This window comes from Lactuca saligna, chromosome 2, assembly GCF_052625555.1.
Source record: "Lactuca saligna cultivar CGN05327 chromosome 2, ASM5262555v1, whole genome shotgun sequence".
Lineage (NCBI taxonomy): Eukaryota > Viridiplantae > Streptophyta > Magnoliopsida > Asterales > Asteraceae > Lactuca > Lactuca saligna.
Window position 1 is genome coordinate 129,150,674 of NC_136418.1, and position 72,089 is coordinate 129,222,762.

At 38.4% G+C, this 72,089-nt stretch overlaps 2 protein-coding genes and 3 long non-coding RNA genes across 9 annotated transcripts; 1 reads left to right on the forward strand and 4 right to left on the reverse strand.

Moving 5' to 3' along the window:
- Positions 1 to 15,352: 15,352 nt before the first annotated feature.
- LOC145030078 (uncharacterized) lies at positions 15,353 to 15,958 on the reverse strand. The gene has a single exon (XM_078978506.1). It carries the CDS (start codon positions 15,956 to 15,958, stop codon positions 15,353 to 15,355), a length of 606 nt encoding a protein of 201 aa, XP_078834632.1.
- An 11,388-nt stretch (positions 15,959 to 27,346) lies between these two features.
- On the reverse strand, positions 27,347 to 29,595 carry LOC145029078 (uncharacterized). Its single transcript, XM_078977708.1, has 2 exons — positions 29,401 to 29,595; positions 27,347 to 28,595 (listed from the first exon to the last, which is right to left on the reverse strand). Exon 2 carries the CDS (start codon positions 28,584 to 28,586, stop codon positions 27,438 to 27,440), a length of 1,149 nt encoding a protein of 382 aa, XP_078833834.1. The 5' UTR covers positions 28,587 to 28,595; positions 29,401 to 29,595; the 3' UTR covers positions 27,347 to 27,437.
- Positions 29,596 to 29,956: 361 nt separating this feature from the next.
- LOC145031588 (uncharacterized) lies at positions 29,957 to 33,018 on the forward strand. 4 transcript variants are annotated; one of them, XR_013676982.1, is made up of 9 exons: positions 29,958 to 30,405; positions 30,504 to 30,754; positions 31,161 to 31,266; positions 31,382 to 31,457; positions 31,549 to 31,630; positions 31,693 to 31,745; positions 32,091 to 32,182; positions 32,293 to 32,384; positions 32,571 to 33,018. It is a non-coding gene; the product is annotated as an uncharacterized LOC145031588 (long non-coding RNA). The 4 variants fall into 4 exon arrangements; XR_013676983.1 differs by having other exon boundaries at positions 31,549 to 31,587; XR_013676981.1 differs by having other exon boundaries at positions 29,957 to 30,405; positions 31,171 to 31,266; positions 31,549 to 31,745.
- Positions 33,019 to 34,112: 1,094 nt separating this feature from the next.
- LOC145031589 (uncharacterized) lies at positions 34,113 to 35,454 on the reverse strand. The gene is made up of 4 exons (XR_013676984.1): positions 34,839 to 35,454; positions 34,670 to 34,731; positions 34,299 to 34,415; positions 34,113 to 34,228 (listed from the first exon to the last, which is right to left on the reverse strand). It is a non-coding gene; the product is annotated as an uncharacterized LOC145031589 (long non-coding RNA).
- Positions 35,455 to 40,531: 5,077 nt separating this feature from the next.
- On the reverse strand, positions 40,532 to 43,109 carry LOC145029079 (uncharacterized). 2 transcript variants are annotated; one of them, XR_013676357.1, is made up of 3 exons: positions 42,797 to 43,109; positions 41,942 to 42,703; positions 40,532 to 41,403 (listed from the first exon to the last, which is right to left on the reverse strand). It is a non-coding gene; the product is annotated as an uncharacterized LOC145029079 (long non-coding RNA). The 2 variants fall into 2 exon arrangements; XR_013676356.1 differs by having other exon boundaries at positions 40,532 to 42,703.
- Between the last annotated feature and the right edge of the window lie 28,980 nt (positions 43,110 to 72,089).

Sequence of the window (72,089 nt, forward strand, 5' to 3'; positions counted from 1 at the left end):
TTTGTGGAGTAGAGTCATAAAAATCCAATCTTGGACTTTAGGAGTGAGCCATACATGAGTTATGAGCTTCATAAGGAAAGGGGATGGGTGTTTTGAGTCTTTGTAACCTAATCAGCCATGCAAAGGCTTAAATTCATTAACTTTATGGATTAATAGACATTAGGGAGTCCAGATCTGAGATATGAGCCCATGTCTTAACTGATTAAGACCAAAAATGTGAGGAGAGTGAAATTGGGACGTACGTTGGGCGTAATCCCAATACGCGCAATGTAGGGGTCGAGCATCCCCGATGCATGCATGGCAGCCGAGTGCACCCAGCGTAGAGAGTTGGTACGTGCAGCATACTCCTTATCGTTGATGTGACAACCCTAAATTTCCATTTTATATGAACAATATCTATTCAATAGAAGCTAGTCCAGTTTCAGTGATTTTCAGACTTTTTCGAATAAGTTTGTGTACATTAGGGCTTATGTTTAAGGAGATATCAGGAGAGTGGATGCTCCTGGATTTGTGAAACTTGAGCATTTCAAAACTTCATAATGTTATAGCCCAATTCCGGAATATAAATATTTTTGCCAAAAATATTTCAGGACTATAAATAGAATTCTGAACTAAATTATTCATTATTCACATTTCCAACTAGAGAAAAGCCATTTTCTCTCTCACGGATCTTCGGGTTTTCATCCCAAATCGTGCGTACACTTCCCTAGTTGTGTTATAATACTTGTTTTATGCTTCATAACATATATTACATGTCAAATATGTGAGATCCGGGAGTTTACCGCCCAAGAACGTTCTTGGGGAGTAAACTCCAAAATGGAGCTTAAAGACCATCTAGTCCCATTTCCTTGTTAGGCAACTAGTTTAGGATGTTATGTATCATCATTTGAGGCTAGAAATCAACCAAGAACACATAGATTTTGGAGTTTACGGTCCAAGAGTTTCTTGGACCGTAAACACCAATTTCAAGGGCCAAAAGTGTGTCCTAATTACTCCTAAGGCTTTAGACATTTAACCCCATTTAATCCTAGCTAATTTATGGACTTTTAAACATCAAGAACACCCCTTAAAGGGAGTTTACGGCCAAGGATATGCTCTTGGGCCGTAAACACAAAGTAAGGGCACCAAAGTATGCCTAGAGTCCCCCTTAGCCTTAAACAAAAGCCTAGAAATTATCCTACTTGTGCAAGAGGCTTAAAAGAATTAAAACATCCATCCCATGAGAGTTTACGGCCTTATCCTACTTGTGCAAGAGGCTTAAAAGAATTAAAACATCCATCCCATGAGAGTTTACGGCCGTAAACTCTAAGGGATATGGTCATTTGGCCGTAAACTCCTCAAAGGAGTATTATCTATGCCCTAAACTACCCAAAGGATTAAACCACCAAGCTAGGCTTATTCTAGAAATCACCCAAAACCACCAAGAGTAGAGTTCACGGCCGTAAACTCAAGGGTTTACGACCGTAAACTCCTTGTGTGGAGTTTATTGGGTAGTAAACTCTTATACAAGGTCATTTGGTACATTAAACCCCTTTAGCCTTGTCCCGTAGCAACTTAGATGCAACCATTAGGACCTATAACACGTATACCAAGTGTTTACATGTTCCTGAGTGTCCCAACTTATTTCATTAAGTTATTATTTGGCTAATTAGATATAAATATAAATATATATATATATATATATATATATATATATATATATATATATATATATATATATATATATATATGCTCATTATATGATAACTAGGCTCGTGCGTGTGAACAAGTCTCCGTTTGCCACCTAGCACGGTATCCGACACTACAATCCAATCCACTCACCACATATGAGTTCATACCCCTTTAATTAATCTTTGAAATACTTTTAAATGTTTTAAATACTTTATGGGGGGATACAAGTTAAATACTTATAGTTATTGCATCAATCACATGTGATTACATCAATGACATGTGATTAATAACTAGAAAACCAATGATTTTATCACTGTTCAAACCGTTTATCAAATTGTTTTACTTCAAACTGTTTTACAAACTCTTCTCTTATCAAATACTTTTATTTAAACTTTATTATAATTCTTATAAATTGCATGCCCATATATGTATAGATATATAAGCAATGTTTAAAGGGCTTAGGAAGGCCATCCGCCGTATTTCCTTTTCGTGCTTGAGATGTGGTCTGGTGGGATTTCGGGTAGCCCTCCGAGGGTCGTTTAAATATTAATTATATATCAAATGTACATATATAGACATAAAAGTACTCCTTTATTCATACATATCAGTACATCATTAGTAAGTTACCATTGGGGTAACACAGGATCGTACTACTACAATTTCTAGATCAACGAGTCAATTGATTCATGAGTCAATACTTATTACTAAGAGTACATATACAACTGCACTTGGACTAGAACATATACAACGATACTAGAACAAGTAACATTACATTACATATACATGAATACGTTAACAATTGTGATCCACTGTATGGGATCATGCCTTAATTTTCATGACCCGAGTTGTAGCCAGAGTCTCTTGGAGGGAGAGCGTGAGTTTGCGTATAGATCTATACTGGATTGACTATCCTACACCTTGCTGCTAGCTACAGCAGGACCGGCAGGTCTACGGGTGCCAAACGTCATACCTTATTTTTCGACTATACGTTGTCGTTGTTACCAGTCTATAGTATGGTGCAATTTATCACATAAGGCCTTAATATAAATCCGGTTTAAGGTAGTTAGTATAGCAGTAGTTCCTATAATACAAAACTACAATACTACAATGATTTACCCATTATATATATTTAGTGATTATTTCACTTAAACATTAATATACAAACTATATTTTGTTAAATGATAGTTACATTTGGGAAATTACACACTTTTACAACAAACGAGCATACAAAACAGTTAAGCCTTGGTAGAAGGCTACTTTAATAGAAAATATAGGTTTTTCTGAGGAATTCAAACTTTTACAAACACTTACAAAAAATTGCTTACATTTTACAAACTTATACTTGAGACAGGTTCAAACGTTTTTGATAACAAACACCGACACTAAAATACTTATGAACTCACCAGCTTAATGCTGATAAACTCTTTCAAAATAACTTGTATTCTCAGGTCATCAGTAGACAGGTACTGAGGCCAGCTTTTGAGAAGATGGAGCGCATCCAAGACTCATCTCATTATTTTGATTTACATTATATTTTTGGTGTCTAAAACTGTATAGAACACGCTTGTATTAAAATTATATATTTAATGCAATGGATGATGTTGTTGGCTTATTTACATTTACTGTGTTGTGATACTTTACATGACGTCCTCCGCCCCAGAACGCTTCCGCGGTTCTTGGTTTTGGGGTGTGACAGATTGGTATCAGAGCATTGTTTATAGTGAATCAAGTATATCAACCCATAAAAGATATACTAAACTATAAACCCATTAGGGATTAAAGCACTCTGACCAAGAGTCTATACTTTAAATATTAAAATATTTAATTAAGTATACTAGTCTGCATTCATACTAAAATCAGTGTCACAACGACAAGAACAAAAGTATTACGATTGTTAAATATCACAAGTGAGCTCGGGGATGTATGGTCAGTCCTGGGAATGGCATAGCCTGATCAACTATGCTGGTTCGGGGAGTGATTAGCATATGCCCTAGAATGGTTGTGATATGTTAACAAGTCTAAAAACTTACCAACAATACCACAAGAAGATTAGTAGAACTTAAACTTAAAATACTATAGGTGTATTTTGTACTGCTAGTTACATGTATACTATATTCTTATACCTCTCTTCTCGCGTAGATTTAAATGGCTGGATTCCATCACAGCGACCCGTACGTTCCAAATGAAGGCAATGTCGGGTGTATCGAAGAAGAGCCCGAAGATGAGCATCCAATCCCTTTGGATGATCACCTCGCAGAAGGCTTTTCTGATGGATCTGACTCCGAGCCTGAAGTCAACAACCTACTGCTAGTAGGTCAAGCCCCGAACAACAACCCCCGACTAGCTTTTCCAGGTCCTACTCCCTTGTGGGAAACCAACTTGAATCGCTGGAGTGATGAACAGGGTCAACCCTTACCATACTTTGGGAACCGAAGCTTTTACAATGTCAGTAAAGGTGGCTATGCTGACCGAGCTATGCCCGTCATTATCCGCAGAATAGCTCACAATGTTGAGCAAGGACGAGCAGTCATCGACTGGGTCATGGAGATTGATGCCAACTCAGGTGTCAACACAGTCCGCATCCGCCGTCTTGAAGAAGACATGGAACGGACCCGAAGAACAAATGAAACCCTGCAGCAACAGCTGGCTGCCTCCCGAGCTGAAGTCTTGGAACTTCGAGCCCGCCATAGGGCTCAGGAGCGACACCTTCAAGAGGTGTTTCGTCAAGTGTCAGACCTCAGGGCTCGCCCGAGAAATTCCCATCGCCGTTAGATGATGTCTACTACATCTCTGTCTTTTGGTTAAGGAATAGCCTTTAACATCTGTGCTCTAAGTAGCACTTGTCTATGAAATATTCCTAACTTTCAGTACTCTAATTAGGAATCTAAGAACTGTCAAACTTTTATGTATGGTATGATGTAAGACCTACTGTTAGGTCGATTTTCCCTAAACTTAATTACATCAGTAATACCAGTATTATTGACATCTATCTAATCTGTGGGAAAAATCTGTACATTTGCGTTTTCCTACTAATATTCCTTGTTGTACTCTCAAACGCTCATTCAACTGTTGGGCTATGGTTAGTTAGTCCATGTGTCACTCTCACGTTGCTTACAAATTGATTCTTACCATTTTTCTTATCTTTATAAACTTATAGCTGAAAGATGCCTTCTTGCAAGTCTCCCCGGAATAACCCTACACCTCCACCACCTCCTCCGCCTCCAGTCATCGATACTGCAGCCCTGAATGCTGCCGTAGCTGCAGCAGTGGCAACTGCCATGGCTCAGTATCACTCATCTGATGCCAGCAGAGGTGGAACCCCTGTTGAATCAATTCCGGTTGAAACCCCTGTGCGCTCGAGAGAGTGCTCTTACAAGGATTTCACCAACTGCAAGCCGAAGTCCTTTCATGGAACTGGCGGAGTCATTGCCCTCTCGCAATGGTTCGAGAAGACTGAAGCTGTCTTCGAAATCTGTTCATGCCCTGCTGCGAGCAAAGTAAAATATGCCGCATGCACCTTTGAAGGAAAGGCCCTGACATGGTGGAACGGCCATGTTAAGGCACTAACTCTAGTAGTGGCGAATGACATGGGTTGGGAAACCATGAAGGACCTCATGATCGAGGAATACTGCCCGAGGGGCGAGATCCAGAAATTAGAGCAGGAGCTGTGGAACCTAACCATGAAGGGCTCCGACGTAGTCTCTTATACTGCCCGATTCAGCGAATTGGTGGCCCTCTGCCCCAATATGGTTCCCACTGTAGGGAAAAAGATCGAAAGGTACATATGGGGGCTAATGCCTCCATATCAAGGGAATGTCCTATCATCTAACCCTACTACCTTCGACAGTGCCAAACAATTGGCACAACGACTCATTGACCATGGAGTCAAAACCCCTGCAACCATAACAACCCTAGCCTTCTTAGAACCCTCCAAACCCGCTGACTCAAAGCGAAAACTTTGGGAGGAAAGGAAGAAGACGAAACGAGCTGCCAAAAAGCAGCAAATTGTGGCAGTGCATGCCGCAATAACCCCTGCTGCTGCTACTACTACTCCGGTGGGTCAGTATGCTGGAAGTTTGCCCAAGTGCAACAAATGAAACTACCACCACAATGGCCCCTGCCATGAAATGCAGTGCTCTAACTGCCACAGGAGAGGACACACAGTCCGTTTCTGTAAATCTCCGGCAAAACCGGTCGCCCAAGTCCCCGGCTCTGGCGCGAGCCCGACCTGCTATGGATGTGGCGAAGCAGGCCACTTTAAGAGGGACTGCCCCAAAGCGAAGAATGATGGAGGAGCAGGGAGGGTACTAGCTATAGGCCACGGGGAAGCAGTTGCTGACCCGACAGTGGTGACTGGTACGTTCCTCCTCGATAACTCCTATGCATGCATTATGTTCGATAGTGGAGCAGAGCGAAGCTTCGTAAACCATAAATTTGCTCACATGCTTAGACAACAACCACACACACTTAGGGAACAATTCACAGTAGAAATGGCTAATGGGAAAACTGAAAGTACGAACAGCATATACTTAGGTTGTACCCTAACTCTAGATAACCATTCATTCCTAATCGACCTCATGCCGGTCTCAATAAAAAGCTTCGACGTTATCATTGTCATGGATTGGTTAAGTCTCCATCGCGCCGACATCATGTGCTACGAGAAAGCAGTCCGTCTAAACCTTTCGTCTAATGAAACTCTTATAGTCTACGGCGACAAACCTGGTGCGAGTCTTCGTACAATATCCAGTATTCAAGCACAAAAGTATATGCGCAAAGAATACCACGCATTCCTTGCTCACGTCGTCGACACGAGCCTCGAAACGAAAGAACTAAAGAACATCCCGGTAGTGAGCGACTTCCCCGACATTTTCCCAGAAGAGCTACCTGGATTACCTCCGCAACGACAGGTCGAGTTCAGAATCGACTTAGTCCTAGGAGCTACCCCAGTAGCCAAGTCGTCCTACCGTTTAACACCAGATGAGATGCAGGAACTCTCTGGTCAACTTAACGAACTGCTCAGCAAGGGCTTTATAAGACCAAGTTTCTCACGTTGGGGAGCACCGGTCTTGTTCGTTAAGAAGAAAGACGGAACATTTCGTATGTGTATCGACTACAGAGAACTCAACAAACTGACGGTCAAAAATCATTACCCTCTGCCTCGCATAGATGATCTATTTGACCAACTGCAAGGGGCGAACTATTTTTCCAAAATTGATCTGAGATCCGGATATCACCAGTTACGAGTACTAGAGGAGGATGTGCCGAAGATAGCCTTACGAACTCGTTACGGACATTACGAGTTCGTGGTGATGCCATTCGGATTGACCAATGCGCCTGCAGTCTTCATGGATCTGAAGAATAGAGTATGCCGACCTTACTTGGATCAGTTCGTCATTGTTTTCATCGACGACATCCTGATCTACTCCCGAAGTAAGGAAGAGCATGGCGATCACCTGCGACAAGTTCTAGGGACATTACGAAGGGAGAAACTTTATGCGAAGTTCTCGAAATGTGAATTTTGGATCCGAAGAGTCGAATTCTTAGGACACGTGGTAAGCGAAGAGGGAATCCACGTGGACCCATCCAAAATTAAAGCCATTGAGAACTGGTCAGCACCGAAAACGCCTACAGAAATTCGTCAATTTCTAGGTCTCGCTGGCTACTACCGCAGATTTATACAGAACTTCTCCCGAATAGCGAAACCTCTTACAACCCTGACCCAGAAAGGCGTGGCCTTTCACTGGGAAGAGAAACAAGAGAGAGTGTTCCAAACGCTCAAACGAGCCTTGTGCACCGCGCCAATACTATCCCTCCCTGAAGGGATAGAAGACTTCGTAGTCTATTGCGATACATCAAATCAAGGGCTCGGGTGTGTTCTGATGCAGCGAGGTAAGGTCATCGTCTACGCCTCGAGACAGTTGAAGGCACACGAAGTTAACTACACGACCCACGATCTTGAACTGGGAGTAGTAGTGTTTGCTCTGAAGATCTGGAGACATTACTTGTACGGAACGAAAAGCACTATCTTTACCGACCACAAGAGTTTACAACATATTTTTCATCAGAAGGAGCTCAACATGAGACAACGATGGTGGGTCGAGCTACTCAATGACTACGAATGCGATATTCGTTATCATCTGGGTAAAGCCAACGTAGTAGCAGACGCCCTAAGTCGGAAGGAATATTTTGGTCGCAAAGTCAAGTCATTGTCAATAACCATCCATTCGCACTTGTCTAAGCAAATTCAGGCGGCTCAACTTGAAGCCATGAAACCTGAAAATGTGACGAGTGAATCCCTTAGAGGAATGGACAAGAATTTAGAAGCCAAGGGTGACGGAGCCTTATATTTCATGAACTGGATCTGCACACCGAAACACGGTGGTTTCCGAGACTTGGTCATGACCGAAGCGCACAACACTCGGTATTCCGTCCACCCAGGTTCAGATAAGATGTATCTGGATCTTAAAAAGCTATACTGGTGGACTAATATGAAAGCAGAGATTGCTACCTTCGTAAGTAAATGCCTTACTTGCGCAAAGGTTAAGGTCGACTACCAGAAGCCCTCTGGTTTACTGCAACAACCAGAGATTCTAGAATGGAAGTGGGAGCGGATCACTATGGATTTCATAACCAAGTTGCCCAAGACAACGGGTGGACTTGATACCACATGGGTCATCGTCGATAGATTGACCAAGTTTGCACACTTCCTGCCTATCAAAGAAACTGACAAGATGGAGAAACTTACGAGAACATACATTAAGGAAATCGTACGGCTACATGGTGTAACTATGTCCATTATCTCCAATAGAGATAGTAGGTTCACCTCAAGATTCTGGCAATCACTACAACATTCCCTAGGAACAAGGCTGGACATGAGCACCGCTTATCATCCACAGACAGACGGACAAAGTGAGAGGACCATCCAAACACTGGAATACATGTTGCGAGCCTGCGTGATTGACTTTGGGAAGGCATGGGATACTCATTTACCCCTTGTCAAGTTTTCCTATAATAACAGTTATCACACGAGCATCAAGGCTGCTCCATTTGAAGCCCTCTACGGCTGAAAGTGCAGATCCCCTCTATGCTGGGATGAGGTGGGTGATACCCAATTAGCCAGGGGGCAAGCTTCCGACAGTACTCTCACCGGTCCGGAGATCATTTGGGAAACAACAGAGAAAATCATTCAGATTCGTGAACGATTGAAAGCCTCTAGAGACCGACAGAAGAGCTACGCTGATAAACGAAGAAAACCTTTGGAATTTCAGGTAGGAGACCGAGTCCTTCTCAAAGTCTCACCCTGGAAGGGCTTGATACGCTTCGGAAAGCGTTGGAAGCTTAATCCGAGGTACATAGGGCCTTTCGAGATTCTTGCAAGAGTCGGCCCCGTAGCTTACAAACTCGACCTACCCGACGCACTTCATAACGTACATTCTACATTCCACGTATCTAACTTGAAAAAGTGTCTGTCCGACGAGACTCTTGTAATCCCACTCGACGAGATCGAGATCAATGAGAGCCTCAACTTCGTGGAAGAACTGGTAAAGATCATGGACCGTCAGGTCAAGCAGACGAAGCAAAGCCGCATCCCTATCGTGAAGGTTCGCTGGAACGCCAAGCGAGGACCGGAATTCACTTGGGAACGCGAGGATCAGATGAAATTGAAATACCCTCATCTTTTCGCTTAATTGTTTGTAACTTCTTAATTGCTTAAATTCTAATTTCGGGACGAAATTCCTTCTAACGGGGGGATGATGTGACAACCCGAAATTTCCATTTTATACGAACAATATCTATTCAATAGAAGCTAGTCCAGTTTTAGTGATTTTCAGACTTTTCCGAATAAGTTTGTGTACATTAGGGCTTGCGTTTAAGGAGATATCAGGAGAGTGGATGCTCCTGGGTCTGTGAAACTTGAGCATTTCAAAACTTCATAATGTTATAGTCCAATTCTGGAATAAAAATATTTTTTCCAAAAATATTTCAGGACTATAAATAGAATTCTGAACTAAATTATTCATTATTCACATTTCCAACTAGAGAAAAGCCATTTTCTCTCTCACGGATCTTCGGGTTTTCATCCCAAATCGTGAGTACACTTCCCTAGTTGTGTTATAATACTTGTTTTATGCTTCATAACATATATTACATGTCAAATATGTGAGATCCGGGAGTTTACTGCCCAAGAACGTTCTTGGGGAGTAAACTCCAAAATGGAGCTTAAAGGCCATCTAGTCCCATTTCCATGTTAGGCAACTAGTTTAGGATGTTATGTATCATCATTTGAGGCAAGAAATCAACCAAGAACACATAGCTTTTGGAGTTTACGGCCCAAGAGTTTCTTGGACCGTAAACACCAATTTCAAGGGCCAAAAGTGTGTCCTAATTACTCCTAAGGCTTTAGACATTTAACCCCATTTAATCCTAGCTAATTTATGGACTTTTAAACATCAAGAACACCCCTTAAAGGGAGTTTACGGCCAAGGATATGCTCTTAGGCCGTAAACACAAAGTAAGGGCACCAAAGTGTGCCTAGAGTCCCCCTTAGCCTTAAACAAAAGCCTAGAAATTATCCTACTTGTGCAAGAGGCTTAAAAGAATTAAAACATCCATCCCATGAGAGTTTACGGCCGTAAACTCTAAGGGATATGGTCATTTGGCCGTAAACTCCTCAAAGGAGTATTATCTATGCCTTAAACTACCCAAAGGATTAAACCACCAAGCTAGGCTTATTCTAGAAATCATTTAGCACCTTAAAACACCCAAAACCACCAAGAGTAGAGTTCACGGCTGTAAACTCAAGGTTTTACGACCGTAAAATCCTTTTGTGGGGTTTATTGGGTAGTAAACTCTTATACAAGGTCATTTGGTACATTAAACCCCTTTAGCCTTGTCCCGTAGCAACTTAGATGCAACCATTAGGACCTATAACACATATACCAAGTGTTTACATGTTCCTGAGTGTCCCAACTTATTTCATTAAGTTATTATTTGGCTAATTAGTTATATATATGCTCATTATATGATAACTAGGCTCGTGCGTGTGAACAAGTCTCCGTTTGCCACCTAGCACGGTATCCGACACTACAATCCAATCCACTCACCACATGTGAGTTCATACCCCTTTAATTAATCTTTGAAATACTTTTAAATGTTTTAAATACTTTATGGGGGGATACAAGTTAAATACTTATAGTTATTGCATCAATCACATGTGATTACATCAATCACATGTGATTAATAACTAGAAAACCAATGATTTTATCACTGTTCAAACTGTTTATCAAACTGTTTTACTTCAAACTGTTTTACAAACTCTTCTCTTATCAAATACTTTTATTTAAACTTTATTATACTTCTTATAAATTGCATGCCCATATATGTATAGATATATAAGCAATGTTTAAAGGGCTTAGGAAGGCCATCCGCCGTATTTCCTTTTCGCGCTTGAGATGTGGTCTGGTGGGATTTCGGGTAGCCCTCCGAGGGTCGTTTAAATATTAATTATATATCAAATCTACATATATAGACATAAAAGTACTCCTTTATTCATACGTATCAGTATATCATTAGTAAGTTACCATCGGGGTAACATAGGATCATACTACTACAATTTCTAGATCAACGAGTCAGTTCATTCATGAGTCAATACTTATTACTAAGAGTACATATACAATTGTACTAGGACTAGAACATATACAACGATACTAGAACAAGTAACATTACATTACATATACATGAATACGTTAACAATTGTGATCCACTGTATGGGATCATGCCTTAATTGTCATGACCCGAGTTGTAGCCAGAGTCTCTTGGAGGGAGAGCGTGAGTTTGCGTATAGATTTATACTGGATTGACTATCCTACACCTTGCTGCTAGCTACAGCAGGACCGGCAGGTCTGCGGGTGCCAAACGTCATACCTTATTTTTCGACTATACGTTGTCGTTGTTACTAGTCTATAGTATGGTGCAATTTATCATATAAGGCCTTAATATAAATCCGGTTTAAGGTAGTTAGTACAACAGTAGTTCCTATAATACAAAACTACAGTACTACAATGATTTACCCATTACATATATTTAGTGATTATTTCACTTAAACATTAATATACAAACTATATTTTGTTAAATGATAGTTACATTTGGGAAATTACACACTTTTACAACAAACGAGCATACAAAACAGTTAAGCCTTGGTAGAAGGCTACTTTAATAGAAAATATAGGTTTTTCTGAGGAATTTAAACTTTTACAAACAATTGCTTACATTTTACAAACTTATACTTGAGACAGGTTCAAACGTTTTTGATAACAAACACCGACACTAAAATACTTATGAACTCACCAGCTTAATGCTGATAAACTCTTTCAAAATAACTTGTATTCTTAGGTCATCAGTAGACAGGTACCGAGGCCAGCTTTTGAGAAGATGGAGCGCATCCAAGACTCATCTCATTATTTTGATTTACATTATATTTTTGGAGTCTAAAACTGTACAGAACACGCTTGTATTAAAATTATATATTTAATGCAATGGATGATGTTGTTGGCTTATTTACATTTACTGTGTTGTGATACTTTACATGATGTCCTCCGCCCCAGAACGTTTCCGCCGTTCTTAGATTTGGGGTGTGACAGTTGACTTTCGGTTGACTTTTAGGGTTTGGTCAACATGTGGTCTATTATGCCCATGGAGGGGTAAAATGGTCTTTTACCTTTCTGTGAGTGCATGGAAGGGTTAGTCTAGCCTTGTGAGAGCCGTTATTAATTAGGGATAATTACTGTGTGTGTTATGCGAAGGCTAGACCGGTGATTCGAGTTCAAGATTATCTGAGTCCTTACGAGGTGAGTCTTCTCACTATACTTTACCTAGAGTGGTAACTATGTGTGACCAGATGGTCTTATGTGCTTGCTTGAGTTATGCATTTTTGTGTGATATGTATTGTATGCTTATTATGTGTTACTTAGACCGGACCGGAGGGTCCAACGAACTATGAGACGGGAGGGTTCTCAACCAGACCGGACCAGAGGGTCCAACGATCCATGAGACTGGAGAGTCCCAACCAGATCGGACCGAAGGGTCCAACAAGCTGTGGGACTAGACGGTCCCACTGAGACACATTGACCGGGGGGTCTTACAGAGCTATAGCCTTGAGTGGCTAGTTATTTGTGCGTGGTATTTTGGGGAACTCACTAAGCTTCGTGCTTACCGTGTTATGTGTTATGTATTTCAGGTACCTCTGACGATCGCGGGAAGGGACCGACTTGATTGTACACACACACACACACACCTAAGCTGGAGTTATGTTTATTGTGGATCCTGGATTTGTGAAAAACTAATTTGAAATATGTTTTGACATTAAGACTTAAAGTTTTGTAGAAATGTGTTATGTAATTTACGGTGTTTTAAAAATGAAAAATTGGTTGAAAATTTTACGTCGTTACATTTTCATTGAGGTAGAATGCCATTCCGCCTGTGCTTCTTCTATCATTCACATCTCTCACATAGTCACTATCCGTGTAACCGGTAATAATGACTTCACCACTACCTCTTGCATAAATCAGACCATAATCCACTGACCCTTTCGCATATCTCAGAATATGCTTCACAGCCTTCAAGTGTTGAACTGTGGGTCTGTCCACGAACCTGCTTACCAACTCGACAACAAAGGAGATATTAGGTAGGGTATGGGTTAAGTACGTTAGTGCACCAACCACACTCCTATATTCAGTAGCATATACCTGGCTTCCGTTTTCATCCTTGGTTAGTTCTAATTTAGGCTCCATGGGGTATTTACACGCATTGCAATCCTTCATACCTGTTTTCTTAAGTATTGTTTTAGCATAAGCCGCTTGTTTCAATGTGATTCCACCTTCATGGTGATGCACTTCAATTCCAAGATAATATGACAACTTTCCCAGATCACTCATCTCAAATTCCTTATTCATTTGATCCATAAATTTCTTTATCTCTGTATCATAATTTCCAGTGACAATAAGATCGTCAACATATACCCCTACAATCAGAAGCTTTCCATCTTTGTTTCTTGTGTAAACAACATATTCATTCATGCATCTTTTGAACCCTAGCCTCTTAAGACACATATCCACTTTTGCATTCCAAGCTCTAGGAGCTTGGCAGAGCACGTAAAGTGCTTTGGAAAACTTGTATACCTTATTTGGCTGATCATGGTTTACAAATCCTTCTGGTTGGACCACATAAAATTCATTTTCCAATTCTCCATATAAAAATGCATATTTAACATCTAAGTGGTGTACAATCCACCCGTTTTTACCTGAAAGGGCAAGTAGAATTCTTATTGTTTCAAGTCGTGCAACGGGTGCAAACACTTCATCATAATCTATCTCATGCTTCTGTACATAGCCCTTCGCTACTAGTCTGGCCTTGTGCTTTAACACATTACCGTTTGGGTCCCTTTTTAGTTTATAAACCCATTTGAGTCTGATGGGTTTACGACCTGGTGGTAGGTCGACGAGGTTCCAGGTATGATTTCTTTCAATTGTGTCTAACTCACTTTTCATCGCCTTGACCCAATTTTCATCCTTTGTAGCCACTGAATATAATGTGGGTTCGTCCACATTTTGCAAAAATAAAAGCTCCTTAAAATCATTTTAATTATCAGTTAACAAGAGATACTTTTCTGGACAATCTCTTCCTGTCGAGTTTGTTAAGGAAACACTTGGACCAACCGTGTTATCTGATTCCATGGGTGTAGAGAGAGATTCTGGAGTGTTCATTGGCTGGTGCTGCTCATGCGAGGGGATTTGGGTCGAGTCTTCGGTTGCACTCTCAGGGTGCAATGGTGTGGAATGTTGGTTTTCTGAATCACCATTGTGGCCTAGTGATTTGTATGCTTCAAGGACAAAAGTGGCTCCTCTACTTGTCTGATACTTTTCTGTTTCATTCCATGACCACCATTTATTTTCTTCAAATTTTACATCTATGCTTACATACACTTTTTCGGTATCTGGGTCAAGTAATCGGTAGGCTTTACTCCCTGGTTCACAGCCTAAGTGCACCAACTTCATGCTACGATTATCGAGTTTCTGTAAGTGACCGCTTGCTACCCTTGTGTGAGCAATACATCCAAACACCCTTAAGTGTTCAAGGTGGGGTTTTCTTCCTGACCATGCCTCATTTGGAGTTCTATCTTTAAGCGCTTTCGTGGACACCCAATTAAGTACATAGACAGCATGTCGTACTGCTTCTCCCCATAAATTTCCAGGTACATGCTCTTCAAAATACTTCTCGCCATCTCAATCATAGTACGATTTCTTCTCTCCACGACATCGTTTTGTTGTGGGGAGTATGCTGCTGTGAAGTGACGATTTAGACCAATCTCGTCACAGTAAGCCATGAATTGATTCGAGCGAAATTCCCCACCGCGATCAGTTCTAAAGACCTTGATTTTTTCACCCTGTTTCAATTTCAACGAGTATGCGAAAAATATTGCTAGCACTGAATGCTTCATCTTTTATTTTTATCATAAAGACCCACATAATACGACTGTAGTCATCGACTAATAGAAGAAAATACCGATTACCAGAAGGTGTGGGCGGTGATATTGGACAACAAAGGTCACCATGCACAAATTCAAGTCTTTTCCCAGCCTTATAGTTGGTTTGTGTTGGGTAGGGGTTTCGAGTTTGCTTCCCAACTAAACAACCCTCACACAGCTGAGTGGGTGATCTATTTTAGGTAACCCATGAACCATTTCTTTATCTTTCATTAGTTTTATAGCATGAAAATTCACGTGACCAAGGCGTGCATGCCATAGCCATGATGGCTTATCTAAATTTGCTAACAAGTATACAAGTCCAGAATCATTCAAGATAATTTTGTACAAGCAATTTTGAGAGCGTTTTACCTTCATAAGTAATTTCCCGTTCCTATGATGAATCCACAGAAAAAAGCCACGCATCAACACTTCATCTGCATCCTCTACGAGTTGTCCCAAGCTTATGATATTGCTACATAAGCTTGGGATGTAGTACACCGCTTGTAGCAATCGTTGTTCACCATTTTTGCATTGAAACAAGATCGAACCTTTACCTTCTATACACACCTTCGAACCATCCCCAAACTTTACGTGTCCTCGGACACTAGTGTCAAGCTCAAGAAACTTCTCTTTCTCGCCCATCATATGGTTGCTTGCGCCATTGTCCAAGTGCCACATGTTGGACCTATTGAAGTCATCACTAACAGATCTCAACTTTGGAGTTACTTTTTCCACATTTAAGAATACCTCTTCATACGATTTCATTGTAGTAGTACTATCGGCTCATCATCGTCATCTACTTGTGCTAGGTTAGCTTCTTGATTTCGATTAGCCTCTTGATTTCTTTCTCGTCGTGGATTTTTGCACTCGGCAGCATAGTGATCGTATTCTTGGCAGTTATAGCATTAAATCTTGCTTTTATCACGATTCTGGAATGAACCACAACCTCCTCCTCGTTCTTGGGAAGTACCACCTCCCCGACGGCCTCCCCGGTTTTTATGGTTGCCACCTGTAACACCCATAAAATTTGAGCCAAATTAAAACATTTTAATTCATTCAAAAACCATTAAGTTCATACATCTCGTTTTCAAAATAGTTTAAACATCAGAGTATCCCCCAGAACCATATCACATAAATCATAAAACATGAGGAGCGGTACGATCACGCCTTCGCCTTGCCACGATCTCCTGAAGTACCTGAAACAATACACTGAACTGTAAGCCCAAAAGCTTAGTGAGTTACCCCCAAAATACCAACCACGCATAAACATACTCATAACATATCACAAATAGAACAGCCACGCACATCGGGTCTACTGTTTGACTGGTCCGCCCGCACCGGGCCTTCAGTCCACCTGGTCCACCCTCCGAGTCTAACCATGTACATCGAGTCTAAAGTGTGATTGGTTTGCCCGCACCGGGCCTTCAGTCCACCTGGTCCACTCTTTGAGTCTACAGTATGACTGGTCTGCCCACATCGGGCCTTCAGTTGGCCTGGTCCACTCTCCGAGCCTCAGCACGTCTGGTCCGCCCTCTTGGGCCTTCAGCCTATCCGGACCGCTCGCTGGGCCTTCGGAATATCCGGTCTGCCCTGGGTATGTTGGCCTACAGCACAAAGCAGGACCCGCCTCAACCCAACCCCCTGTCACACAACCATGTGCACATAAACAATTTATCGCATAACAAACCCTTAACCAGACAACAGTCTAACAGATCACATAGCATATCAACATCCTACCCAGGATACCGACCTAACTGGTCACTAGCATAACATTAACCCTATATACCGGGTACCGACCTTAACCAAGTCACTAACGTAACATTACCCTAATGCCACACTCTCGGCTAACAACACTGATAAATCTAAGCAACTAACCACCCTGGATACTTGCTGTTTTACTGAAGAATTTCCAATTCTCCCCACTTAGTGTACCAACTACTAACTTCCGCTGACAAACCGGCATGACTCGATCGACCTTACTTGATAAAGTTCCCCCTCTTCCCCAGGAACTAAATCCCTCCGGAGTGAGCAACCTCCACAGGTCACTCGCCCGACATCGCACATCCTGAACTCCAACGAAGTTCGAATCTCAACTGAACACTTCTCGCAACGCAGTTGCTATTCCTAGCAACGAGATCGTATATCCAATTTTCCGATCACCCATCCTCTTGGATGCTAACCGACTATAACCCCTAGCTACTAAGATCCTCAAGTGTCCAACCTGATGGAAATGATAACAAATCCTCATATCCTGCACCGGGGCCGACTGACGGCAATCCCTCGCATAATACCCCTCTCTCCCGCACTTGCGACACGTACCACCGGATCGGCAAACTCCGGCATGACCCTTCCCACACTTCTCACAAGTGTGGTTGCTCTGACCTCCAACCCTAGAGTCAACGGTTTTAGACCGTTTCGGCGCCGGCTGCGACTGCACCGGGGCCTACCTCTGCTTCCCGTAACTCCAACTCCATCTCTAACTCCGGCCGCCTAAATGCCTCCTGCAGCTCTAATAAGGTATCACACCTCTGCGTGGACACAAACTGTCTGATGTCCCTCTTGAGCACACTCAGATATCAGGACATCTGAGCCTACTCCAAAGCAAACTCTGGGCAAAACATCGCTCTCTCAGTGAACCTCCTGGTGATCTCCGTCACCGACTCTGAATCCTGCTTCAGCTCCGGGAACTCCTGAACCAATCTCTCTCTCTCAACCCGTGGAACATAACGAGTGCTGAACATCTCCCGCTTAATCCCGCATACTATAACAAGTACAAAACACCTCAATGATCCCAAGTAGCTGCAGCTTTCTGCTCCTCAGAATATGTCCCAATAACAAGTCCCCACCAATCCTTCGCCCCGGACTTTAGCAGGTTCAGAGTGTGGCTGACCTTCTGGTCAGTAAAACATGAACATATAAAGCAACATCCCTTCACTTCATATGTTACCCCATGGCTATAACTGGGTCCCGAACCCTATCGAAATTCGGGGCTTCGTATCATCGAAGTCCCGATACTAGAAAGCCTAACTGGCTCCTCCCTCTGTCGTTGTTACAGCTGCTATAGCTGCCACGACAATCATCTCTGCACTAGTTGCATAGCGCTCGTCGAAATACTCCACCATAATGGTCTTGATAGACCTAAACATCTCCGCCAACTTTCCCCGAACAATCTCAATCACCTCCTCCCGGATGATCCTACTGACGCGGTCCTCTAACAATGTTGGCCTATCCTAGCTGCCAACTCCCGATCCTAACCTGGATCCGGTCTCAAGACGTCTCGTAACCACCATTCTGGTAAGACACCAGAAAGATCTCTAATAATGCATAATATAATTGGGGACCAACTCCTTACCCAACCCTAGGGGTTGGGACTTCCTTGCTACGCGTATGGGTCCTGTGCTTTCAGTAGTACGGGCCCATACTACCTTCCACACCTACCCATATTTGTCTCAAGTATCATCACAATGCTCTAACAATGTACATAACATAGTGAGCACTCAATCCTCACTCGTAGAGGAATGCTAAATATCTCATAACTGGCCTCCCGGCCTCACACAACCCACTTATCCATGAAACTTCCACCAACCCTGCAGCACTAATGTATGCTAGTCATACATAACGCTAGACCCTATAGACTTTCGAATATCCAATCCTACCCTAAGCTCCCAATCAGACAAGAACATAACATAAGGCCAAATCAAACATTCTCAGGCTATAAGATCTTAATTATCTATAACCGTGATGCATACACAAGACAACTACAGTAATGATATCAATTTCACAAAAAGGAAACTCTAGGCTAGCAGGCACCATGTAATCAGGCAATTCTATCATGCAATTCCTGAAGATCCCTAACCTAGTACTAGCATGCTGTTCTAACATATCACATAATCAAATAACTTGTATGGTATTTTGGGGTCTACTTACTGGCTCTGGCTGATCGTACCCTCTGCGTCCTCCTTTACTTATTTGGAAAAAAACCTTTTGAAAACCATTTTGAAAATCCCTCCTTGATTTGAGACTGGATTCACACGAATGTTCCTCCAATTCACTCAAACCAAGGCTCTGATACCAACTTGTAACACCCATAAAATTTGAGCCAAATTAAAACATTTTAATTCATTCAAAAACCATTAAGTTCATACATCGCGTTTTCAAAATAGTTTAAACATCAGAGTATCCCCCAGAACCATATCACATAAATCATAAAACATGAGGAGCGGTACGATCACGCCTTCGCCTTGCCACGATCTCCTGAGGTACCTGAAACAATACATTGAACTGTAAGCCCGAAAGCTTAGTGAGTTACCCCCAAAATACCAACCACGCATAAACATACTCATAACATATCACAAATAGAACAGACACGCACATCGGGTCTACTGTGTGACTGGTCCGCCTGCACCGGGCCTTCAGTCAACCTGGTCCACCCTCCGAGTCTAGCTATGTACATCGAGTCTACAGTGTGATTGGTCCGCCCGCACCGGGCCTTCAATCCACCTTGTCCACTCTCTTAGTCTACAATATGACTGGTCCGCCCACACCGGGCCTTCTGTCAGCCTGGTCCACTCTCCGAGCCTCGGCACGTCTGGTTCGCCCTCTTGGGGCCTTCAGCCTATCCAGATCGCTCAATGGGCCTTCGGAATATCCGGTCTGCCCTTGGTATGTTGGCCTACAGCACAAAGCAGGACCCGCCTCATCCCAACCCCCGTCAAACAACCATGTGCACATAAACAATTAATCGCGTAACAAATCCTTAACTAGACAACAGTCTAACAGATCACATAGCATATCAACATCCTAACCAGGATTCCGACCTAACTGGTCACTAGCATAACATTAACACTATATACCGGGTACCAGCCTTAACCAGGTCACTAACGTAACATTACCCTAATTACCAGGTACCGACCTTAACCAGGTCACTAACATAACACCATCCCAAATACCAGGATACAGATCTAGCAAAGTAATAACATAACAACAATACCCGGATTTCCATCCGATAAAGGGTCGGCCTTGGTGCTGTCGACCCTGTCGATATAGTGAGGATAACTCACCTGAAATGAAGAACCGAACCATGGAAGCACACACCCAAAGCACTGCTCCAAACTCCAATACCTATTGCCATCAATGGACCATTGACATAAATAACCAATTACCATAACACCCTTGAAGGTCAAAGTCAAAGTCCAGGCCAAAGTCAACTTCCTGATTGACCCTACTCGCCGAGTCAACGCGTTGACTCGTCGAGTCCTCATGCTCTGAAAACTCTTAGTACACGACTCAACTAGCCGAGTCACCCCAAGACTCATCGAGTCCAACGATCTCCGAGTCCCATCCTGTCCAACTCACTGAGTCACCCCTCGACTCATTGATCTGCGTCTTAACCAGAAGAGGTTGGTGTTCTGCAACCAGACTTGCCGAGTCCATGAACAGACTCGCAGAATCGAAGGCAAACTTCAACAGACTCGCCAAGTTGTTCTTCCAACTCGTCGAGTCCATGCACATGTTCTTACAACTCGTCAAGTACACCCATGTGACTCGCCGAGTCTCTCCAGTTCTCAATCTATACAGTGGACTTTCGAGCCATGCAGGGGCTCAAATCCATAGATCCACTCTTCTACATCCTAACCCTCACATAAAGTTGCAAACTTTACATGAAACCAAGGAGATATAAGCCCAAAACACTCTAGGGCTAGGGTTAAGGACTAGGGGGCTTCACCAACAACTCTTAGACAGGAGCTTTATGACATTCTAGGCGATCACAAGTCTAGATATGAAGTAGTAACCTCAGATCTAAGCCTCTAACTCGAAATAGCTCACAATCAAGCTAAGGAACTCCAAATCAACCACCAAGGATGAACCAAAAAGGAAATAGCTTAAGATAATGGCTCCTTACCTCTGAGATATGCCTAAACTGATGTAGATTCCAGATCTACTCAAGCCCCTTGATGCTAGCCTCTAATTTCTCAAGCTCCTTCCACCAAATTCCTCTTCCAATATCCAATCTCCTCAACAATGGGGTCTCACACGAAAATTAGGGTTTCTGGATCTCAAAAGGGTAGCAAAGAGGCTGAGGGTGGGTTATAATGTGCTTTATATAGGGCACAACCCCCGGGATTAGGGTTTTCTCTCTACAGCACCAACTCGTCGAGTCCAAGTCATCGACTCGGCGAGTTGGCCACTTAACCCACGACAGATTCCCACTCCGACTCGGCGAGTAAGCATGCCTACTCATCGAGTCCCTTTCCTTAGTTTACACTTTAAGTCCTTCAATAGTACCTCTGGAATTTGGGGTGTTACAACTCTCCTCCACTTAAATTAGGCTTCGTCCTCGAAGCCTACTGCAGCATACGCCTCAGAACAAACCCCTTGCACTGCAGTCTCCGACTTCTCAATCAACTCATGCTCTTACTAACCCTACTTCTGCATCTCCTTTAAAATGGCTTATTCTCACATGGAATCCTTGCCACTAATCCAAGCCGATCATCGGCCTTTCAACTCAATAGCACCACGAATCACCCGATAATACTAACCCTTCTTATCAGGAACACACCTTCGCGCCCTGCGAACGCTAGATACCACAAACAACCACTGAGCTCTGCGAAGACACTAATCCATCTTCCTTTGCCCAAAATTGGTGATAACCCTGATAACATGCAACCTGGAACGAATCCTGTTCCGCCCTCTGGTTCTATCCCTTACGCGCTGATAGGATACTGCATCCCTCAGCTCCCATAACCCATCAACCAAACATATCTCATAACCGCTCGTACCTGGCCCAATCAGCCTTGGGTTGAAATACCAAACACACCAGGTCGAATCAATCATAGGGTCTAGTCATCTTCATGATGGAATACCCCAGATTAAAATACTTTCACATACATAACTCAAGCCTACAACCATACTAATAACTAAGGTCCTTGTCCTTGCATCTCCCTCGAACCCTTCGGTTCGACACAACAGAGTGCAACCCACTCACACCTCCCTATCACAATCTTTAGGTCCTTGACCCCCGATTGTAATATCCTTATACAGTCCTCAGCACCGGTCCAGACTACTCCCGAGTCTGTTAACATGTTGTCTCACCTTCCTCTATCCCACTCTCCAATCTGGAACCACTATCTTCCTCCTCTTCCAAGGAGACTGAATACATGCATGCGCATCATCCAATATTGCCGCAACGTCAACGGGCATCCAACCCTTATGTGCTTCCATATATCTGGTACAATCCCATTGCTTACCACCAATAACCGAAGCACTTTCGATCATCCTTTTACTCTGCTGCCTTCCTCTCATAGGACCCATACTCCTTCCGGAGCTACATACCTTTCCTTTCCAAGAAGTCTACTCAACAACCCTTACCGCACCTATAAGTGCCACTGAGCTAAACTCCACTCTACACTATCCATGTAGAGCAACTGTTATCCTCGAACTCCCATATACTCCGAATCCGATCATATAACTAACTAGGCCCACGCACGGCCTCCAGCCAACTCCATCATCATGATCAATACTTGGGGCTAGACCATATCGATTACTATTGCATGGCGACACAGTCACTCATTCTCCGCATACATATCTACTAACACATACAGAGTCTTCAACATGACTGGACCGCCTTACCAGGCCTTCAGCCTAGCTAGACCACTCTCAGAACCTTCAGCATGTCTAGACTGCCCTCCTGGGCCTTCAACCTGTCTGGACCGTTCCCCGAGCCTTCGGCCTGACCGGTACGCCTTCCGGCCTTCAGTCTATCCGGACTGCTCAAAACTATCATACGTTACCCTGAACCATCCTTCCCGGGAATCTCTCCCATGCAGTCTGTTCTAGCCCTCTTGGGGTTCCGAACTCCAGTTCCGTTCTCGGAATCCTTTCCATGGCTTAAACCCATGCCTCACATCAACCAACTACATTACCTGAAACCATGGTCTGTTGCCTGCCCCACTTGTCTACCACTTGCTCCAATCATGCCACACTCTCGGATAACAACACTGATAAATCTAAGCAGCTAACCACCCTGGATACTTGCTGTTTTACTGAAGAATTTCTAATTCTCCCCACTTACTGTACCAACTAATAACTTCCGCTGACAAACCGGCATGACTCGATCGACCTTACTTGATAAAGTTCCCCCTCTTCCCCCGGAACTAAATCCCTCCAGAGTGAGCAACCTCCATAGGTCACTCTCCCGACATCACACATCCCAAACTCCAAGGAAGTTCGAATCTCAACTGAACACTTCTCGCAACGCAGTTGCTATTCCTAGCAACGAGATCGTATATCCAATTTTTCGATCACCTATCCTCTTGGATGCTAACCGACTACAACCCCTAACTACTAAGATCCTCAAGTGTCCAACCTGATGGAAATGATAACAAATCCTCATATCCTACACCGAGGCCGACTGACGGCAATCCCTCGCATAATGCCCCTCTCCCCCACACTTGCGATACGTACCACCGGATCGGAAAACTCCGGCATGACCCTTCCCACACTTCTCACTAGTGTGGCTGCTCTGACCTCCAACCCTATAGTCAACGGTTTTGGACCGTTTCGGCGCCAGCTGTGACTGCACCGGGGCCTACCTCTACTTCCCGTAACTCCAACTCCATCTCTAACTTCGGCCGCCTGGCGGCCTCCTGCAGCTCTAATAAGGTATCACACCTCTGCGTGGACACAAACTGCCTGATGTCCCTCTTGAGCACACTCAGATATCAGGACATCTGAGCCTGCTCCGAAGCAAACTCCGGGCAAAACATCGCTCTCTCAGTGAACCTTCTGGTACGTATATGCAATTCTTGAATTCAGTTGTACTGCACGTTGAAAGTTCTTGAGAGCAGTTTCGTGGTCTTTTTGCATACTAAAGCAATTTCCCATTGCACACCTGTCACATTTATATTTAAAAAATAAATAAAATATAAAAAATATGTCCTTATAGAAGACATAAGTCAACCACTTATATATTTAAAAATGGTTACCGTGATTTAGGGCTAATCGATCCGTTGATATTAGCTCTTGTGCCAAATAACTCAACCTCATATCCTCCTTTAGGTGCTACAACATACGAGACCAAAGCTTATGTAAAATTACCATTTTGCCCTCTAGAGGTTTAGTTATAGTGTTATAATACCAATGAGACTTACATATAAAAGAGTAGAATAAATATCCATTCCTTCTAAGCTATAAGTACAACAAAAACACACCTTCCTTTCAACTATCTCCTGTCAACCTCCTCCTGAACCTCTCCAGCTGTAGACAGACACCAGATACAACAATTATAAACCCTCTCTCTCTCTTAATAAAAATAAAACATGAAATGATGTTCTTACCTGGAGATGTACTCCCAGGTTCGCTTGAGCATCGATCAGCTTCAATGTTGAACTCCTTTCATTTCATATATACGATAAACTTGTTAGGATTCAATAATAACTTCTGATCTGAAGGAATAATATGTCTGAATGCATACATACCCTTTCAACATGACAGATCTGGAAAGATGCAAACTTATCTTTCAACTCCTTTGCTACTTTGCATAAGCTTGTCATGTTCTGGGTTTTCGTTTTCCACAAACCATTCACCTGTTTTTTTTTTCATAACACTTACCACATTAACAACATAAACACCACTATAAACCTTTAAAATGTTTCAACACCAAAACTTATGTTTATGTTTATTCACCTCCTATTTTATACTTACTTTCTAATTACTTCCTTATAAGTAGCTTATTAAATTAATATTAATATAAATGAAATGTTTATACTCAATACTTGAATGTTTAAGAATATGTGATTTTCCTTCAAATGTGAAGTCATTATCTTGGTAGGAAGTAGATATTGTAGAGTCGATATTTAGAAAAAAGTAGAATCTAAGGTTTCTATTTCAAATACAAACACAATAAAGAGTTACAAAAAGGCCTCCATAAAGTGTCATGTGAAGGAAATGTGGATTTTGATCTTAAAGGCAACATCTTTAATCATTAGCCACAAAAGGAATGTCATGTTCCATTTACTATTTTATTTTTGAAGTTTTTAGCATGGCATATATTACAATTCTATCCATTTCTAATCTATCATATCAATTTGCAGTGGTGTAACTTTTACTGGAAACAAAAATAAAAAAGGAAAAAAAAATATACCTGCATACAAACAAGTTTTGAGTCTCCTTGCACACGGATATGCCTAAAACCTTTCTCATGCTAGTAAACAAAGCACTGCCTAAATTACTCATATAAGTTGCATAATCCCATTGAATATATTTACCACTTTTATCAAGAAATAGTTCAGCAAGCCCTAAAAACTAAAAGATGGCAAGTGATTTGTTGACTATTTTGTATGATGGAATCAGAAAAAGGAATGGAATGGTTCATTCCATTCCTTTCCATCCAATCAAACAAACCATTTAATAGTTTAAAATCATTATGATTTGTTGACTGTTTTTAATAATTGGGATTGCCCTTTTCTTATTATTTGTGCAGGAACTTGTGGAGATGATTTTCCAATCTGCAATGTAGGTTTTAGAATTTCCAACAACTAGAAATTCGTTGGTTTTTACTTTTTAGGTTAGACGTCAATAAGGCAAAAGAAATCCAAGGTTTCTATACAATGCGTCTTTACTCTCTAGTGTGAAAAATTAAGTAAATTAAAGTTTATATGTGAAAAGCGGATTAGGATATCATAACAAATTCATGGGAAGGGAAGGTTAGTCAAATAGCACAAATCATGGCATACAGTTGTATATATGAGAAGGTGATTCAACTTGATTAAATGTGATTTTAAAACTCAGCTAAACCTAGAAAAAGAAGTTGATAGTCACTCGATCGATTGACTTATCTAATCATGCGAGTATGGAGTACCTGTTTGACTTCGAGTGGAGAACAGATGTGCGTCAATGGGAGGGTGTGGAGGACGATGGACCGACGACGATGGACCGCCGACCTAGAAAACGAAGTTGAGTCACTCAATCGATTGACTAATCTAATCATGCGAGTATGGAGTACCTGTTTGACTTCAAGTGGAGAATAGAGTTGCGCCAATGGGAGGGTGTGGAGCGGCGATGGACCGGCGGCGATTGACCGGCGACGATGGGTCGGCAGGATGCTGTCAATTTTGGTGTATCGATTTAGGGCAAAAGAGAGCGTATTGAGTCGATTTTGGGCATAGTACTGTAGTCAAAATTAGTCAACCTTGTTTATCTCCTTACTAAACCAATTAATCGTGTTTACAAAAAATTATATGTATAATTAATTTGGTCAAAATTAGTCAGTCAAAATTAATCAAGTCTTCTTATTTAGTCAAGAAATAAATACTACTATGATTTTTTCTAATGTGTTTCTCTTTCTATTTTTTCAACTTTGTTCAAATATTTTTATAATAAACATGTTTGATAAATACCAGTCAATAACGTAATGAGTCTTAACAAAATTATGTATAAAAAAAGTTGTAGTTATTTTCAAAAATAAAATATATTAATTAAAAATATTTTAGTTTTTATTAATTGAAAACTATAATATATATAATCAGTGACCATTGCTTTATGGTCACTAAATGTTATTTTCTTGTAATTCATCAGTGACCACTATTGAGTGGTCACTAATTGTTTTTCCTCATTTAAAGAGTACTTAAAGAATAGGTACGTGGTATTGAACAAAAGTAATCAGTGACCATTATTTTTGGTCACTAAACCTTCAATACAGTGACCATTTTTTTCGTCACTAAACTTCTAACATATTGACCATTAGTCTTAGCCACTATATAATTAACATAGCGACCATTATTTTTAGTCACTAAATAGTTGTTATGATATAGAATAGAAGCAGTTTAATTTTTTTGCATTATAGTGACTGAGTTAATGACCACCACATATAATTCGTCATTAAATTTGTAAGAATACCAAAATTCAGTGACCACTTAATTTCTAGTGACTAAAAGATGCTTTTAGTGACCAAATTTTAAATCGTAACTAAAAATTAGTCACTAATAAGGACTTTTCTTGTAGAGTCCTAACCGCACTCTTCTCAAGAAAAAGTTTATCGTGTGTGTGTAGTGTGTTGGATTTCATGTTTCAAGACTTAGTTTGTCATGCTTGTCAAAACCTTATTCATATGCTGCTTCTAAAGAATCATTAATTACAATGTAAAGAGATATACAGTACATCAAATCCCATCATTAATGGATAAGAGCAAGAGTTACTTTGCATCAAACAAGAGAAATAATATGCATCATCTTTCATACAACAACTTTCAATTCTGAATCTTTTGCTGAGGTTTGATCCCAGCATGAAGCACTAAACCATCATGAGGTTGAAGGACGATGTTTAGCTTTTCCATCGTACCCTTGTTCAAATCAAAACTATATAAGTCATTATTATACCTAGAAGACTTGAAGATGACAAATCTGTTTCCTACAACCCCACAGATAGGGTATAGACTAGCAGCTGTGTATCCTTTATCAAGGTACCACCTTGGAATTGTAATCGATTGAAACTTTTGCCATATCATCTTGTCAAAGTCTGTCAGCCTCCAAATGTCAGTTTTTGCAGCTTTTGCCCATGAAACTCGAGTTATAAGGCAAAGGAAACCCCCCATCTCAAAAAGTGTATAATGGTTGCCAGCTGTGCCATGATGGGATTGAGGTACACTCATTAACACTGTTTTCTCTTTCACCGTGTCCATGGACACCATGTAGTCAGAAGAAAGTTCCCAATGTAAGTACCTTGCTTGGACACAAACCGGCTCTCCCTTATAGTCCTGCCAAATCTCCATTTTAGGAGGGAGCTCCATCCTTTTCCAATATGAGGAAGAAAGGCCAGAGACAACATCTTTGCCCAAGACAAGTACATGGCATTGTATTGGTGGGCCCATATACACGTGCAAGACTTTGTATATTCCCTTGATTGCATCAAAGGTTAGTACCACTGCACATTTGTTTTCAGAGTGCCCTCTACAAGGTGCATGACACGGTGGAAGTATGGATCCTACCTTGTTGACTATATTGAAAGCGATGATAGATTTTTCTCCATAGGGACCAACTATCAGAATAAACTCATCACACCAAGACTTTATAGGGCCTATGGAGTGCATGTCAAGACTATGCTCTTTCACTTCTATACCTTCTCCTTCTACCCTTATTTCAACATGGCGTGATGGATAACATCCTATTGGCCTTTGGATGATGAAAGAAGCATGATCTAGCAATATGTTGTTGGTAATTATATCAAACCATTGTGTGCAGACTTTCTTAGAATGATAGCGAAGGACATTATCAGGAAGTCTTTTAAGGATATCTAACAGTAAGTCATCTGGAAGCAAGTCAAACCCCCCGACCTTTCCCTTTGTTTTCGTCTCTTCATATTCAGACTCTTTCCTGGACTCTGTCAAAGCCGACTCCATCAAGTACTCCTATTTCAAAATAGTACATTATTACGTTTTCTTCTAAACATGAGAGAAGAATGTTGTGTTAATCGGTTCACTAACCACATATTCACGTGATATGCATGCATGACTAGAATTAGTAGCAATTTTTAATTGGATAATTCATGTGTAGTTGGATAATTTATATAGGCACGTTGGGAATTGTTCTAACCCTTTAATGGGTCTTTAGCTTAGGGGAGTAGTTTATTATTATTTTTGCCTATTCCCAGGTATGAATACACTAAGTTTTTTCCGCAACTTTCTTACTTTTCTTTAATATTTTCTTCATACCTACAAGTTGTTTTACTTTCTGTTCAGCAAGTTTATTTTTCATTTCATATTCGTGAGATTGAGGCTCTCTAAAACTAACAAAGAATACAACTATGATTTGATCAATACAACTACGATTTTGATCAAGAAAAGTAACAGTAAACACAACTAGATACAAGACCCAAAACTTTCGATTTGATTAACTAGACACAAGACCCAACATTTTCGATTTGATTAACCAGACACAAGACCCAAAATTTTCGATTGAATCAAGAAACAAACGCGTATGAAATCAGCCGCAAGTAAAAATGTGATTAAGAATTCTTAAAAATGCCAAGAACTAAGAAATACACCCATCAAGAATATTGAGACAAGAGATGACAGAAATACTAGAACGTAAGAACAATATCATGAATTCTATCAAGAACAATAGAAATACACGCAAAGAGATGACAGAAATACTAGAACGTAAGAACAATATCATGAATTCTATCAAGAACAATAGAAATCACACGCACATTACCTGTAGGCAGCACTTCAATTCCAAATAGAGTTGATTTCTGGGAGATATCAGTAGAAAATGAGATTTTTTCTACGATTCAATCGAGCGCGAAGCAAACAGAGGGTTCTTTCGATTTGATTTTTGACTGTTCGCAATGTGGCACCATGGGAGAGAACAGGGGTTGATTGGATAATACGGAGTATCTTTTAAATTGTTGTAAGAACTGGGGTTTTAAACTAAAAAGAGGGGAAGACGCTCGAACCCTTCGTCAAAGTGACGTCATATTTCCATATATATCATTAATCATTAATTGTACTTTTATTTTTATATTTTTTAATTTAATTGATCACAGAATTAATTAATATATATATATATATATATATATATATATATATATATATATATATATATATATATATATATTAAACTTGCAATAAATTTCAACAGTTGAAATTTATCCAAGTTTAGTCCCTGCATTGTTCTTACGCCTTATGTGCCCGGTGTATTTGATTTGCAGGGGGGTGTTATGTAAATTTTTCCCAACATTGTCAACGTGAAGGTTGTTTTCTCTTGATTTTATCGAACGGACGTGTCAACCGCCAGTATTTCTCCAGTTTCTTCTCCATCCTTCCCACTGCTCCATCGTTATCTCTCCTCTGTCTACGTCAAATGAGAGACCAATTTTTTCTCTCAGCGAATCTTCCATTTTCTTCGCATTTCCCCTGTTCTCTTCTGCACCATCGACATTAATCGAAGCCGCCATCACCACCGCTCCACCAGATCGCCATCTCTACCCCTCTAATTTTCTCCGCCGCCTAAAAGCGACCGCTTCCATCGCCACCAATCCCTCTACTTGAAGGGGTTTATATTTCAGATCAGAGAGGAAATCGTTGTTGAGAAAGATGCTTCTCCACTGATCGCCATGGAGATTCCCTCTTCAGCTTCTGTTGATTCCTTCTCTTCAACAACACATGCTCGCCATCGGCTTCCAGGTCCCTTCAGGCCTCTCTCATCTGCTGCTTCCAGGTATCAAGTAGCCTGATTAACTGATTCAAATACCGTCAGGGAACACTGACATCTTGCTTCCTTTTTTTTTATTGGTTTTTATTTCTCTATGTTTAAAGAACTTTGACACCGTGACCGACAACAACTGAAGTCTCTACCGGTGGAGATTTGGGAATCATCAAGTTTGCAGTCAAAGTGATGCAACTTCCTCTCCTCTTTCAGTAGAAAAATCAACAACTATAACAAAAATACCCTTTTGGCCATTGCGTATGTGTGTTTTGGTTAAACATTTTTGATTGATCGTTGACTCAGTTGCACTGGAACTTTGGAATCAAATATTTTCGTGTCCACCAACTCTTCAATTGCACCGGTATCTCCTATTCCATACCAATTTTTCACTGGCTTAGATTAACTCTTTTCTCATTTTTCAAATGGGTGAAACATGTTCTCTTTGTTCCTTTTTTAATAAAAAGGGATAAGAAAAAGATACACTTCTTAAAGTTTTTGGTTCGTGTTTGAAACTTACAACATACTACCTATATATATTTTTTTTAATTCCAACTCTCCAAACCGGAAGAAATATTCCTGCAACACAGGTAATAAAATATGGCTTTTTTTTCTTTGTTCTTCGTTTGTTTAACCAAAACCTGATGTATGATATTTTTTTAAGTCTGAAAACGGTCTTGAAATTAGGGCACTTATGATTACTTTTCAGATTTCATATCTGCAAAGGATTTGTTATTTTTATTTTCTTTTATAATTTTTTGGATGTGAAGTCCATTGTAGGTAATGAGTGTTTGCATCCTCTTGGGTCGGGGAATCTGGTGGCACCTAAAATACTGGTGATCTTCACGTTTTACACATTTCCATTAATAGCTTCTGGTAACGGCATCAATTTTTTATTAATTTTTTTTAGCAATTTTTAAAAATTAAAAAAACCCACCATTTATATGATTTTATATATAGAGCTAAACATTTAAAGTATCTATATTTATAGGTAGTTCGAGATGTGAATAAGAACTATAAAGAAAAAGCAGGTTGTTGCTCCTAAATATGCATGCTACTTTTTCATGGTAGGACAAAAAAAAATCCATATTAGTCTATAGTCCAACCTATTCATCTCAATTGTGAAGTGATATTTCTATCTTAATTTTGTGTTGGCAGGTTATGTATATGGGGAATTCTTTTTAATAGACAACGAGGGCAATTCTCTAATTTTTGTTTGCAAATATCTTAATTAGTTTTGGTATGGTTTGTTTATGTTACAAAAAGTTTCGTGTTAAAGGACCAAATAGCACTTCTTTTCAGGGGTAATGCAGAATTAAAATGTGTTGTAGCTGCCAGGTGCAAGTGATAGCCATGTATGTTCGATTTACAAATGAACTCTATCTCTCTTTTCGTATTCTTTTGTTCATAAAAATAAATTTTATAGAGCTATCTATTAATAAAGGCTTAACATAAAAAAAAATTGTTTTCAGTGCTACATTCAAGTTAGAAAAAAAGTTTTTGTTCACACTCATAAATCTTCATGGTTTATAATATACTATGATATGCAGTTTACTTTCTTCTGTTATTGAAGAATTACTTGAGAAATACGTTGAATTGTTGTTCTATTATTGTTAAACTTATATCGCTGAAAATTTTTATTTATTTATTTATTTTCCTTCTAAAACACTAAAAAAAATTTAACGGTTTGCGCATCACAGTGTGAACGGGGGTCTGCTACATGTCACCCGTTTAGGCAACTGAAGAGTTGTGTAAATCTCAGCTGGGTTCATAAGTTGCTTTTCGGTTCTTGGTATTTTCATTTCCATTTTTACCCTTTTATATAACTTTTGGAACGATAATTTTATTTATAATTTAATCTATGAAAGTTAATTTTTTTTTTTTTGTGGTTAAATTTTACAGGGAACTAAAAGCAAAATTAAAGGGTGTGCATGGTAAGAAGGAATTGGTTTGATGGTTTAAAGGTTTCATCCAAATTTAAGAGGTTGTTGAAGGTGATTTGATGGTTGGAAAATTATTTTTAATTTTTTTTTTCTCTTTTGTGTCTTTATGGAGGTAAGTGAAAAAGGATTATGATCACATGAAGAAAGTAAATTATTTTAAGGATAATTGTTGTTAGTATCAATGGATATGGATGATGACTATAACGATGAAATATTAACAAAATATTTGAATGACAGATAATTATTCGTAGAGGAACCTATGGTGAAAAGAAAGGTAGCCCAAAAGAAAAGTCTCAAGTTGTTAGACGTGAATTTGTAAAAGCCATGGTTGGATCGTGTTTTTGGTTTTTTACTTGCCCACCAATTTTGTCCATGCTGTAATGGACGAATCATGTAAGTGCGATCTCCATTTGACCAGTTTTGTTTTCTTATTATATGATGGAAAAAACTACAGAGATGAACATTAGGTGTTTGGCTACATAAAAAAAAAACTCACACTAAGCTTTTTACACTTTTGTTGTTAAGTTCCCAAAAGAAAAGTCTCAAGTTGTTGACGTGAATTTGTAAAAGCTATGGTTGGATTGTGTTTTTGGTTTTTTACTTTTTCCTTTTTTCCTGAGTTTTAGTTGTTCTAATATCAATATTGATGTATATGTCTTTAATACTACCATGATTTACCGTTGCATTTCTTATTTTGGGCTTTGTGGTATGCTAAGAAAGTTGATGGTGGTATTGAACTATTGATGTTATTTTGCTACCCACTAACGACAGGTTTGTTTCATCCGATTCATGTCAAATTACATAGATTAGCAATGTACTTTACTATGGATACCATTTAGGCAGTGTACTTCAGATAATAGTAATGTATGAAACACATGAACATCCACACAAAACAAACACTTTCCGCCCCACGCAACGCACGGGATACCTTTCTAGTTTATATTAATACATATACATATTAAAAAGCATCAAACTTTACGGAACAATAAAGTTTATATACAACAGTTTTCAAAATTTATAGTTTTCGTCCTTCATTACTTGTATTCTATGAATTTAACCCTTTTTTCTAATTTTAAATTTTTGACTTTTTCTGTGTGCATGTGTGCTGTTGTGTGCCTAAATTCAGCGGTATTCTTCAAATGTTGTGAAAATACCGGGTATAATCAATTTTTGGAGGGCAGTTTCAAATTTTAGACATGAAAAGTGACTTTTTTACGCATAGACATGCATAGGGGTGTCAATTAATGACACGACACGATAAAAATACATGAAACGAAATAAAATCAGGACGAAATCAAAATTCAAATTCGTGTTTGTGTCGTTTTCGTGTCAATATTAAAAAAAACACAATGCCGTGTCGTGTTCATGTTCATAAATTGACACGATTAAGCATGTGGTTGTCATGTTTTTCGTGTTTGTGGTTTTTGTCGTGTTATATATCTTTAAGTGTGAACGGAATACACTAATAGTTATATAATATTATATTTGTCGTGTCGTGTTGTGTTGTTGAGTTTTAATTGGTTCGTTTTCGTGTTAATGAAAAAAAACACGACATCGTGTCGTGTTGTGTTCGTGTTATACAAAACCTTTTCATGTCGTGTCGTGTCAGACAAAACACGACACGACTGCCCGATTTGACAGCCCTAGACATGCATTCCACAGAGGGACCTCTGCGGAGCTCTGCGGAACGAAGATTCCTCCACGGAGAGGGGTACTTTCGTAATTTGATCATCTCTTTGACAAAAACGGTCCCCCCCCCCCCTTCTTTCATCCCCCACTGGTCCCCTAACTTCCTCTTGATTTTGAACGTATCTCTGCTACGACTTCATATCCGATTTATTTCCAGCGACGACTTGAAATCCGGCGGCGACGACGCTTAAATCCTTAGGTTTCACCTGTTTTGGATCTATTTTGATACCAAAATAAAATTAAACAAAAAAACATGAATTAATGTGAAGAACTTACAATGTTACATAGTGAATGGTGATCATCCATAAATTCTTTTTAGATCCTAGTGGAGGCAATTGGCGGCAGCTACATGTAGTATGGAAGACATGGTGGCACAATTGTTGTGGCCGGCGGCTGTTGGGTAGAGAACAAATAGGGTGGAGGTGATATAGGGGAGTTTAAATCTAGAAATGGTGAAAAGGGGAGGAGGGAAAAGTGTACAATAAACCAAATTTATTCCGGAAAAATGAAAAGAAATCAATCGGTATTCAAGAATCAAACCAAAACCAAAAGGAAGACAAAGAAAATCAAAGATTTAATTTGGATTTTGTAGATAGTAATTATAAGAAGCGTAAATTGAAATCTAAAATAGGACAAAAAAAACCTACCAATTGATGAAGATTGAAACAGGGTCAGGTCCTTTACCTAAATCGACGATGCAAGAGAGGGGCTAGCAACAAAACAGAAGAAATTGAACATGAAATCAAACAAAATCCAATGAGAGAGAGAGAGAGAGAGAGAGAGAGAGAGAGAGAGAGAGAGAGAGAGAGAGAGCACCTGGTGGCGGTGTCAATGAATCTTAGGCATCTTTTTGCTGCTTCATTCCTAAGTTTTATCTCAAAAAACTTTTGAATCATTAAGTAATCTAATACAATAGTTGTTCCTGCAAAGGATGATAAATAAAAACCCATATCGAAAAAATAACTCAAACCACCTCCCCCATGCCGAAGTAAGCCTTGGCGGAGAGTAAAATCAATCGCAACTGCGTTCTTGGCGGAGAGGGAAAGCAGCGGCGGCACGTGAGTGTTGGTGGAGGTCACTGGTTAGGGAAGAGAGTGGTGGTGGTGGTTTTGTTAACACATAATGGAGAGCTTTGAGACGATGATGTGAAGGAACTAAAGAGGAACAGACATATAGGGTTCGAATTGATTAGGGTTTCTTATGGTGAGAGAGATAGATCAAACCTGAAGAGATGGATCATGGATGAAAATCATATTGTCCGTTCTTGAATATGCACAACAAACAAACATACAAATGTCAGATTTCTAAAATAAAAGAACAAAACCACATGGATCTTTCATTGACAACATAATCAAGCCTCCTGTTTCTTTTATGGTGGATATAGATTGTAAAATCGAGCATTCTCACTTGACCAACATTCTCACTTGACCGATTCAGTTGGCAAATTATGTGGAATACCCGTTCATCTTTGACCAATTCAAGATGTGCTTAATGTTACTGAGTTCTTACTTATCCTTATATACTCAAATTGACCGGATTAGATTTCAAAGCATAAAATCATTGTACACGAAGCAATAAGGGCTTGTACCTCTTAAAATTCAGCATTTGACCAAATTTGCATAATAAGTAATAAAGATATAATATTACTGAATTTACGACTATTTAATTTTTTTTGTTTGTAGGTTCTATTCCCTATTAGTTTCCATTAGTTTTTGACAATGCTACATTTAGATACCTGGAAAGTACACATTTATGATACAACACGATCTATAAATTTCTTCTCAAAGTACTTGACTGGTGGAGAATTCACAAGTTTTGGGATAGTATTATCTCAGAGCTAGTTGTCATTGAGTACTGGAATGATTTCCCTAATGTACACAAAGACAACGCAATTGTGGAGTTTATTGATATTGTAGAAGTGCCACAACAGAAATATATTCTTGATAGAGGGGATTGTGGAGTATTTGTATTGATGTTTATGGAAATGATTGTTTCGGGGGTACCGGTGAAGATTGATAAGCCATGTAGAGATGTGGGATTTCTCTATATAAATAGGATAACAAAAATTATTTGGGATACTATATAACTTGATTTTAGGAACTTTGTATATATTAATATGAAATACTTGCTTTTAGTAATTTTGTTTAATATAAATATGTGTTTTATTTATTTTTGTTATTATATATGTTTCATGGAGTGTCGAGTCACTTCTGCGAACTGTCATTTCACTATAAAAAGACTCAAAAATGTGTATCATTTCATCTAATCTATGTCACGTCATCTACTTTGTAACTTTTACAATGGGTTCAAAACCATGGACCGTTGAGGAGTATTTGCTTCTAACTTGTTCATATATTAATGTCTACGAGAACAACAGTTTGGATGATAGAATGTTTTGGCTCCTTTTAACCAACACCTTCAACACGTAGAAGACCATCACATCATGCTTGATATAACAGCAAAATGATATGAAATGAAAACAGAAGTTGTGTTATTCAACGATCTTTATAAGAAGATTGAAGACGCACGTATGAATGATATTGAGGAAGACATCTTGAAGGCGGCTAAAGAATAATACAAATTCATTAGCAATGGAGAGAGTTTCGACTATGAAGCCCCTTCGAAAATCTCCCGTATTTTTAATTAGTACTGTGTTTTGTATTGTGCTTGTATTGCTTTATTTATTTTTAATATTGTTGAGTTTTTTTTTTGCGGTTTTTGTGTTATTTATCCTTTATTTTTTGAAACATAATTCACCAACAAATATTACGACACATTCAAACAAAATAAAAATTACAAATAACATAAAAACATTACACAAAAAAAACATTACTAATAAGATGTACGACTAACAATAAAAACGCAAAGTTGTGAAAATGAGTTCAGTCAATGAGGTATTCAAAAAAAATTTCTCCAACCTACCGATTTGTTTTTTCATAATCTGCAAAGAACCAATCCTAACACGTTCACGTGCATTAAGAAATATCAGTGTAATCTTTTCCAACTTTATTTTGTGGCATTGGGATGCATGGTATGTAATCCTTTATAGTAAATTTTTTGTTATTTGAAGTTGTTATATGGCTAATATTCTTATCTTTACTTGCAAATTCGTATGTTTCTCACGTCTATGACACCAATCATATTCGTTGGTCACGTACCTCTAATTGGTACATACGTAACATCCATGTCCATTATGGTTGCTTTAGATGGAAACCATGAACCCCTTCTTATAGCGTTTGCTTTGGGAACGATAAACTGTGACGAGTCATAGTTATGGTTCATGAGGAGGCTTAAAGAATGTTTAGGTGACAATACGAAAGTTGGTTTCATAAGCCATTTGTCTGATTCCATAGACTTTGCAGTTCAGAGAGTTTACCCTGATTCATATCATGGCTATTGTTGTAAAAATATAGCTGAGAAAATACACGCTTCCACAGGAAACAATACAGTTGTAGAGCAATTGTTCCGGAAAACTTGTAAAGCGTATAATATGTCTGATTTTTATGCATGTTTGAACAACTTACAAAATGAGGTGAATGGGAATGATAATGAATAGCTTCACAATATTCCCATTGCAAAATGGGTACAAGCTTTTTTCCCTAAAGTACGTTTCAATGTTAAATTCATTGATATTCCCGATGTTGTGAATTGGGTAAGAACAAACAGACATGAGTTACCAATAACAACAATCATTCAAATGGTCCATGACTCGATGCAAGGAGTGTATGTTCAAACGTGCTGCATTCGGAGGTAATTATACATTACGACATCATTCAAATGGTCAAATGATATGTTATTATACATTATGACATCATAACTTTTGTTTTATGATTCAGTCATTTCACAGGGGATTTTCATGGTCTTCTAACCCCTTATGCACTTAATGTGCTTCAAAAAATATTTGTCCACTCCGATGGTTGTAGGGTTAGGCATATTGTTGGTGACAGATATGAAGTGAGTAAGTATTTAACCACTATATCCGTGCAATTAAACCGTGATATTAGTAGTTTCGGGAAATGGAAAAATTACGGTATACCTTGTGAGCATGCTATAGCATCACTACAAAGGCTTGAATTGTAAAAATACAACAAATGGTAAATTTAAAGTTAACTGCCCTAGTGTATCGAAATTGTTTTCAAACTGAGATGGTCAATCCTATTCCAACCCTTATGCATTGGGAAATACCAGTTGAAAGTGTTGTCGTCTTACCTCCATGACAATTCAATTGAACTGTAATGTATGGATCACAACGAATATTAGTTTGTATTTAGTTCTATGTTAATCTTGCTTTTGGTCCATTGGCGTTGTTTAGTTTTTAATAAATAGTATTTACCTTTTAATAAATAATTGTAATGTATGGATGACAACGACTTGACAAACAGTATGCGAACTGACTAACAGCTCTACGGACTGACAAAACAGCTCTACAGACTGAAAAGACAGCTTTGCGGACTGACAAACACCTCTCTGCGGAGTTGAAGGGTCTATATATTGTCATGGATGATCGTTGATTTTTTGGTAAAAAGTTACAAATTATTTTGAAATTTAATATGAGTTCATCTTCAAATTTCTATATTTTCTCGTGCAACAAACTTGATTGTTACTATTATGATCTGATCAACCCTTTTCTTGCCCCATCACCAAACATGAGAGAGTCGTATATGTCTGATGATACTTTGCAACAATTACAATGGGCTGAAGAACAAAAAAAAGATAAAGAGTCATCTCGGGCTCTCACTGAATGTCGTGACCTCATTGTGCCCGAGTGCAAAGAAGTTGAGCAAAGGATACAAATTAATAAAAAAAAAAATCAAAGATCACGAAGAATGGATAAAAAAGACTAAGAAGACTATCAAAACGACTGAAAAATGGTCAGCTGAGAAGGATGCAGAAATGATAGATCTTGGGCGGCAAAAGGACCGTTTTGAAGATAAAATAAGAATTAGGGACGACTATATAACAATGGAGAGAGAAAAGTATCCATTGCAGTTCCCTTAAGTTAATTACTGTTGTTGTACGTTTATTATGTGTTTTTGGTTTGTTGTATGTATTATCTTCGAGTTTTAGTTATTACTCTGCTAGTAATGATGCACTAATATAATCATATTATTACCCGTTTCAAAGTACATAATCAACGTCTTCCAAAACATAACATAATTAATTATAAATACAACATCAATCATTCAAATCAAACGTTGAAAAATAGTCTTCTCTTTGTGTCCCTTGCGTCCTGCACGTCTCTTGCGTCTCGTGCGTCTCTAGCGTCTCGTGAGTCCCTTGTGTCCCTTGCGTCCCTTTCCCTTTTGTCTTACTACCTGACGTCGAGCTACTTTTTTTAGGATTCTTTTGCTTCATTGGGATCAATGTCAGACAAGTTACTGCATTATGGGTTGTATTATCATATCTACTACACCTTCTTACTATAGGTTCCTCACCTCGTGACGGGATACGATTTCTGTTTTTCGGTCTACCAGCTTGACGTGCATCCATTATCGGGGGTTTAACAACCATCATCTCAGCAGGAATCTCCCAATCATACGGTTCTGGAAGGGGGTAAACCGCCTCCTCATACGAACTTCGGTACGTTTCCATTTTGTAAGCATCTATAGTCAGATGTCCAAAGTTAGTTTTTTTCAAGTGCTTTAAAACCATTATGACATGACCACGAGGCAAACCAGTTACTTCCCAATATTTGCATGTACAAGTCTCTTGCCTCAGATCAACTATGCCACGCATCTGAAACACCTGAAATGGACCATCATGTTGTACGTTCTTCATTTTTCCTAACTACTTTTCTAGCCCACTCCGTTAGCACTATTAAACGCTTCCCTGTAAAGAATATATATATATATATATATATATATATATATATATATATATATATATATATATACTAGGTTAAAACCCGTGGAACCCACGGGTGCTGTTTTTGAATTGAATTTAAAAATTAATTATTTAATAAAATATTATTTCAATAATTCTTATAACTTATAAATTGTAATATTGAATATTTAAATAGTTTTTTATTTGTAATTATTTAATTACTAACTAAATGAGAAGTATTTAATTAGGAATGAAGATTTTTGAAAACTATTTTTTTTTATTCATCATTCTTATTGGACATGTGCAGATGATACAATTTTGATGGTTAAAATCCGTATAATACCGTAAAAGTACATTTCTAATATTCATAACTGAACATATAATTTATAATATTCGTAATTGAAAATACATATAATATCGATGGCTAAGTAGTTGAGTGTAACAATTAAACAAATCATACATGTTAAAATGTTTGTGTAAAATGACCAAAATACCCTTCAGGTGTAGTATGAGATATAATCCAAGTACCTTATGCTGGCACCTCATACTGCTAACTAACTTCCACTATGATCAAATTTTGTATAGACTAAACCATGGTATGGAGAAAATGTTGATTTAATAACTTTAACATCTAAGTCGTTAAGTTAAGTCATTTTGATCATACTAAATTACTTCGACATCACACATTCATCTTAACTATGACAATTCATGCTTTCTATAACACGGCCACCATCAGCTCAAGTACAGACTTTACTTTATCATCATTTACTTGCAAAGATGCGACTACAAAACTTAGGTAGCAATACAACAAAAAATTAAACAAATCTACAGAATGTTGGACCATAACATATGGCAAAACTTACACAAATCTACTTTCATATGCACCATCTTTTTGATAGACTTCCTTTTGCCAATCTCCACCATTTGCAATAGCCATCTGAGCTGTTGAATAATATAAAGACAATAACCAAACAAATAATCAGAAAACAAAAAAACATCATAAAATATTCCAACACAAACAATCAACAAGCTTCCTAATGAGATAACTGAAAATCATTGAAGATGTCCTTCAAGATGATGAAAAAATCTTAGATTTATCCTAGATTAAGGGTTAATTTGCTGCAAAAGTAGGCTACTGATGTATAAGAGAACCTACCTTGTTCAATATGCTTTCGAAGAGATAGAACTTCATTCTCTTCTAACCAACGCCAGGATTTAGATCACATTTAATGGAGAAAAAAAGAGAACTGTTTGTTAAATTGATAACAGTTCTTTTCAACATTTATTCTGCAATTAGCTAATATAATTTATGGAATAAGATTGATGTCAAAATTTCCATCCCTGTTTGTTCAAATATGTTAATGCAAATCGATTTATGCGTAAAGGCCTCAAAATGTAACTTAATCTTAGTTATATGAATTCACAACATCATGCAAATTATTACCCTGTTTGTATATGGCTGATGACCTCTTATACTCTGTATATATACTTTCTAACATAGTTTAGGGTCTGAATACATACACCCTCCATCCTTCCACTTTAAAGTTTGAGCCTTTTTCTATTAATTCAAAAAGAAACACCCAAAAGTTACTATTCACCCATTCTAAATTGTTAGTAATCAATGACACATGAGTGTGAGTCTTAGCAAAATGGAGTTAGAGAAACGGGTTTCTAAATAATGTCACCATTTTTATCATCCCTAGTTAGCATCCTTATGTTACAGAGGCTATACTATGACAGCACCAAGGCCATGGGCCTCCTCATCTCGTGTGTTGAGGTAAAAAAACCAACTAAAAAAAGCTCAAAGTCAACTCAAAATAAACCTAATTTGACCTAATTTAAGATGAGAGACTGACTGACATTATAGAAAACAATTTTATACAAAATGAACAAAACAGTTCATGTTTGAAAGTTTTTGGTGTAAGCTGAAATTGAAACCAAGCAGAATAGGTATGCCTTCATATCTGAAAAAACTGAAAGATGGGGTGTTTAGCAATCAAATGAGTCATTTTGCAAGGCAGGATATAAGTCCATTATCCATGGAATTCTAAACCAAAAAAAAAAACGTCCTTTGGGTTTTAACAAAGAATTTATACCTAAAATAAAGAAATTTCCTCACAGTATTTTGCTGCTTGATCTTCTGGAAGATCAACAAGATTCTGTTCCAATGCACAACTGAAAGGAATAATTGTCTCACCCTATACACTTGAACCGTAGTACAAAAAGAACTAAAAGTTAAATCACCAACAAACATGTTACCTATTGGCCAAAGAACAGAATCACATAAAATTTGAATTAGTAAACCAAAGAGAATCCAATGCATCTTTAAGCAAAGAATTCTATCAAAAAAACAAATTAACATACACAAGGGCTCAAAATTGTTTTTTTTTTTTTTCAAAAAGAATATGAAAGGATGATATAGATTACCTTGTTCATCGGTGTGTTGAGAAGGGGAGGTATCAGGTGTTAGATAAATGAGTTCATCAGCAATTAGTGGAGGGTAAAGGAGAATACAACCGATTTTGTTATGCTTCCATACAAAAATTCTCATTTATTTTAAGAATATCATGAAGATGTCTCTTGGAAAGAAATTAGGTTAAATCAAAGTTTGTCCTTAACTTTTGCCCAAGAACTCAAACAACGAAGGAGCAAACTTTAATGTAAAAAGATCTTGTAAATCAGAAACACAGAACAGAAAAAATAAAATTGAATACCATGAATTAAGAACCTTAATAAGAAGAAATCGTGAACCATAAATTCTCAAAGTGAATCCACCATCGTTAACATCCGTACATGTTAAACCAATTGATGAGACCAGAGTCATAAGACGATAATATAACCGAACCATCGCCTGCCTCCTGCAATAAGGGAACGTGGAGAAGAAATCGGAATTTGAAAAAGATGGAGATAGAGCTGCAATAAGGTAGCGATAATGAAGGAAAAATTGTAACCTTGCGATCTGTTTGTTTCAACGACGATTTTATGTTATCTCCTATCGGGACCAAACTTCTTCAAATTACTTAGATACCTGCACCAATAAATCAATTCAAATCAGGAGCAACAGAAGACAGAAGAAAATTTTTCAGGTGTTCGTGAGAGAGAAAGGAAGAAGATATGTATGTGATTTCTTGTGATTCCGTCCCTGATTTTTCACGGTCATGTATACTCGGATCAAGTTTCATCGCATAGATAATTTGAACGTAAATAATGGAGTGAATAGGTTAAACCGATGAGCGAATATGATTGTTTGATTTGATTTTGGAAATGCAAACACAAAATTAGCTATCTTTACGCATATTATAGTTAGTCGATCAATTTGTTGCAAATTTAACGGGATTGATTAATGCAGATTAAAAGGGCCGGCCAATTTGAAGCTATAAAAGGATAGTTTAGTAATTACACTCTAAGGAAAATGAGCGGGAAAACTCTATTTTGGGGCCTTGGAAAATGCCACGTGGCCGAGTTCTACTTATTTATTAGAATTAGGATTAGGATATATATATATATATATATATATATATATATATATATATATATATATATATATATATATATATATATATATGAGAGGTTATATTGAGAACATGAAAAGGTTGAAATCGCGATAACATTGTAGATCACTCATTACATTATAAGAAAATTACATTTTCATTTAATATAAATAAAATTGTTTGTTTGTAACTTCCATTTTCATTAATTAATTTCATTAATTTTGATGTAACATATCAAAAAAATTCTTTTATTATTTAATTAAAAACGATGTCTTATTAATAAATTAAGTTTAACTCTCATTTACACACAAAAAAATCGCCATTATTAAGAATATATTATGCTAAATATATTTATGTATTTTTTTTTGGATAGAATAAAAATTAATAAAAAATATATAAATACATTTTTTATGCGGTAAGTAATAAAACATGACATGCATTCATAATTTTCCTTTTTATTTGTTAATAGTTATGTTAATTTTTTTTTTTTGGAACAGCAAATACAAATATATACTAAACTACTCCTAAATTATTCCACCTATGTCCACAATGAGACTTGAACCCTCAACTTCAAAGAAGAGGGCAACATCGGATACCGTTTGACTAGTTATGTTAATCATGAATGATTATATAAATAAATAAACATTAAGCATTTTGATAGATTACAATCTTCATGCATTTACCTAAAACAAATATATAATCATACAATTCTATTCATAAATGAATAAAATAACATTCACTTCTATTCATAATTTCATACTCTTGTTATGTTATTAAATGAATAAAACAAAATTCAGTTTTACTCATTAGTACATAATTGGTTTTGGTTTTGCTCTAATAGGTTTTTTTCTTGTGTTGAATATCTCCACAATATCTTGACTTGGAATGAGTTGCTTTAACATGAACTTGTGTTTTTTGTTGGCTTCTAAAATTCACGTGCTTGTCAAACAAACAATATTGACACCTACAAAATTGCAACAACCCTTTTATTTGATCAGTCTATAGTCTATATAAAAAGTTGCAATAAAATGTACATACAATAAAATATATATACTACATTCATGGATGAATAGAACTTAAAACATATCAATAAATGAAATCTTGTATATAAGTAAATTCGTTAGTTATATGAATGCGCAATACATGTTATATTTATTAATGATTAAAGGTACCACTCAACTTAAGTGAATGCGCAATACATGTTATATTTATTAATGATTAAAGGTACCACTCAACTTAAATGAATCATGTTTGTATTTTCTATTCATTTACGATTGTAGTTATATTTATTAATGATTAAAGGTATCATTTAACGACATTTAAAAGACTAATCATCAAGATCACGAGAAAACCGACGTAACAGTGAATTTGGTATTTTGCTCCTGACAAGTTTTTCCCATTTTATTTTCATATGTTAACAATTATACTATATAATAATAATAATAATAATAATAATAATAATAATAATAATAATAATTTTAATGAGTCACTAATGTTCGAAATTACTTCAAATCTTGCAAAGTATCAAGCCCAATAACATAATTGCATTTGATATTTTCAAGTTCCTCTTAATAAGTGTGTTCTAATTATTCATTATATGTGAAGTGAATTTTTTTATTGCACAATTACATTGAATCCATGTTAAATGTGACATCTCTAAAGAGATGAAACTGACTATATAGAATAGAGACTTCGAATAGAAAATTGCATCCCACATTAGTCGGACTACCAAATCATCTAGGGGAACAATCGAGAGCCTAATGCCTAAAGTATCTTATTAAACATATCTTACCTTCGATTGTGAAACTGCTTAGCTGTTTTATTGAAGGGTTCATCGGATAATCGAGTTTCTTCACCGACTGGGAAGCCTTAGCCTCCGTTCTATATAATAAGAAAATGATGAACCTTGTTTTTTACGGATCCAAAATCCGACCACCGTGATGCCTTCGTCACTGTAACTTGCACCGATGTCGGCTCTATGGCCTCCATCAACTTTTGATGTCGCAGAAGTAGTAGACAAGCATATTTTTTTTTCTAGTTTTCTTTTATCTCCGACTCACAATACCTGTTGCACAATCTCTACCTTCTCTGGTTTGTTTCGATTAAACGAAAATGGTAGTTGTTGGTTGATATTAGGACTTGATGGAAACCGATACATAGAGAGGGGGAAGGAAGCGTGGATAGATGAACATAAAGGGTTGAAGACGGTGTATTACCGATGGTTTGTAGATGGAGACAATCTTGTTCTAAAGCTTGAACAGGGGAGTAGAAGTTGGAGTAGATAAGCGCAGGTGGTGATGATGGTGATATTATGTGCCAAGGAACAAAGGTCGTCTCCCAAACACGCAGAAGTCATAACAAACTAAAGATATTAAGCCTAATTTAAGGAAATTAGATTTATGTTATTTTCTTATTCACACTTACCCTAATTAAGCCATTTGAATTTACCTCAATACCCTTTACGGTATTTTCTTATTTACATTTTAAGATATTTAGTTTTCATATTAACAGAAATGGCCCCTTACATATTAGCCCTATATCTAAGAAATTGGATGGTCATGATATTTTCTCGCGTTCTCAACCTTTGTCATGTTCTCAATTTAACTTACCCTCTCTCTCTCTCTCTCTCTCTCTCTCTCTCTCTCTCTTTCTCTCTCTCTCTCTCTCTCTCTCTCTCTCTCTATATATATATATATATATATATATATATATATATATCCTCCTTAATAAATGAAGGTTTTTTTGCCACATGTCAATTTCTCATTAATTTTGACACTTGTCATTTTGTGGTATTTTTGAAATAAATATTATCCACTTGTCAATTTTTGGTTTGTTCTAATTTTTAAAATTAAAATCATATACTTATATATGTAAATTATTAAATATGATATATATGATATATTAAATTGCAATAAATATATATCTTCCTTAATTTAAAGTTATACATTAAAAAATATTTTTCGTTTACACTTTAATGTTTAATTTTTTTTTAAATCAACCCGTGTAATACACGGGTTTCACACCTAGTATCCCTAATAAAACAATCTCTAAACTGACGCATGGCACATTTCTAAACTATGTTTTTGCCACATGGCATTTTTATACTCACCGTTCTTTTTTTTTCCCGCCTATTCCTGCTCTTCAATATTCAATTTCACTAGGTGTAAAACCCGTGTATTACACGGGTTGATTAAAAAATTAAATATTAAAATGTAAACATTAAATATTTATTTAAACAAAATTTTGAAATAAGGAAAGAATAAATGTATTAATTAGAATTACTATCATATTTATTACATTTAATACTTTGCATATATAAGTATTATGTAAATTTTTTATTTTAAAAATTAAAAAAACCTAGAAATTGACATGTGGATAATATTTATTTCAAAAATACCACAAAATGACAAGTGTCAAAACTCATGAGAGATTGACACGTGTCAAAAAAACCTTCATTTATTAAGAAGGATTCCGAAAAATAAGGAAACACAAATATGTCGGGATCATTTTTTAAATCAGCAATGGAGCATTAATGGTAATCCTATTAAATCCCAAATAATCAGGGAGACAATTATTTTAAATCCTACAAAACAGCAACGTCGTAGTTTGATTGCCTCCATCGCCACCATCACTCTTTTTTAGGGTTCGCTACCCCTCTATTTCTATAAGGAAAGAGTTTATTCCAGTCATCGCTCAATCACTTCCGTCATACAACCTTCACTACCACAATCCACCCACCAGCCCCTTTTTTCTCAAAACCTAGCACCGCTAACCATTATTTGCCGCCTTCACCACCATGTGCAGTCGTCAACATGACTGCCATGGACAATAGTTTTCTCTAAAAACCATATACCACTACCACTCACTGATTTTGTCGTTACCATTTGGTCTTCCATCTCCATATCTTGCAAATCAGGAGCAGGGGCATAAACAATCGAGATGAAACATGGAATTGGCCTCAAGTCTATTTTTCAAAAACCTACAGGGTAATAAGAGGTTCTCGTAAATCTTTTTTTTTTAAACCCTTGAATATTTTTATTTTGGGTTCTTTGGATTATTTTTTGTTCTGCCTTTCGTTTACCATTGATGTGTCCTGTTTTTAGTTCCAATCAATACTTTCTATATGGAACGTTGTTGTTGAATCTGTATTCTTATATTGGACGAAACAATAAAAATCATTCACCCTTTAAGCCAAATGTATTGCAATCTGTTTTACAAATTGTTGGATTTTCTATAATTAATGAGATGTTATTTACCCTTCGTTTCAGATGTTGTTATACACATTGATTATTGTCATCTTCTCTTTTCTTAGTTCATACCTACTACTCTATAATGGAAGCAACTGGAAGGAAGAATGATTTGCTTTTTTTTGCATCTTACAAACGAATCTCTTAAGACCCTAATTTGAAATCTTGATCTCCCATAAAAAAGACAAATAAATATTGATTTCTCTTTTGGCAATATCCTCTAGATTATCGACCCATGTTCTACTTCCACAAATCCACTTATTTTCAAGCTTCTTGAACAGATTAATGGTAGTTACTTAAAATTTTATCCATCCACTTAAACCGGTTTTGTATTCTTCTATGGATGCTCTTTTAATATCTACAATTTTCGTAATCATCCAGTCAGTTCACTTCTGATGTATATTACTCTTTTGAGTTTTATTTTGGATTATTTTTATAATATTATTGCATTCTTGACTTTTTTTTGCTTTATTGGTGAACATATGTTTGCAAGTTCTACTTTACAAGACTCATGGTGATGCAAGAACCAGTGATCAGGGCATCCAAAAGGTAATCTATTACTTTTGACCTTTTTTCATGCTACTTGTATTACCATATGTTCTCTATGTAACTATGTGTGATGTTGCTAACTAACTCTTCTTCTTCTTTGTCATCTTGCTCGATGTTATTTTAATACAATTAGCTACATTGGACTTGTCTAATGAGAACTGTAATGTTTTTTTTTTCAAGTTGTAACTTACAAACCTATCTTCAATCATCAGTACATATTTTATACTACAATTGTAATATTAGGCCTGACAATTAATTAAATTGAAATCAAAGGAGAAACTATGTAACACCGAAAATTTCAAAACAATTTTCCATTTAAAAATAATCGTTTAATTCTTAAAAACACGTTGTTTAAAATCTCATTCATAATCGAATTACAAAACATAACTCCATTTTCACTTGCATAATAAACCAGGATCCCCAAAACATAACTTTTTCTCTGGTGTGTACAATCCAGCCGGTGCCGTCCCATGATTCTGAGAGAAACCTGAAACACATAACACAAAACACTGTAAGCACGAAGCTTAGTGAGTTCCCCAATATACCACACATTACACATATTAGCCACTCGAGGCTATAACTCTGTGGGTCCGTGGACCCTACTCTGTGAACCTTCCGGTTCTAACTCTGTAAACATGCACAACATAAATCACATAGAAATAATGCAGTACAACACATAACATACACAACATATAAATACTCTGTCACATAACTCTGGTTACCTACTCAAGGTAAAGTATAGTGAGAAGACTCACCTCGCGTATCTCGATAGCTCGCAAATCCCTAAAATCACTAGTGTTCGATCTCCGAGCTAAAGTTCTCCTATAACACAATACATCTCTAATTAACACTTTCCCAACTAAGGTTGACTAACCCTATCAAGTCAACGCTGGTCAACTCTGGTCAACGGTCAACTCAACTCGCCGAGTCTGGCGTGGACTCGCCGAGTCTCTACAGGGACCCGATTCCTCTGAGTCCCTTCCGACTCACCGAGTCACTCACCCGACTCGGTTACTCAAACCCTGGTTCGAAATCACCGATCAACCCGCACCAACTCGTCGAGTCTGGAAATGGACTCGGCGAGTGCATTCCATGCACAACCCCAAACGACCTTCTGAGGTCAGATCTGCTTCACTAACTCATAGATCCAGTCCTTCCAAGCTTATTCATCACGTAAAGTTCATGTCTTGGCGCTCATAACACACCCAATGACTAATAAATGGTGTTTTGACCTCAAGCACAAAGACCCCAATCCAAAACCTCCATGGATTCATAAAAAGCTTGGACAAAGGGACACTCTGGACCTCCAAGGGTCTAGATTCAGAACCTAACTCGCTTAAGGGACTAAGGAAACACTAGATCTAGCCACAAAAGGGCTCAATAAGCCCTAAATCAACATGAACATCAACATATCAGAGAATGGTTCGAAAATAGTACCTCAAACGTGATGTTCTGGCCCTCAAATCCTCAGGAAGTTGATCCCCTTGTTTCCCCCTTGGCTATTGCTTCCTTTCCCTTGCTAGATATCACCTCCAAGGTCAATAATGGCTCCTTAGCTTACTCCAAACGCTCAAGCTCACTAGGATTTCACTCTGGGGACTGGTGAGCATAAATGACGGCCATAAGGCCCTTTAAATAGGCCCCAAACCTGAGAAATTAGGGTTTCATTAAATAGCGCGGACTCGCCGAGTCCATACCTTGGACTCGCCGAGTCCAGGCGTGAACCCGCGTCCAAATCCGCGATCATACTCGGCGAGTCTAGGCTCCAACTCGCCGAGTCTCATCACAAATCATCAAAAATAAATAAATGAATAATACTTGGGAATCCGGGCTGTTACAATTCTCCCCCACTAGAACTAGACTTCGCCCCCGAAGTCTCGCTCCACAAATAACTCTGGATGCTGCTCACGCATCTCACGCTCCGGTTCCCAAGTCATCTCGGACCCCTTCCGATGCCGTCACTGAACCAAAACCAAGGGTATCTCCTTGTTCCTCAGAACCTTGATTTTCCAATCTCTGATTGCCATTGGTCTCTCAGCATAACTCAGGCTCGCATCCACCTGAATATCCTCTAATGGAACCACTGCCGACTCATCGGCTAAACATTTCCTCAGTTGCGACACATGGAAAGTGTCGTGAATCTGCCCCAACTCTGCTGGCAAATCCAAACGATAGGCTACCCAGCCTACCCTTGCGATCACTCGGAATGGACCAATATATCGGGGCCCCAACTTGCCCCTCCTCCTGAATCGAATCACTCCTTTCCAAGGAGAGACCTTCAGGAGTACAAAGTCACTGACCAAAAATTCGAGCTCGGACCGGCGCCTGTCCGCATAACTCTTCTGGCGACTCTGAGCGGTCAACAACCTCTGCCTGACTTGTTGTATCTGCTCTGACGCCTGAAGCACAATCTCTGTACTTCCCATCACACGTTGCTCTAGCTCTCCCCAGCAAATGGGGTCCAATACCCCCTTCCCTACAATAGCTCAAAGGGTGGCATATTGATGCACTAATGATGGCTGTTGTTGTAGAAAAACTCTGCCAAGGGCAAATACGGCCACAATTTCCCCCCGAAATCTAATACACATGCCCGAAACATATCCTCGAGCATCTGAATCGTTCGCTCGCTCTGAAGTGTCCGCAGACATCACCATGGTAAACTCTAGCTCATTTCTCGTATTCATCTTCGATACCGAGCACCAGGTCAGCTTTTGGCCCCACAGCTGAACCCCCAAAGGTCACACACAACATGATCCAAACATCTCACTAACTTCTCCCTCTTGACCACTGTCACGACCCAATGACACGCAAGTCACGAAATTCCCTTTTCCTCATAAAAATACAATTCAATCGAAGATCGACTCAGCTCTAACCTCTGGCGTCTGCTGCGCATATTCTCCCGCGCGCCTCGCTGACCCTCCCGACAGAGACGGAGACCCCAGTCTCACCCTGGTTTAACCACTAGGCTCGAAAAACTCAACACTAGGGCTACTCAAGCCTAAAACTCTTCTGCATCATGCACTTATTGGAGAACACTCCATCATCACACTCTCTTGCCATCTAGTGGGTACTATGGCTTCCCGCAACATTACGGCAACCTCTGACTAGTGAGTACTACGGCTCCCCGTAGTATCACAACGCCAACTAACTAGTGAGTACTACGGCTCCCCGTAGTACCACGACTCCCTTCCCCTGACTTGTGAGTACTACGACTCCCCGTAGCATCACAACACCCTCTGACTGGCAAATACTACGGCTCCCCGTAGCATCACGACTCTCTCTCTCTCTCTCTGACTTGTGAGTACTACGGCTCCCCGTAGCATCACAACACCCTCTGACTGGAAAATACCACGGCTCCCCGTAGCATCACGACTCTCTCTCTCGTGAGTACTACGGCTCCCCGTAGCATCACAACACCCTCTGACTGGCAAATACTACGGCTCCCCGTAGCTTCACCCTATACTCTCATTCTCATTACAACGCCACACTATGTTCACTAACTCATGCACCAAAGTCTATCATAGATAGTTACACACACACCTGCCCCGATATGCATTACAGACTCTGGCGGCAACCGCCATAACACAGAACCTACCTCTGCGGAGATCCACTTCCTTAAATAATCCATATTGATGACAATACACGAAGGGCTCCCATTGGAACCGTGGATACATGATACATCACTAGACATCTTAAACCCAAGACTCTAAATAACTCTGAAATCGGGACGCTGTACGCGGAAACCACAGAACACCCTAACAGAGCATCACAATGTCCTGCCTCTACCACTGATTCCTTTACTCCCAGCACCATACACATACAACAATACATTTCCTCTGAATTCCATAATAATTTCTTATATCACTCGATGCACAACTTCAGTGCATCTAAACACTCTGGCGGCAACCGCCATAACACAGAACCTACCTCTGTGGAGATCCACTTCCTTAAATAATCCATATTGATGACAATACACGAAGGGCTCCCATTGGAACCGTGGATACATGATACATCACTAGACATCTTAAACCCAAGACTCTACATAACTCTGAAATCGGGATGCTGTACGCGGAAACCACAGAACACCCTAACGGAGCATCACAATGTCCTGCCTCTACCACTGATTCCTTTACTCCCAGCACCATACACATACAACAATACATTTCCTCTGAATTCCATAATAATTTCTTATATCACTCGATGCGCAACTTCAGTGCATCCAAACACTCAATTGGAATACAAGGAAGGCGCTAACCCTTCAGAGCACACTGATGATCTTCCGAAACCCTTTCCACTACTGCTCAAAATCCAAGCGAGAATACACATCCCAGCCCGGGAGTTGGCTACTCGACATCTTCTACCCATATTTCCACCCAGAAGTTCTCAACTGCCCATTCCATCATTACGAGTCTTCTACTTGAGACGACTCTAACCACCACCAGATTCCTGACCATCGACCACCCGCCGTGGAGACACCCATCCTTCTTTCAGACATATACCACATGCATTATCTCGCCCTACACCTTTCCTTGATCACCAATGACCCTGATCTCATGAATTCAAGCCGTTGGTTTCTGCATCCAACCCCTAACCGCTCTTGCACAAATCTCTGGTTCTCTTAATAAACCACCCGGTTCTCCCCCACTTAGGGTTCGAACCATCACTATCTGACACATCAACAACCTCACAAACTATTTTCACTAGCAATAACGCACCTGCCCCTGGAAGGTGCTACGCAATCCCCGATAGTTCCCTTTTTAAGGGAAAAATCAATCGATCTCATAACTCTGAACCTCAGATGAAATCCTCAAAAACTTCTCGTCACGACTGCCTCTAGTCGTTCCAAGTCACGTACCAATCCAATACCAAACAACTCAACTGTCCAATAACATCACTGACTCATAGACTGGACCACAAAATCATCATATTCCCCCACTTCGACTCATCAACCGGCGTTCCAACACATGGATCATCCCAAGAACAGGGACCCACTCCCATATTCAATACCCAACATAGATAGAAAAACCACTGCACTGATTAACTCGACTGGACTCCCCACTGATACCTCTACAACACGCCCTACTATACTCAAATAGGTGTAACGTGGTCCTCGACTATCTCAGTCCCAACTGACTATCTGCTCATGGTAAATCACTATCTCGCAGCACACATGCTACCTGATACCCTGATGTAAAAATCATCATCAATGACAACCTGCAGGGTTTTACCCCCAAACCCAAAACATAAACATCAAGCCTCTCATGTTCCGCACACGAACATAAATAGCACCACTCAGGTCATAGAAGGTGACATCTCCTCTATCGACTGATTGCTCAACTCGTACCAACCCTATATCCATAAGGATTATCAGCTCAAAATACAACTTTCACACATTTGACAGTTTATACCCCCTTATTCAATTAATCTCTTTAAGTCACCAAATTAATTCCTAATTAATTTATGACTTATATTAATCAAATAATATTATTATTCCTTTAACATATTATTCTTACAATATATTAATAATAATATCTCTTCTCTCTAAATCACCCTATCAAGTTGCTATGGTGAAGGCAACCCAAAAGGACCATGCACAACCGGGTCAAGTACTTTACCAAATATAGTTACAGCCTTAGACACTAATCCAACAGTCTCCTACTTGGATAAGTCTAGTAACTATAAACGCAAACACAATCCAATTAGCAATCATAGCTCTCAAAGACACTGTCAACTCTGATCATATCAGTAACCTGTCCTTTAGATAAACGATCGTATAGTCCTCTGTTTTGATATCGTGTAGACGATTTCATAAGACATTGTCATAGTCATTGTCCAGCAACTATTTTCTCGATCTCCGATTTATTCGACATAGAACTTAATTGAACACATCAATTCAGTCCTGACCGGGCCCGTCACATAAGTCAAATCAAATCATCGAGCGGCCGTGATATCGCTTTTACTCTCTAAGAATAAAAGTAACAGATAAACTTCGACTTATATGCATTTACTTATCAACTAACCAACTATACACAACAATGCGTTTTATAACATCAATTTACTGATGCGGTTTCGCATTATAAATGTACAACCAATTAGTAAATAATAAACCATATATCTAGGTTTTAAGACCATATGATATTATCGTCTTGCGATCACTCCAAAGTGATTCCAGCAAGCGCGGGTTTATTCCAATGCTCAAAACTTGTTCATAAGCACTCATGAACATTGCAGCAAACCTTTGCTATGTCTAATACCATTTAGACAATCTACACAACAATTCACGACAATCTTCATTCATACCTACTTCCAACATATGAACGATTGTGGACAGTCTGAATAATTCGATTATTCTTAATAAACTTAATTATTCTGGAAGTCAAAACATGCAAAGTGAAACAATAGCTAAACAATTAACACAAGATAGTAACAATACTTATAAATAATACTCCTTTATTTAATCATCAAATGTCAATCACATTTATCTATTACATGTTTCTAATACTATCTAATCTAAACTAATATCATCCTTCAGCCCAATACTCCTAGCATGCTGTAGGTGCTTAATCCTGCTCAGTCCCTTCGTAAGCGAATCTGCTAGGTTATCTTCTGATGATATCCTCTTAACCACGAGGTGTCCTTCTTCTACTCGATGCCTAATAAAGTGATATTTTCTGTCGATATGCCGAGATCTACCTTGATCCCTCGGTTCCTTGGTCAAGGCAACCGCTCCTTCATTATCACAGAAAATTTCCATGGGCTCCTTTATGGCAGGCACAACTCCAAGATCACCAATGAAGTTCTTCAACCATATTGCCTCCTTTGATGCTTCGCTTGCTGCAATGTACTCTGATTCGCACGTTGAATCAGCTACAGTTTCCTGCTTGGAACTTTTCCAAGTTACTGCTCCTCCATTAAGGGTAAAGACCCATCCCGACTGCGAACGGTAGTTGTCCCTGTCGGTCTGGAAACTTGCGTCACTGTACCCTCGCACCCTCAAGTCATCACTCCCTCCGAGGACTAGAAACCATTCCTTGGTCCTCCGAAGGTACTTAAGGATGTTCTTGACCGCAATCCAATGCGCTCTACCAGGATTCCCTTGATATCTACTGACCATGCTCAAAGCGAAGGCCACATCGGGTCGAGTACAAGTCATAGCATACATGATCGAGCCAACTGCGGAAGCGTAAGGTACTCGGCTCATCTCAGCTATCTCGGCTTCGGTACTCGGACTTTGAGTCTTACTCAACTTGGTATTACTCTGTATCGGTAGATCTCCCTTCTTCGAGTTTTCCATACTAAAACGTTTTACTACCTCATCTAAGTAAGTATTGTGACTAAGTCCTATTAGTCTCTTACTTCTTTTTCTCACTATCCTTATTCCCAAAATATAGGAAGCCTCTCCGAGGTCCTTCATAGTGAAGCACTTCCCGAGCTAGGACTTTACTTCCTGTAGAGTCGGGACGTCGTTTCCTATGAGCAGTATGTCATCGACATACAAAACGAGAAAGCTAACTATGCTCCCACTGGCTTTGACATATACACATGATTCATCTTCGCTTCATACAAATCCAAACTCTTTGACTTTCTCATCAAAGCAAAGATTCCATCTGCGAGATGCTTGCTTAAGTGCATAAATGGACTTCTCAAGCTTGCACACTCTATTTGGATGCTTCGGATCGACAAAACCCTCTGGCTGAGCCATGTAAACATCCTCAGCCAACTTCCCATTAAGGAAAGAAGTCTTGACATCCATTTGCCATATCTCATAATCATGAAATGCAGCAATAGCTAGCATCACCCTAATAGATTTTATCTTCGCAACTGTTGAGAAGGTCTCATCATAGTCAACTCCGGGAGTTTGAGTAAAGCCCTTCGCAACCAATCGCACCTTGTACGTGTGCACGTTTCCATCCATGTCGGTCTTCTTCTTGAAGATCCATTTGCTCCCAACCGTCTTACGTCCGGGCATATTGTCAACCAAATTCCAAACTTGGTTGTCATACATGGACTGAATCTCGATGTCCATTGCCTCTTTCCATTTTGTAGACTCCGGGCCTGCCATGGCTTCCTTATAGCAATTAGGTTCATCTAGATTTCTTAGTGTACTATCACTAATATACATGTCCCATTCGGTAGTAATATGAAAGCCATACAACTAGGGTTCAACTCTAACTCTTACGGAACATCTAAGAGGTAATGACTCGCCAATTGGTTCAACCGGAGTTTCATCCTCGGGTTGAACACCAGCGGTAGAGGTTCCTTCATCACTCGACTCTTGAATCTCTTCAAGATCGATTTGCCTCCCACTATCTCCTTGGCTTATGAGTTCTCTCTCTCGGAAAACCCTCTCCTCGCAACGAAGACTACATTGTCACTCGGTCTATAGAAGAGATATCCAAAGGATTTCTGTGGGTAGCCGATGAAAATACATCGCTCACTATGAGGTTCGAGCTTGTCATGAGTTTCTCGTCTTACGAAAACTTCACAACCCCAAACCTTGATATGTGCCAACGAGGGAGCTTTCCCTGTCCACATCTCGTGAGGTATTTTGGCAACCTTCTTTGTAGGGACTCGGTTAAGGATATGGGCGGCAGTCTCTAAGGCATACCCCCAAAATGAGATAGGTAGTGAAGCACGACTCATCATAGAACGAACCATGTCTAACAAGGTTCGATTGCGCCTTTCTGCCACACCATTTAACTGCGATGTCCTAGGTGGCATCAATTGCGAAACTATTCCCCATTCCTTGAGATAGTCGTGGAATTCAAGACTTAGGTACTCTCCTCCTCGATCGGATCGAAGCATCTTGATTTTCCTACCCAATTGATTCTCCACTTCATTCTTGAACTCTTTGAACTTTTCAAACGTTTCAAACTTATGCTTGATTAAGTAAATATACCCATATCTACTATAATCATCGGTGAAAGTCACGTAGAAGCGGTTTCCATCCTTTGTGGTGGATCTAAAGGGTCCACATACATCGATATGTATGAGATCCAATAAACCCTCACCCCTCTCACATGTGCCAGTGAAGGGTGACTTGGTCATCTTTCCAAGTAAACAAGATTCGCACGTGTCATCTTCCCTAAGGTCGAATGACTCCAACACTCCATCCTTTTGGAGTTGGGCTATGCGCTTCTTGTTGACATGTCCAAGACGACAATGCCACAAAGACGCATTATCCATACTATTGGAAGAATCTATACACAACACATCATTTCCTAGGTTATCTACAACCATAACAGTTTCATAAATTCCATTACAAGGCATAGCTTCAAAGTATAAAGCACCATTTAGATAAGCATAAATAGAACCATTCATATTATTAAACGAATATCTAAATCCTTGTCTAAACAAACCATGAAATGAAATGATGTTTCTTGTCATATCTAGCGAGTAGCAACAATTATTTAAATCTAGACCTAATCCATTACTTAGCACTAAAGAATACACTCCAATCTTGGTGACAGGCGACGATCTTCTGTTTCCCATGATTAAATTTATTCTTCCTTGCTCCACATCTCTATTTCTTCTTAGTCCCCGCAAGTCAGAACAAATGTGGTAACCACATCCTGTGTCAAGAACCCAAGAAGTAGTGTGAGATGAATTACTAGATTTAATTGTGTATATACCTGCAAAAGATGGCTTGATCTTTCCATCCTTGATGGCTTGCAGATATTTCGGGAAGCTTCTCTTCCAATGCCCTATCTTGTGGAAATGATGGCACTCTGCCTCCTTCGGGTTAGGGTTGGGCTTAACGGGATCAACTTTGGTCCCACTAGAAGAAGAACCATCTTGGGACTTTCCCTTGTGGTGGCTCTTTGAAGGAGCCTTCCTCTTCTTGCCCCTTCCCTGCCCTATAGCCAAGACAGGAGCAACGGTTGGTGTGGGAGTTGGTGCAACAAACTTGTCCTTTAGGTTGCTCTCAGCAGTCCTTGGAGTTTGCTTAGGGTGATGTCTTCCTTGTTCATGTGGTAGGTCATCCTAAACTGGTTGTAGCACGAAGGCAAGGAATGAAGAACGATGTCAATGGCCAAATCCTCCCTAAAGTTAACATTTAACTTGCGAAGACGATCAACATATCGTTGCATCTTTTGCAAGTGCACAGTCAACGATTTTCCATTTCCCATCTTAGTGGTGATGATGTTAGTGATGATCTCGTAGCGCTCTTGCCTCGTGCTTTGGTGGTACCTCTCCATCAAGTCTTGATGCATTTCATACAGATACATGTCCTCATAGGACTTTTGGAATTCTTGGTTCATAGTGGCTATCATGATGCAATGAACTTTCGTTGCATCACGTTCGTGTGTCTTAAAGACAGCCATCTCTTCGGGAGTAGCGATTTCCGGGTTGACCTTCTTGAGCTTTTCGTCGAGGACATACTCTTTGTCCTCGTAGCGTGCAATGGTGCGAATGTATCTTATCCATTCGCTAAAGTTGGTACCATCGAAGGTCACCTTTTGGCAAAGACTCATTAAGGTGAATGAGTTGGCAGCAGCGTTGTTTGCGTTTGACATCTACAAATAGAAAGGAAAAGGTTTGATTAGAATTTGGATCCCTAATAAAACACCCAAAATGAAAAATTAGGTCTAGGACCCAACAACATTATTTACATATTAGAAAAGGGATGTCGTAATCCAATCATGCAAATAATTTGGAGGTAAGTGAATGACGATTCACTAATTCTTCACTACGAAAACATAACCTTAAGTTTTATTGAGAATTCCTAGATTTTAGAGATCCACTGAACCTTTCAATGGCATGTTTAAATCTTGATATGCCCCTCTAGTTTGTGACTGGGATACCGAGGATCACAAAGCGGGTGTGAATTACCATGCAAATCTACATGGTGCCTTCATTATTACAATCATCTATTCGATGTGCCGGTAAACCACACACGCTACACTGAACTATAATAAACAATGAATCACCCTTTGCCACCTTTGCTTAGAACCAATTAGTGTGCTAGTAAACCATACACGCTCCACTAACTTCTTAGCAAGGGTGAAAAGTGTAATTTCATGGGATTGCATCAATTCACTTTTCCTAAAGTAACTAAGATTGGGAATTTTATAAAATAGTTTAGTTACTTCATAGTTTCATTATACTTATTAATGAGGAGAGAGAGTTACCCTATCCTACCCGTTCGGCTAACGACCCTGCACCGGTCAAACAAGCGGTGGGTGTGAGTGTACACCCATTAAGCGTCATTTTATAGGCAGCAACCTTATACCCACCTTATAGACCGACTTCGTGAATGAGGCCTACTAACGGTAAGACTAACATTTTAATTTTACTTATATATTTATTAAGCTTTTAATAATATAATAGTATAGGGTTGAATTTTAAACTTGTAAAACTCTAGGGATGGAAATTTAAATTCTTCTAAATTAAACTATTAATCACAAAATTCAAATTTCAAAACTTCGGGATATAAATTGAACTTTTCAAACAATAGGGATCAAATAACAAATAATTCAAATTACACAATTAATTTCATAATTATCTATATTTGACCTAATTAACTTTTAGTCATTAGATAATTACCAAATAATCTTAAATAGTCCAATATTTATCATATAAATAATCAATATTTAAAGGATTTTAAATTATCTATATTTATGTCAAGGATAATCGTTAAATTAAGTTAAAATTTGGATTTTTACATAATAAAACAATTTAGGTATCAATCCAAGACAAAACAGCAACAAAATCCCGAATTATCCTCTGTCTGACGCTTGAACTCGCCGAGTCAAGCTTTGGACTCGCCGAGTAGGGCCAACTCGCCGAGTCCAAACACCGACTTGCCGAGTTGGGTCGACAGAGGGCAAGAAAAAAAACGATTTTCAGCAAGTAAAACAGTTAAGCCTCATATTCAATTGAAACCAATCATGGCTCTGATACCACTGATGGGTTTTGGACATAAGAACTTTACCTATGTGCACATACAACCCTATAGCTTGGATCTAGGTTTCACTAGTTGAACATGCAACATATCCAAGACTTTCATGGCTAGATCTAATGTAAACAAACAATCAAAACATATGAAAACAGATCTAGAATGATACCTTGAGTTACTTGCTTGAAAACCTTCTTCTTCTTGGAGCTTAGAGTCACAAATGTCACTCCTCTAATGGCTTACAAACACCAACTAGCAAGAAGATGATTTGATAGAGAGATGAGCAAGAGGGAAATCGGCTCTAGGGTTTCTCCAATCACAATGATGGCCGATTTCCTCACCCCTATGGGTCTATTTATACTGTGAGCTCCTAGGGTTTAACCCTTAAACCCTAATTGGATAACTTAGCCTCAAAGCAATCCAAATCCCTTCCTAGATAAGGCCTTGGATGATTTCTAGGTGATCCATATCCCTAAAATCGTCCAACCCTATATCCATAAGGATTATCAGCTCAAAATACAACTTTGAAACATTTGAAAGTTTATACCCCCTTATTCAATTAATCTCTTTAAGTCACCAAAATTAATTCCTGATTAATTTATGACTTATATTAATCAAATAATATTATTATTCCTTTAACATATTATTCTTACAATATATTAATAATAATATCTCTTCTCTCTAAATCACCCTATCAAGTTACTATGGTGAAGGCAACCCAAAAGGACCATGCACAACTGGGTCAAGTACTTTACCAAATATAGTTACAGCCTTAGACACTAATCCAACAGTAAAAACTTTACCTATGTGCACATACAACCCTGAATGGGTATATAAGATCAAGTTCAAACCAAACGCGGAGATAGAACGCTACAAGGCAAGGCTTGTCGCGAAAGGATACATATAACTGGAAGGACTGGACTACCATGAAACTTTCTCCTCGGTTGCAAAACTTGTCACTGTTAGAATTTTATTAACCATGGCAGTCAAAAATAAATGGATCATACATCAGTAAGACATGAATAATGTGTTCTGTCACACCCCAAAACCAAGAACGGCGGAAACGTTCTGGGGCGGAGGACGTCATGTACAGTATCACAACAATGAAAAGTAGTAAACAAGCAACAACATCATCCATTGCATTAATAATATAATTTTAATACAAGTGTTCTGTCAAATTATAATAGACACTAAAGTATAAACAAAATGAAAGATGAGTCTTGAAAGAGCACCATCTTCTCTGAACCTTGCATCGGTACCTGTCTATGGTTGACCTGAGGATACAAGTTATTTTGAAAGAGAGTATCAGCTTTAAAGCTGGTGAGATCATAAGTATTTTAGTGTCTTAATTTGTATGTAAGTATTTGTATGTATATGAATTGTAAGTATTGAAAATGTATATGAAGTGTAAGTATAAAAATGTTTTGAAAGAAAGTTCGTGTAAGTATGAAAATGTTTGTAAAACAACTGTAAACGTTTGAAAAACCCTAGAAATCCCTATGATTCCTACTATTATAAAAGGGAGTCTTCTACCAAGACTTAACTGTTCTAAATGTAGCCTTCTACCAAGGCATCTTGTGTCTCTGTGTGTGTCTCTTGTAAGAGTGTGTATTTTCCCAAATCTGACTATCATTAACCAAAAATATAGTTTCTACATTACCGTGCGTCCTGTGAATGTTCACGAAGTGAATGTAATGGGAAAATGAAATAGTAATATGGTGTAGTGTCGAACTACAACCGTACCAATTACCTTAAGTCTAGGGTAATTCTTCTAAGTACTATAGTATTTGTAATAAATAACTACTTATGTACTTCTATTGCCTTATTTGAGGGATAAGGTATAATGTGATGGCTAGATACCAGGCTAGACGCTCCCCTGTCAAAGGGATTTTGAGACCTTTACACACCCATGCATATATGCACGCCGTGAACATCCACATTACTATGATCATGTATACCTGATATAACTATCACAAATGTGTGGTGATTCATCGGTGTAGTTAGATCCTGAACTCATTCCATGCTATAGCACCTAGTGATGTCTGTCCTACTAACGTATATGTAAGCGCACTCATGTAAACATATTTATGTAAATGTACTCATGTAAAAGTAATCCGGTAAACGTACTCATGTAATTGTATAGTAATGTACTGTAATGTTCTGCGTGTGCTAGCTGTAATGTGTGTTCTCTCTCTATCTAGCATGTATAGTAATGTATTGTGTGTACTAGATGTAAAGTATGCTCTCTCTGTCTAGCAAGTAGTGACTCATGAATGAACTAACTCATTGTATGATATCACGTTCTTGTAATAGATCTAGTATCTTCCAAAACTACCCAAATGGTAGCTTACTAGTAATTTAACTGGTACGTATGAACATGGATGTATACCCTTGCTACCCAAGGGCATTGGATGAACTGGAAGGACCTTTATGACTATATATATACATATGATATATAACTAATATTTAAACAACCTTTGGACGGATACCCGATGTCTCACCAGACCACATCTCAAGCGCGAAAAGGAAATAGGGTGGATAGCCTTCCTAATTCTTTTAAACATTTCTTATATAACTATACATATATAGGCATGCAATTGATAATATAAAAGCATAAATTAAGTTTTGCAAAACCTTTGAACATAATTATTATCTAAGAAAAGATCGACTTGATGTCAATCTATAAAACGGGTTGGAAGCATGGGTTTGATAAAACAGTTTAAGTATAAAGAAACTTGTTTGAAACACAATTGTAAATAAGTTTGAAATGAAACATACAGAGTAAAATGCAGTGTAATAAGGAGTTTTAAACACATAAAGTGTTTATGAAAAACATTTGAAGGAAACTGTTTGGTAAAATGGCTAATGAGTAGCCAATCATTTGAATGCCGCTTATTAATCACATGTGATTGATATAATAAATAGCATGATTCTACTTGTATCCCCCCCATAAAACATTTAAAAACAGTTACAACATTGATTAAGGGGTATGAACTCACCTATTGTGGGTGATACGGATGAACTGAAGAGGTAGGATTGATAGGTGTCAAGTGAAGTCTTGAACACACTCTATGATCCTAGTTAACATATAATATCACATATATGTACCAAATTAGTCTATAAACAACTAATAAATAGTTCAAGACACCCTAGGACATGCTAAACACCTTTATCAAGTGTTATTAGCCTCTAGGATTGCATCTAAGTGTTTGTAGGGAAAGCTATTGTGTGTAGGGTTCAAGGAATACTCCATCATGAAGTTCGCGGCCCTAATGACACTACTAAATGAGTTTACGGTCATAAACTCATGTGTTTACGTCCGTGAGCTCATACTTATATGTCCATTTGATGTTTGATGTTCTATAAGGTCCTAAGAAGCATTTCTACTTAATGGCTTGGTCTATGGAAGAGTTTAGGGCATTAAATAACTCCTTTTAGGAGTTTACGGCCCTGGGACCAAATCCCATGGAGATTACGGCCATAATCTCCCTTGGATGGATGTTTTTGGTGTTTTCAAGTCCCTAATTTAACTAGGAACTAAACTATGCTAGTGTACAAGGCTTTAGAAGAGTTTATAGCACCATTTGACACTATTGTTTGGAGTTCACGGCCCTGGAACTTCTTGGGCCGTGAACACCTTACTCTTGGTGTTCTAATGGTGTTTGCTAGTCGTAAACTCATTAGGGTACATGTCTAAACTAGTCTCTTGGCTAAAGGAAGGCTTTTAGGGTGTTTTGGCACCTAAAAATGGAGTTCAGGGCCCAAGAACATCCTTGGCCGTGAACTCACTTCTAGCCTTTGATTCTTAGTGATTTTGTGGTCTAAACATGTCATGGTAGTTTCTAGGTTGAGTTCCAAGGCTTGGAGGGACATTGGGCACACTTTTGCCCTTATAAAAGAGTTTACTCCCCAAGGTGTTCTTGGGCGGTAAACTCTCAGATCTTAGTGTTTTCCTATGATTTCTAGTGTATTAAGCATATAAGAAGCTTTAAAACAACACTAGATAGAAGTACTCACTTTCCGGAACGAAAGTCCGAAGATCCTAGAGAGAGAATTCGGCTTTTCTCTAGTTGGAAATGTAACTAATGAATAAATATGGTTCAGAATCCTATATATAGTCCTGGGATTTTTGGAAGAAAATATTTTATTCACAAAATGAACTCTAATATCATAGGGTTTTGAAATAACAGTGTTGCACAAAACTCTAGTGCATCCACTCTCCTGATATCTCCTTAAGTGTAAATCCTGAAATACTCAAACTTATACCTAAAAGTCTGGAAATTATCTATAATTGTTCTAACTTCTATTGATTTGATATGGTTTGTATAGAATGGAAATTTCGGGTTGTCACATCATCCCCCTGTTAAAGGGAATTTCGTCCCGAAATTAGAATTTAGGTAAGGAAGTAGGTATGAATGATCGATTCATGAGGAGGAAACTTCCTAATCGATTGGTTCTAGCGCTCCTAAGTGAAATCGGGTCCTCGGTTGGTATCCCAACGAACCTTCACTAACGGGCGATGGCATTGCTTCATCCGCTTGACCTCTCGGTCGAGGGTCACTGTGGTTCTAATACGAAGCAGTTGATCTCGACGAACGAACGTACAAGAGTCCTAACGGAAAGGTACGGTTTCAAGATCGAGACGCTAAGGGTAAAATGTACGTTACTAAGTTCGTGGAGTAGGTCTAGTTTGTGAGGTACAGGACCGATTCTGGTAAGAATCTCGGAGATCATATCTATCTTGGATTTAGCTTTCCACGGTTTACGAAGCGTATTAAGCCATTCCCAGAGTGAGACTTCCTAAAGAACTTGGTCTCTCACTTGGAATTCCAAAGGTTCTTTCTCTTGCTTATCTTCCCTGTCAAGGGCCACCCCTTGTTGGGTCAAAGTTGTATGGGTTTCTGTGATTTGCGAGGAGTTATGGATGAACTATGACAGTAGGTCTGTAAGACCTAGAATTTGGCGAATGTCTGTCAGCGTCTCTGGTGTCGAAAAATTCTCAACGATTTTGACAAATTGTAAGAGTACTCAAAATTTCCCACATCACTAATAGTGTGTCATAGAAATTTGACTCTTCAATTTCAAAATTCGTGCTTCGAGAACTTCTGAAAGTTCCTCCGAGAGTAATGTTTCCGCGGGTTCCTTCTTACTACGAGGGAAGATAAGTAAGTCGTTACATGGAGAATGACAAACTGAACCAAGTAAGAAAGACAGACTCTATTCATTAAACTCGTGAATGCTTCAGGCGTATTGGCCCTATCCGAAGGGTATCACTACGGACTCGAAGTGTCCGCATCGAGTTCGGAAGGTAGTCTTCCGGACATCCTTCCCTAACACTCGAACTGGTGATATTCGAATCTCAGATCCATTTCTGAAAGTAATTCTCTCCTTGCATTTGCTCAACCAATTCATCTATGCGAGGCAGAGATAACGATTTCTACTAGAAAATCTTGATGGAGTCCTCGATACCCACGGTACATACGATGCAATCCGTCGATCTTTGGAAGAATAAGACCGGAGTTCTCCAGCACGAGAAGCTTGGTCTCCCAATTCTATTTCTGTGCAGTTCGCTAAGTTGTCCGGGTTGTTCTCGTATCTTCGTAGGTGTTTAGACTATAGGGCGATCTGTTTATAGGAGTCATACTGGGTTCTAAGTTTGTTCACATGACGATGCGATTACTCGTGGACTTGGACAGTCTCCGTCCTGAAGTTCATATTAGAATTCATACTTGGTTCAATGATCACAATGTCGTGTATACGAGTCGTATATAATTAAGATTGAAAAGGTAGTCGAATAACTGATTCTTCTTTAAGCTCATATCCCATCGAGGAAAAAGAAGTTAAAGTGGAATCATCAATTCTAAACCTGTAGAACCTTGATTATATATTACCCTTATGTATACATTCCTTAGTGATAGATCAACCGTATGAATCTTTGAATTGAACTTAACGTACTGTACGAGTGGTACTTCGGGGATTTCTTTGGAAGGAAAATAAAAGAACTATGAGGTACTCCAGGCATGAGTACTTTGGTGTTCTGATATGACGGTTTCGCTAAAAAGACGTTTACTGATAAAGAGATGTACCTAAGAAGCTGATATGGTGTGGATCAAATTGAATCTAGTTGTATGATAATGTCGGAATCATACGGAAACTTAAAGACATTAGATTTGAACATAAGACGTTTACAGACAAAACACAAACGTGCAAGCATGAATAGAGTTACATTACAGTACATTACTATACAATTACATGAGTACGTTTACCTGATTACTTTTACATGAGTACATTTACATAAATACGTTTACATGAGTGTGCTTACATATACGTTAGTAGGACAGACATCACTAGGTGCTATAGCATGGAACGGGTTCAGGATCTAACTATACCAATGAATCATCACACATTTGTGATAGTTATATCGGGTATACATGATCATAGTAATGTGGATGTTCACGGCGTGCATATATGCATGGGCGTGTAAAGGTCTCAAAATCCCTTTGACAGGGGAGCGTCTAGCCTGGGATCTAGCCATCACATTATACCTTATCCCTAAAATAAGGCAATAGGAGTACAGAAGTAGTTATTTATTACAAATACTACAGTACTTAGAAGAATTACCCTAGACTTAAGGTAATTGGTACGGTTGTAGTTCGACCCTACACCATAGTACTATTTCATTTTCCCATTACATTCACTTCATGAACATTCACACGACGCACGGTAATGTAGAAACTATATTTTTGGTTAATGATAGTCAGATTTGGGAAAATACACACTCTTACAAGAGACACACACACAAACACTAGATGCCTTGGTAGAAGGCTACATTTAGAACAGTTAAGTCTTGGTAGAAGACTCCCTTTTATAATAGTAGGAATCATAGGGATTTCTAGGGTTTTTCATACGTTTACAGTTGTTTTACAAACATTTTCATACTTACACGAACTTTCTTTCAAAACATTTTTATACTTACAGTTCATATACATTTTCAATACTTACAATTCATATACATTTTCAATACTTACAATTCATATACATACAAATACTTACATACAAATTAAGACACTAAAATACTTATGATCTCACCAGCTTTAAAGCTGATACTCTCTTTCAAAATAACTTGTATCCTCAGGTCAACCATAGACAGGTACCGATGCAAGGTTTAGAGAAGATGATGCTCGTTCAAGACTCATCTTTCATTTTGTTTATACTTTAGTGTCTATTATAATTTGACAGAACACTTGTATTAAAATTAGATTATTAATGCAGTGGATGATGTTGTTGCTTGTTTACTACTTTTCATTGTTGTGATACTGTACATGACGTCCTCCTCCCCAGAACGTTTCTGCCGTTCTTTGTTTTGGGGTGTGACACGTTCTTACATGGTGATCTTGAAGATGATGTGTACATGAAGATTCCTCAAGGTTTTGGCAAAGAAGGTGACACGGGGGTTTGCAAGTTGAAAAAGTCTTTGTATGGCTTGAAGCAGGCTAGTCGAAACTGGTATCACAAGTTCACCTCTGCATTACGAGAACTTGATTTCCATCAATCACATGCGGATCACTCTTTGTTTATTCATCAACATAAAGGAGTGTTTGTGGCTGCATTGATATATGTTGATGATTTAATTATTGTAGGTAATAATCCTGCGAAGATTGAGAGTACTAAGTCGCATCTTCATGCTCGGTTCAGTATCAAAGATCTAGGCAGTCTCACGTATTTCTTGGGAATTGAAGTGTCACGCATAAAAGAAGGTATAGTACTTAGTCAACGGAAGTACACTATTGACATTCTAGATGATGTTGGTATGTTAGGGTTGTAGGGTTTTAGCCATAAGATCATCCTATGTGCTCATGCAACCCTAATGCTTGGATCTAGGTTTCTCTATTGTACATGCAGTTCATCCAAGACTTTAAACCCTAGTTCTAGCATACATTGAATCATATTAACATGTGAAAGGGTTTTTAGATCTTACCTTGATTGTTATGTAGCAATAACAATCTCAAATCCTCCTTGTAATGACTTTAGAAAGCTTAGAGTCACAAATGTCACTCCTCTAATGGTTCACAAACACCAAGAGCAAGAGGATGAAGAATAAGGAGAGGGGAGGCTATCCAAAACGTGTGGAAACCCTAAGGAATAAGTTCACCACGTTTTTGAGTCTCAAGGGTCCTTTAAATAGTGAGGCTATTAGGGTTATCTAACAAGGAAACCCTAATTTGGATGCTTAGGCCCTAAGCAACCCATGGACTCCCTCCTTAGAGGCCTAGGGCGATTTCTAATGGGTTTCCCATAGAATTCGTGCACCCCTCTAATACGGCGTCCATTAGCCCAATATTCAACTATCACACAATTGACAGTTCTAGTCCCTTAAGTTTAATTAATGTCTTTTAGCCACAAACTTAATTCTTATTAATTCTTGACTAATATTAATTAACAATATGATTTCTCCTTTAATATATTATTCTCATAATATATTAATAAATCATAATTAATCCTTTCTCTCCATAATTCATCCTATCAAGTTGCTTTAGTGAAGGCAACCCAAAAGGACCATGTACCATCGGGTCAAGTACATACCAAAATAGTTATGGACTTAGACACTAATCCAACAGTCTCCCACTTGGATAAGTCTAATAACTATTCTGCGTATGACTTCAGATCCTGATCTGCAATCGTAGCTTTCCAAAGCCGCTGTCAACTCTAATGTTATCAGATACGTGTGCCCTTTAGATAAGGGATCATATATTCCTCCATTCTAGATATCGTATTGATATAAGACATGAATTCTAATCATCCTCTCTATACTATTTCCCGACTTCCGATTTATGACGACTGACAACAGACTATAATTGATCACATCAAATTAGTCCCGGCTCGGCCAAGCGCTTAGGTACCATCACTAAATCATCGAGGGGCCCAAAGATATCGCTTTTATCCTACTTTGGATAAAAGGAACGGATAAACTTTGACTCAATGCTCGCTTGCACTCACTTACCGAATTACACACAACAATATGTTTTATAACACCAAGTTACTAGTGCGTTTACATATTATCAATGTGCAACCGACTCGCAAGATACAACTCACACATCTCGGTTTCAAGAATATAAGATGTTATTGTCTCACCAATCACTCGTGATACAATTCATGAAGTGATCCAAGTGAGCGTGGGTTTAATCTGATGCTCAAATCATATTCATAAGCACTCATGAACGTTGCAGCAAACAATGGCTTATGTCTAATACACTTTAGACAATCCACACACCAATTCACGACAGTCTTCATTCATACCTACTTCTAACATATGAACGACTGTGGTCCGTTCGAATAATTTGACTGCTCTGAACCAATTATTTAGGAAGTCAAAACATGCAAAGTGAAACACAAGAATAATACTAATCCCATATGGCCCCAAACTTTTGAGTATAAATAAAACACCTTTTCTCTACCACCATATTAATTACTCATTATTTGTTGTTTCGGGCAATCAACTTCTTACTTGAATTATTACTACACTTGTCCCATGCTCTTAGCATGCACACAATGTTTACCTACGGTTCTTACTTTGTGAAATAGATCAAATGAACACATTTCCAATCATACTCATTTCACAACTCCTAATCCTTTTCACAAGTGAAAGAATATTAAATTCTTACCACTTATAGAATATACTAGATTCTAACATTTTATGCAATGATCCTTTCATAATGTCATAGTACAAAAGTCACAATGACTATTTCCAATGAAATTACAAAGTCCTGTATCTAAGATTGTTACAATACAATTCCATAGACGTGATGTCTCTCACTCAAAGTACATTCCTTGAACATCCTTTTGCATAAAATTTTCTAATCTAGACATAGACTCTCAATATCCAACTCCTAATATGGAACCATTTCCATATTTTACATATGACAACTCATTCTTAATAGAATCTTATCTACTCATAATAATGTCGATATGGTCCATCCAATACTATACTTCCAACTACTCACAAGGGACCAATCCTCGACGAACTTTGGATCGTCCTTTGATAGCTGCTTAATTATCTTAGTCAAAACCGATTCTTGTCCTTTTTCCGTCTAAATGTGCTAGACATTTGGAAAATTTTAGAATGGTTAAATATTATAACCCTTGCAATCGATCCTATACCCGAAGCGCATGGGACACAATGCATAATGTCTTACATAAAGATATGATACTTTATCAATCTTCTGCCATAATATTTAATGTGTCACGTTCTCACAATTCGAACTATGAAGATGGATGCCATGATCATAATCAAAATTTAAGAACACACTATGCATCCTTGACTAAATTTATTAACATTCCACAACCTAAGCCTTTAGATTTGAAATGAAGCATAATATTCTCTCCCTTAATTATAGCAAAACAACTTTTCAATCCTTACGACTTTGCAAGGTATAACTCTTGTTTTCTATAATTAATATTGCTAACTTGCAATACTTACCTTAATAATCATACAAACACAACATTTATGCTCCCACTATCATGATGATTATTGTCATATAAGCATAACACTTATGCTCCCACTAGCTTGACATGTATTCAGAAAATAACTTAACTTCCAGAAAAACAATACCTATTGAATTTCTTAAGTTCATATTTCTAATACCTAATGCTTTGATAATCCTTTTATCTAAGCTTCTCAAACTTATACACTTTTGCCTTAAATAGCTCACATGTGTGTCTAAACAATTCAGACTAATTGACAAATCTCACAATTCGAATCATGGAAAGGGATATCGTAACCATAATCGAATTCGAGAATCCAATTTTCACAATCACTATCTTTTTAAAATCTCTCTTAGTGAAAGCATTTCCTCACAGTCTTTTTTATGAAGGAGGGAATCTTATGACACTTCGATTTTAATGGTTTATGTGTTCCTATCCATGTGAATTTGTCAAAACCAAAGTTTACGACAAATTCAAACTCATATGGACCAAACCTTCTCAATCTTGATTTCTTGCCTTATGGTAACACGAGTGCTCACCATGTCTTCTAAGTAGTTAAGCAGCTCACCCTTTCCTATCAATGTACTTTTCATTGATCAAGGTGCTTGCCCTTTTATGCGTTCAAATGAGAACTCATAGAACTCATATGCATAATTAACTCGATTGGAACGGCACAGAAACAAGATAGTGTCAACACGATATGTTGTAAACCTCAAGTCGTGTGCTAGTGATGTTCAATAAGGTTTATTTTGATTTGTTCTTGAACCCTTTCAAGACCATTAAGAATCCCACTGACTCCTTGAAATATAAGATTCTCTTGTCAATAAACATTTCTTGACAAACAAATATTCAAGAGTTAGTGTAGCTTTTATCAAGAGAAAACACTTAACAAAATTGGTACTCGTTGGTATTTGTCTAATCCAAGACATCATAACTTACCAATTTCAAATGTGCAAGAATAAGAAAACCTTTTTCCAAATTCTACATGTGATGAATGTTATAAACCTTCTTAAGACTAGTCACTCAATGTCACAATCTTAACTCTAAGACTTGTTTTGGAACGAAGTATGACTGACTTCTTGATTTAACCATTTCTTCAATTCTTGATTCCCCTTCTCAGACATACAATTGTACTAAGACTCACTTAGAGGATCAATTGAGATATGGTTCCTAATCATTAAGACCTATCATAAAACATAATAAAAGGTACTCTCCCTTCTTCTTAGAATAGAGAAACTTTTATCTTTTTGCCTACTTGATTCTTCTTATTCGTTCTGCTATTGATTTAAACTCTTTTACTCAATTCAAAATTACACTTAATCTTATAAGTATAATCATATTTACTAAAACTTTTATTAGATCATGACGAATATATTTGTTACTCTTGTGGTGGACTTGATCAACACACAACTTTATGTACTCGATCTCTTAGTCCTTCACTTGACACTTTGTCAACGAATTAGTCTTATTTCCAAATGTGAAAGTTTTTCATTCATCATACACGTTGCATGATTCCAAGTTTCTGTCCAATTGAAACTTGGACGATAAGAAATTCTCCCTATTTGGTAAATTCTTG

Excerpts from the sequence above, each read along its gene's own strand:
- LOC145030078 (XM_078978506.1), bottom strand. The coding sequence starts at position 15,958 with ATGAAATCGTATGAAGAGGTATTCTTAAATGTGGAAAAAGTAACTCCA.
- LOC145029078 (XM_078977708.1), bottom strand. The coding sequence starts at position 28,586 with ATGGAGTCGGCTTTGACAGAGTCCAGGAAAGAGTCTGAATATGAAGAG.